Source organism: Macaca fascicularis, chromosome 1 (genome assembly GCF_037993035.2).
Source record: "Macaca fascicularis isolate 582-1 chromosome 1, T2T-MFA8v1.1".
NCBI lineage: Eukaryota > Metazoa > Chordata > Mammalia > Primates > Cercopithecidae > Macaca > Macaca fascicularis.
Window position 1 is genome coordinate 20,023,031 of NC_088375.1, and position 72,089 is coordinate 20,095,119.

The window sequence follows — 72,089 nt, forward strand, 5'->3', positions numbered from 1 at the left end:
GGACTTCTGCTGCTTGGTGCATCCATCCACAGAGGGAGAGAAAAGGGAGAGCCAGGGATTCTAATCAAGGAAAAAGGATCCAAGTTTTCTGGGATTAGAAAAGACATATAGCATGTCCTCCATAAAAGAACAGACAAGCCTAAAAGGGATCTTTAGCTTCAAACATCAGGAATGATGATGTAAGCTGAGGAAGGTTTAACACCATGACTTAGAGAGGGAGCATTTGATTTAGTATGTTTAAGGCAATGTCAGAACAGATTCACAACCCTTGGAAGAAGGTCACCCGTGGATAAAACACAGCCTCCTGAGTGTGGACTCGCCTGGCTGCCTTCAAGCTCCCTCTGCCCTCCTGTGGGCTGGGGTGCCCACTCCTCTTCCATACTCCTTCACATGTGCTCTCTCCTGCCTGCAGGCCTATGTTTTTCCTTTGAACTTTATGTATTTATAAACATTTTATGTGATTATTATTAATCATATTAAAACATAATGTGATTATTTTATTTTATTTTTTTGAGATGGAGTCTCGCTCTGTCGCCCAGGCTGGAGTGCAGAGGCACGATCTCGGCTCACTGCCACCTCTTTCTCCTGGGTTCAAGTGATTCTCCTGCCTCAGCCTCTCAAGTAGCTGTGATTACGGGCATGCACCACCACGCCCAGCTAATTTTTGTAATTTTAGTAGGGATGGGGTTTCACCATATTGGCCAGGCTAGTCTTGAACTCCTGGCCTCAAGTAATCCACCCACCTCGGCTTCCCAAAGGACTGGGATTACAGGCGTGAGCCACTGTGCCCAGTCCATAATGTGATGATGTTTTGCTGCTTTAACTGGTCTGTCCTTGAATAGGATTGAGTACATGCCATAGAAAAGCATGGTTCGGTTCACCAAGCCTATGGGAGTGAAGGTCTTCAGACCACAGAGCCCTGAGCCCACGGCACTGGCTTGCCTGGTCCCAGAGTCCCGTGTTTAGGAGGAAAAAACTACCTCTCTCTTATCAGCCCACAGAGAGTGATTGCCGATCCCAGCTTCCCTGCCCACCCCACTTCTACCCTGATAATGTGCGTTTATTTATTTACTTATTTTGATTTTTATATGTTTTATTTGTATAAATTTAAGGGGTGCAGTGCAGTTTTGTCACATGAATATGTTGTGCAGTGGTTAAGTCTGGGCTTTAGTGTAACTGTCACTCAAATGTACACTGTACCCATTGAGTAACCCCTTACCCCTCACCCTCCTCCCCACCTTCCCTCCCAAGCCTCCACTGGCTATTCTTCCACACTCTATGTCCGCATGTGCGATTCTGCCTCAGTCTCACATGAGGCACAAGTCAGTAAGTACCCAGCACCCCCATGTTCCAAAGATGGGAGCCAGCCCCCTCCAGAGGTCTCTGGACCCAGTGTGGTGCCATCCTAGAAAAGAGGCTAGAGATCCTCGGGCAGTTGGAGAATTTATTTATTTATTTATTTATTTTTTGAGATGGAGTCTCACTCTGTCACCCAGGCTGAAGTGCAATGGCGCAATCTCGGCTCACTGCAGCCTCTGCCTCCTGGGTTCAAGCGATTCTCCTGCCTCAGCCTCCCGAGTAGCTGGGACTACAGGCGTGCGTCACCACACCTGGTTAATTTTTGTAGTTTTAGTAGAGACAGGGTTTCACCGCATTGGCCAGGCTGGTCTCAGACTGCTGACCTCAGGTGATCCACCTGCCTTGATCTCCCAAAGTGATGAGATTACAGGTGTGAGCCACCGTGCCCAGACAAGAATTCTCTGGAGTGTGTGCAGCCAGTCCTTTCCCTTGTGGGGAGGGTAGAGAACATCTCTTCTCCTCCAGCTTAGGGAGAAGGGCCTTAGGCAGACACAGCGGGGCACTGATGGGGACACAGTGGACTGGTCTGCCCCGGCCTGTGGAATCTCGGGGGTGAGGGAGAGGGAGTGAGACCAAGAGTGCCGGTGGGAAGTTGTCCACCCTGGGAAGGGATGCACCTGTGTTTACAGAAGAGAGGACGCGACAGAGCAGGCCCAGGCTCTCCTCCATGTCCTTGCCCTCGACACTCCTCAAAGAATGTCCTCCTGCTGCCCTGTGTGGATGTGAGCCTCTGAGAATCCAGGGCTGAAAGGGAGTGGATGGTGGCTACATGAACGGTGCGTCACCCTCATCAAGAGAGCTGGGGGTGAGCGGTTCCCAGAAATCAGGAGAGGCTCCCCAAGGACCCAAGAAGATGTTCCTGAGAGGAAAACAGTTTTCCTGTAGGCCAGGGCCAGCATTCCAAAGCTGGATCTCAGGCCGACAAACGCAGTCCCTCCCTGCCTGGTACAGCGCTGCCCATCCCTGCTGTGGTCCTGGAGAGGTCAGAGTGAGAGAGAGATGGGGGTGGAAATGCCAGCAAGGAGAGAAGCTCATGAGGCATTAGGGGCTGAATTGGGTCCCCTCAAACTCACATGGTGAAGTCCTAACCCCCAGCACCTCAGACTGTGACTGTTTGGAGACAAGGGCTTTAAAGAACTAATTAAGATAAAATGAGGTCTTTAGGGTGGGCCTAATCCAACCCGATTGTTGTCCTTATAAGAAGAGATGAGGACACACACACACACACACACACACACACACACACACACACACGGAAGACTACGTGAGGAAGACAGCCCACGTCGGGAGATGGCCATCTCCAAGCCAGAGAGAGGCCTCAGAGGAAACCAGCCCTGCCAACGCCTGGCTCTCAGCCTTCCACCCAGCCTGGGCCACTGTGTTGGGCAGCCCCAGCAGGCAGACTCACTAGGTCTCTGCCATTCTCTGTGCGTGCTTCCTGCCTACAACAAGCTGAGCTTTCACTTTGAATGAAAGTCACACTAGATATATGAATAACTGAACTATGATCATGACCATAGTTCTCATGACGAGGAAACTTCTCTTTGTCTCGTAAGCCGCAGCCTGGCTTTCCAGACGCGGGAAGAGCTAGCCGCACAGCTGGGTTTACAGGAGGGTCCAGATAAACACTGGGATTGCTTCATGGCCACCATTAGGGGCTCTACTCTTTTAGGGTCCTACTGATATCCTTCATGAAGGCAGCAGGCCCATCACTGTCATCCTAAGCAGCTCTCCCACATTTGGCAGAGGAGCTTACACTTCCTGGGTTAGAGTTTGGCTGCACCGACTATTCTTTGGAGAAAATAGAAGTTCTAAGTCCAAAGGAATGAAGGGACTAAAGCATGCCTGCTTTCAGCAGGGACCAGGCTCCAGCTCTGTTCCCCGCATCCCATGTCTGTTGAGTCTATTCTACTTTAAAAGACTGTCTTAGGGCCTGGTGGGGGGAAATGAGTTTCTCCTTTCACCAGGCTGCAGTGGGGTCTTAGTGGCCTCACCTACAGATCTTTTTCCCAGATTTCAGTCTGTCTGGCAGATTCTCCTCTATGACGTACCTATTAAGGCTTGTCTTAAATTAAATCTGCTGAGCCAGGCTTGTTGCTGAAGTGACTCCCCTAGAGGTGTACGGTGTCCTCAGTAATACGAAAACTGACCCAAACAGAGAGGGAGGGATTGGTTTGGTCTTGTTCTTCAGAGTAGCCAGGGGGAAGCATCAGGACTCCACCGCCCTAGCAGAATGAGGCTGCAGCAATTTATTCGTGTTGAAATGAGTGCATTCTTTTTGATCTATCGTAGATGCATTAACCCCATTTCCTAGACACACTGAACAAACCAAGAACAGAAACTGAGATCAAATCCCACCAATTCCCATTAACCAGCGCTGAAGTGGGAGGATTGCTTGAAGCCAGGAGTTTGAGACCAGCCTGGGCAACAAAGCAAGACCCTGTCTCTACAAAAAAAAAGTGTTTAAAAAAATTATCTGGGCTTGGTGACACAAGTCTGTAGTTCCAGCTACTTGGGACACTGAAGTGGGAGGATCGCTTGATCGCCCAGGAGTTGGAGGCTGCAGTGAGCTGTGATCACATCACTGCACTTTGCCTGGGTGTCAGAGTGAGACCTCATCTCTAAAAAAATATTAAAATAGAATAAAATTATAAAATAATAATAAAAAAGAGAAAGGTCACTCACCACAGAGAGCAATTAATGTCCAGAGAGTATGAACAGATCCTGGGACTGCTTTGCAAGACAGTTCAGTTAAAGTTGCTTTAACTTTGTAGGCGGACCAGCCTCTGCTCAGCCCTTGAAAGGGAAGCTGGGCACTCACCACGCTCAGTAAGCTGAATAAGAGCAGGCCACGAGGCCGCCAAGTCCTCCAAGGATAAAGCATGAGCCCTGGGGCAGCTGGGCATGTGCTGGAGATAGGTGGCTCAAGGCCAGTGCCTCTTCAGTGCTGGAAGCTGTTGACTCAAGATTCGTGCGTCACCGGGCCCTTGGGGGTGGGCCAGGGATCATGACTCTGGCAAGCTCACAGAGTGCCTGAGATTGAAGCTGCTATGCATGATGGCTGCTTTATGTTCCTGCAATAACTGACAGGAACCAAAGCTGAAAGCATCCTGTGTATGGACTGAGGGTGGCTGGAATACACATTGGGAGGTTTGAACCTAACCTTTTCAAAAACAAAACCAATCAAATGAAACAACTCCTTGCCATCACCTGAGGACTCTTCACAAGCTTTCTGGTAGATTCCAGGAGTTTCTGATTCCCCAGGCTGAGGCATTACTAGGTGGTTATTAACATCTTGCAGAACAAAATGAAATGCAGATCCTGAGGTCCTTTGGGACTTAGAACCTCAGCCAAAGTTCCAGAGATCCTGCGGTTGCTTTTCTGAAGTTCCAGTTTCTTCAGCAAAGTCACTCCCAATTTCTCAGATAGTGGGTACACCGCTGGAGAGTGGCTCTCAGTCTTAGAAAGTGTGAGATGTACCTGGAGAGCTTGTTAAAAGTTCACATTCTACACACATAACAATGGCAAAAATTCAGAACACTGACAACACCCAGTGCTGGTGAGGTTGTGGAGAAACAGGAATTCATTCATTGCTGGTGGGAATGCAAAATGGTACAGCCACTTTGGAAGATAGTTTGGTGGTTTCTTACAAAACGAAACATATTCTTCCCATATGATGCAGCAATCGTGCTCCTTGGTATTTACCCAAATGAGTTGAAAACTTATGACCACACAAAAGCCTTCACACAGATGTTATAGCATCTATCTATTATCTATCTATCTATCTATCTATCTATCTATCTATCTATCTATCAATTATCTATCAATCAATCTATATATCTATCATCCTATCATCTATGTATCTATGCATCTATCATCTATCCATATATCATCTATCTGTCATCTCTGTATATATCATCTATCATCTATCTATTTATCTGTCTATATATATAATCTATCATTCTATCATCTATGTATCTATTTATCTATCATCTATCTATATATCATCTATCATCCTATCATCTAGCTATCTATTATCTGTCTATCTATTATCTGTCTATTATCTATCTATCTATCATCTATTATCTATCTATCTATCTATCTATCTATCTATCTATCTATCTATCATCTGTCTGTATATCTAGGTATCTATCTATCAATCGTCTATCTATCTCTCTATATCTCCTAATGACTGTTTCTTTGGTGAACCTTGATTAAAAACATTGCTCTAAAAAAATCATGGTTTTTTTTTTTTTTTTAAGAAAGATTATATAACTGGGATCTTCTCACCATCCACAAGAAATTTTGATTCATTAGTGCTGGAGCTGGGCCTGGGAATGTATGTTTTGATGACTTTCCTCTATTTTCTGATGCCAGTGTCATGTGGGTCACCTTCAGAGAAGCAAAACCTCAGAGCTTCTCCCTGTAACTGGCAGAGACAGAAAGAGCTACAATGTGAGGTCCCCCTCCCATGGGACTCTCTTTTTTCCCCCACCCCACCCCAGCAACTGAGGTGGGCTGTGTACCCTGGCCTGGGGTGCAATGCAAGACATTTTGGCTTCTCATTCTCCTAGCTATGGCCTTCCTATCTTGTGCATCAGATAGATCATGTGGTAAACTAGGGAGAAGACTTGTGAGTGCTTCACCTACCCGGCAAGAGGCTTCCTCCTGGCAGAGGCCGGATGATTGCAATGACCTCCTCCTCCCCGGCTGCTCTTGGACTGTAGGCTTTCCCCCTCTGCAGCACTTATTTATACAACTGACCACACAGTCTTCCTCTCCCAACATTTCCTTACAGCATCGCCTTCCTCAAGAACCCTCCCTGCCCCCTACTGTCTTTAAGGTCAAACCCGAATGCTGATCTGTGTACAAGTCCCTTGTCTGTCTGCACGTGTCCCTCCTTCCAGTGTGCACGTGCCTCCCACCCCCACCATTGTTTTCCGAGACTCCTTGACCCTCGGGGCCCTCAGCACTCAGCTTCAACTTGCCTCTTTCCAGTGCTTCTCTGCCTGGTTCCCAGGACTCTTCCAGCTTTGTCAGTGCCAGAGCATATTGCAGGGTCATTACTGAGGGGTCTTTCTACTTGAATTTATCCTAGAGTGTGCTCCTACCTGCCCTGCCCTGCCTCAGTGAAGGGGCCGGTGTTTATGCAAAGCAGGGAAGCAGAAAGACCAAGAGCACTGGACTCAGCAGACCTGGGTGCAAGGACACACGCAGCCCTTCAGGAGCTGTGAGACCAGGGACAAGTTCCTCAGCTTCTCTGAGCTTTTGTTTCTTTGCCATATACATGGGAATAATGGGACCTGTTTCCCAGGACTGTTGGGAGGAGGAAAGTACGATGGTCATGGAGGTGAATGTGTGGGAATCATAAGGCACTTCCCAGGAGTCAGCAGCTGTCCCGCTCAGCAGCATGAAGCGGGCTTCGGCACTACTGGACAGATTTGGCTGGTGCATTGGTGGCCAGACAAGGCACAGAGCGGACACAAGGGTCAGAGAAGGGGACCACTGTTGTCCTGATGCACAGCCTGGAGGAGGACCTAGAAAACAGTGCTCAAATATATGAAGTCAGGAACGAGGGGCAGAGTGTTGGATTGGAGATGTGCAGAAGCAGGTCTGCAGAGTTGAACAGGGACAGAGGCCGGGGACAAGAAAGCAAACAGGGGGAAGAAGGAGGGATGAGGACAGAGAAGGCCACTCCATGTGGCTTAGAGAAGAGCTTCTGGGACACTCTTCATCCAAGGTCAATTCTGTGGCTTAAAACATCACCGGTACAGCCCAAGAATGCGTCCCGGAAGTCGGGAGCCCTGGAGACTCTGGAGGCTGGCAGCTCCCCTGTTCTGTCTGGGGGTGGTGTGTTTGTGCAGGATTTGAGGAGACTGAATCGTGTAATCATGTGGAGCTTTGGCTTTGAAATGCTTTCTGTGCCCTGGACAATGACATCTCAAATGTTATTAAAGTTCTTGAAGCCCCGGTTCCTCCTCTGTATGACAAGAATCCTAGTGACCACTTCACAGGGTGGTGATAAGATTTCAGTAGATATAGCACAGAAAGTGCTGAGGACAGGGCTGAGCACAAAGGAGGTGATCTTGGTTGTAATAATCATTCTTATGCTTATAAAGGCTGCTTAGGTAATGCATGGAAGCTGGAAAGATGTGAGTCTTCTCCATACAGAATAAGGAGTAAGGAAAAAGCTTACTCTCAACATCAAGAGATGCTTCCTCCGGGCTGGAGTGGAAAAGGAGCCCCTGGCCTGCTTGCTTTAGTCTGGGAATGTCTCTGTGGCCTCCAAAAAGCAGATGAGGCTGGAGAGGGTTTCTTTTCCGGGGCAGCTTCTGGAGTTCAGACATTCAGGTTTCCCATCCTTCACAGGGCGCTTATCTTAAAAACGTGTACCTCAGTCAAGAGGTTCACTTCTAATAAGGAAAAGTTCCCAGAGCTGGCCACAGAGGGCGGTGAATATAAGTGTAGCCCCGTGGTGTTATGATAGATACTGGTTTTCGTCCATGCTTCCTGGCTAACAACTCCCATAGCCCTCGTTAGTCTTTTATTATAATGTTGGGTGTGTTAGGCCTCACGGTCATGCTTCTGACCTTCTCCTGCCTTCCTCCCACTCAAATGTTCCCCAGCCTCTCTGACTGTGCATCTTAAGACCTCCTATGAGGGTCCCACCCTATACACTGGGGAAAGGAGTGCTGATGTCACGAAGTTTCCATAAAAACCCAAGAGGACGGGGTGTGGGGAACTTCCGCATAGCTGGACACATGGAGGTTCTTGGAGGGTGGTGCTTAAGGAAGGCATGGAAGCTCCGCACCCCTTCCCCCATACCTCACCTTACTTGTCTCTTCATCTGTGTCCTTTGCAATATCCTTTATTATAAACTGGTAAATGTAAGTGTTTCCCTGAGATCTGTGAGCCTATCCAGCAAATTAATCAAACCCAAAGAAGGGGTCGCATGATCCCCTCTTGAAGCTGATTGGTCAGAAGTTCCGGAGGTCTGGACTTTCGACTGGTGTGTTTCCGGGGTCAGTCTTGGCGACTAAGCCCTCAACCTGTGGGATCTGACACTATCTCCATGTAGGTAGTGTCGGAACTCAAACAGAGGACACCCAGCTGGTGTCCTCTGCTTGGAGTGTGTGGTTAAAAAAACCCCACGTATGGTGACAGAAGTCTTCTGTGTTTGATGATTGCTGTGGTATGAGAGTAGAGGGGAAAAATAGTTAGAAAGAGTTCTCTCCATACAAACCCCCAGTGGGAAGGTTTGGTGATTATCGGAAAGGTATGAATAGGCTGGAGGCTGGGCTGCAGGGAGAGGTACTTGCATGCGTTGTGGTCATGCTCTCAGCCTGGACACAGGGGCCAGAGGGCTGGCCCCGAAGGGTGGCAGGGCCGCCTGAGGTGGCATCTTATGCTCTGCAAACACAGGCCCCTCAGTTGCATACATGAGAGCAAAGTCCAGGGAGACTTTTTCTGACCCTTGAGATGGCTCCTTTGTAACTGAAGGAGAAAATGCATTTTAGAGGATTAAAATTTGGAAGCTGGCAGTAAAGTTGGCCGTGTCCTAATGGTCAGCACTTGGAAAAAGGAAGTAAGAGAGGGAGGGAGTGAGGAAGGGAGGCTGGATCGGCTCTTCAACTACAAAACTTTTGACAGGTTCCATCTTGATTTTCACTCCTCTCTTTCCCATGCATTAAAGTCGACATCTAGGATAAATCACAGTGCAATTCATATAGATTCTGAAGACGAGTGTGCTGGACATTTCTTGCACTGCTGTTTGGCTGCTATGCACTCTTACAGGGATTTCTCTGGAGAGGTAGATTTCTCTGGAGAGATCGTATTCAAGTCCTGCTGGCAGAAGATGCTACCATGAGGTGTTTTTTCCTAGTCTAGAATGACATTTAACCCTAGGAAGCGTGCGGCTTCTGGGGTGAGCCCTGGCAGCAGCCTCCTGCCGCTCTGGAGCCTCAGGTGGTAGACGTGCCGAGGTGGCACCTCATCCCACCTAGCACCCGTTTTTGGAACAACATCACGCAGAACGTGTGGGCTTTTCTTTCAAAAGCTGTCACTTGGGGAGCAATCTGTGTGTCCTCCTATTATATAGTTTGATGTCTTGTTAGAATAGAAAGATTTCAAAATTAGCATCAACATTTGGGGAGAAATCAAATCTCTTCCATATGCTACTTTGCTTGGGTAGCACCAAAAAAAAAAAAAAGGTAGAGCTGAGCCCCAGAATGTGTCTCTCATAGCCCCCGCCCCGCGGCCCAAGCAGGTGTGTTCTCAGACGTGCCACCTCCACAGTGGCCTAATTTCAGCTTCTATGGCTCCTCCCTGCTCTTCATCCCCACGCTCTCTCTTCCCCCAGCATCTGGCTCAGTTCCCCCTCTGCTCTTGCTTCCCTTGCTGATGCGGTGGCATTGTAACTTGAAGGCCAGCAATCCGAGACCCCCCTCCTCACTACTGGGCTCTCTCTCCCTCATGCTGATTCTTATGGGAGGAGAGGCTGGGAATTGGGCAACGTGCCTCTGATCTGGCCACACCCTATTCTCCAGGGAGCCTTGCCAGGTCTTGTCTCACCCTAAACATAAAAATAAATGACACTGACCTCAAAGTCAAGGCTTCTGTAGAACTCTCAGATTAGACAGCAAATATTCCCAGATCAAAGTAGGTACAACTCTTTTATGGACCACTCTCGTCAGTGAAGGATTCTGTTCTCTGACTCATTCATTGGAATCTTTGCAACCTGTTCATCTGCATGTCCTACAGACAGGTCTCTGGGTATTTCATGGTGCCCTGTTGGCCAGACAAAAATCCTTAGACCTTGACCTTTTTTGTTTTAACTGGATAATCTCCTTGGTCTCATCTAAGTAAATATTTTTCTTGTTCACAAGAGTTCCTGTGGTGAGCAGTGAATTCTCATACAAAAAATACTATCAAGCAAGAATTTCTTGCCTTCTAGGAAATCATCATTTTATCCAGGTTGATCTATCTTGGAAAATTACCAACTAGTCCTAACCATAAAAAAATCAGTAAAATGCTTCCCTTTTGGCCTTTTGTGCTGCCAGAGCAGATAAACTTCAGCTCACGGGGTCCAAGCACTGAGTACTGGCCTTGGGCTTTTTTTTTTTTTTTTTTTTTTTTTTTGGTACCTTGAGACCAAGGAAAACAAAGCAAATTCAGAATTAATAAAAATGATTTCATATATTATAATTTATCATATTAATAGAATGAAGTAGAAAAATATGTTCTTTTCTTAATATACACAGAAAGAAAGAGACAATATTCAACATCAATGAGTTCTAAATCATTGGTAGCAAACTCGACATAGGACAGAGCTCCCTTTTGGGGGCCCTTTGTCTTTGGTTCAGATTAATTCATTGAATCAAATAGTTGACACCTTGGAGATTTTGGAAGTCTGAGGTCAAGTGAGCACCAGTGGAGAGGGAAGGTGCACAAAAATAGGAGGGGGCAGAGGCCGTCCAGGGTGGTTGTAAATTCCATGCTTACCTCCGGGCTCTCAGGGGTCTCACTGGCATATTGAAGAAAATCAAAATATTTCATTCCAAAATATATTTCTTCGACACATTTTGAGATGGCTGTTCACAGAGCCCGCAAACAGAAGCAGCCCTGCAAGGCTGTCTTTTGTGGGGAAATTTGCACCTGCAGCGAATCTGATTGACGCAGCCGTCTCAGAGGCCCTCCCTTGTCTGGATCTAGGAAAGATTAACTGAGGTTTCTTTTCTTTTCTTTTCTTTTTTTTTTTTTTTTTTTGAGACAGAGTCTCCCTCTGTTGACCAGGCTGGAGTGCAGTGGCCGGATCTCATCTCACTGCAAGCTCCGCCTCCCGGGTTTACGCCATTCTCCTGTCTCAGCCTCCCGAGTAGCTGGGACCACAGGCGCCTGCCTCCATGCCCGGCTAGTTTTTTGTATTTTTAGTAGAGACGGGGTTTCACCGGGTTAGCCAGGATGGTCTCGATCTCCTGACCTCGTGATCCACCCGTCTCGGCCTCCCAAAGTTCTGGGATTACAGGCTTGAGCCACCGTGCCCAGTCTGAGATTTCTTTTTTAAAGAACTGACACCTTTAAAGATCTGAAAGAAACATTCACCTGCTATGCTTTCTGAGGGCTGCCACCTGTGGGGCTTCAGGTATGTAACAAGGTGATCTTTGCTAGCCAGGCCTCCTCTTCTCCCCCTTCCATAACCTGTGTTGCCACCATAACCTGATGAACCACCATTACTTGTTTTTGGTCATATTCTGAGTCCTCTTCTCTCTGTAACCTCAAGATGTGCCCTACTGGGCGGCTGGGTAATCGCTTTGTGATTTTCTGCTCTGTGCACGTTAGTAACTTTGTATACCTTTTCTCTTACTGATTTGCCTTTTGTCAGTTGATTTTTCACCAAACCTTCAGAGAGCGAAGGGGAAGTTTTCCCTTGAGCCCTACAATGCTAAGGTGGCACCGAGACGCTAGCCAGTAGGGGCAGCTCTCCTAGCCCCCCTCTTCTCCCCAGCATCCTGCATTGTCACACTCCTCGCTTCTGTTCCCAGACTAGTGGGACTGGAAGAAAGTGTGGGAGCAGCCTCCAGTCTCTGTTCTTCTCTCCTGTCGTGCATGTGAGTGAGGGCACCAGGGCAGCCAGGCAGGGTAGACTTTCATTTGTCTCTCACAGAACAGTCCAGAGGCAGGGGGGTCCTGGCAGTTTGGCTGGATGCATAAGGCCATCCCGAGACCCCGGTTTCTCCCCTCTTGATGCTCTGTCGTCCCCTGGGTGGGTCACATCTGCACCTGTAGCCCATGGGAAGCCCAGGGGGAGTAGAAGATGCCCCCTTCTTTTGTAAGAGATGTGACCCAGAAGCTGTCCTGGTCTACTTCTGCTCAGATCCCATCAGCTGGAACTCAGATGATGCCACATGCAGTCCCCAGGGAGACAGGGAGTGCTGGTCTCCAGCTGGGAAGCTGTGTGCCCTGCTGACCCCCTATTGAAGGAAAGAATGAGAGAATGGAGACAAGTGCTGCCAGCCACGCTCTCCCTCCCAGCTCGACTCAGATCCCGCTTTCCACAGGAGTTCTGGGCTTGGGCCCCTTCCCAGTGCTCCTGCGTGCCAGTGTCTGCGCCTGAGGGCCGCACATCCCCGCGGGTCCCGATTTGAGGGGCTGGCCGCTCCCTTGGCTTCTGTTCCAGATTACTAGATAGAGCTATAACACTCCTCCTGGCTGCCAGCTGCTGGCCTGAGCTTCGGGATCATCAGCTGAGCTGCTGGCGTCCGGCCCTGCCTATGTGTTGGCAGGGGCTTCCTGTGCTTGCAGGCCAGATTAGGGGAGGCTGCCCACCTCTCACTGCCCATCCTGTTGTGGCAACTCTCCGACCCTGGGAGTCAGGCTCAGTTCTTCTCCCTTGGGCTCTACTCAGGTGGGCACAGATGAGAGGGCACTTCAAAGGGCACAGCAAAGGGTAATCGAAGGAAAAGTGGGCCTGGGGTGAGTCCAAAGTCTCAAAGCCCTCTGTCCCCTTCGATTCTTTGTCTGCACAGGAAACCAGAGAGTGAGAAGGACAGCTGGGGATACAAAGGCTAACCGCGATTGTGAAGTCTATGCTTGCCCACCCCCCAGGCTGCTGCTGAAGGGCCAGACCTTTTGGATGAAGACTCAGAATGTAGGGGCTGAAACAGACCTCAGCTCTTCCCCCGTGCAGCAATGCTCAAGTACCCCACCCAGCCTGTGTTCACCAGCCACCTGCAGGAGCAAGGGAAGGAAAGGGGCACCCTGGACAAGGCTGGTCAAGGTTGTCCACCCCATCTCCCCTTTGCTGCCAGAGCGTTTCTGTCGTATCTGTTATGTGTTTGGGGGTTGTGTGCAATATTTCACTTACTAAAAACTATCCCACTGGTAGGAGGGAAAGAGGACTTGAGAGCCACTAATCCAGGACGAAGCCTTCCTTTTACACTTTTCCTTCCTTCCTTCCTTCCTTCCTTCCTTCCTTCCTTCCTTCCTTCCTTCCTCCTTCCCTCCCTCCCTCCCTCCCTCCCTCCCTTCCTTCCTTCCTTCCTTCCTTCCTTCCTTCCTTCCTTCCTTCCTTCCTTCCTTTTTTCCTTCCTTTCTTCCTTCTCTGTCTTTTCTTTCTTTCTTTCTTTCTTTCTTTCTTTCTTTCTTTCTTTCTTTCTTTCTTTCTTTCTTTCTTTCTTTCTTTCTTTCTTTCTCTTTCTTTTTCTTTGTTTCTTTTTTCATATAACCTACAAACATCCTTCCATATACTTAAATTTTTTTTTTCCAGACAAGGTTCTGCTATGTTGCCTAGGCTGATCTTGGATTCCTGGCCTTAAGTGATCCTCCTGCCTCAGCTTCCTGTGTAGCTGGGATTACAGGTGCCTGCCACTGCACTCAGCTTATGTGTTTTGAACAGGCTCCATTGGTGATGCAGATGCTGCCTATGGGAACTGTGATGGTTAATTTTATAAGTCAACTTGTCTGGGCCATGGTACCTGGATAGTTTGTCAACTATTATTATTATTATTATTTTAATACAGCATTAATTTTTTAATTTTTAATTTTAATTTTTTTTTTTTTGAGACAGGGCTTTGCTATGTTGCCCAGGCTGGAGTGCAGTGGTGCGATCATGGCTCACTGCAGTCTGGACCTCCCAGACTCCAGGGATTCTCCCACCTCAGCCTCCCAAGTAGGTGGGACCACAGGCACGTGTATCACCACACCCAGCTAATTTTTGTATTTTTGGTAAAGATGAGGTTTCACTATGTTGCCCAGGCTGGTCTCTACCTCCTGGGCTCAAGCGATTCTCCCACCTCAGCCTCCCAATGTGCTGGGATTGCAGACGTGAGCTGCCATGCCTGGACAGGTCACATATTATAAATTTTTCTGTGAAGGTGTTTTAGATGAGATTAACATTTAAATCTGTAGATTTTAAGGACAGCAGATTATCCTCTGTCATGGGTGGGCCTCATCCAAACAGTTGAACATCTTAAGAGAAAAAGACTGAAATTTCCCAAGGAATATGGAATTCCTCCGGCAAATGGTCTTCGGTTTTGAACTGAAACTCTTCCCTGGGTTTCCTGCTTGTCTGCCTGCCCTACAGATTTTAGATTACCCTAGCCTCTACAGTCATGTAAACCCATTCCTTAAAATAAAGTTTCTCTCTGTCTCTCTCTTTATGCACACACACACACACACACACACAGAAACACACACAAACACACACACACACAGAAACACACACACAAAGTTTGTCTCCCTCTCTATGCACACACACACACACATGCACACACATATACACATACACACAAATACACACATATACACATACACAGAAACACACAGACACACACAAACACAAACAGACACATACATAGAAACACACAGACACATACACATATACACATACACAAACACACACACATACACAGAAACACACAGACACACATACGCATACATATACACATACACACACAGATACACATACACATACACATACGCACACACATATACAAACATACACATAAACACACACATGCACATACACAAACACACACACATCCACACATGCACACACATATACACATACACACAAACGCATACACATACACAGAAACACACACATACACATAAACACATATACACACACACACACACACAGGCACACACACACATCTTTGCTTCCGTCTCTATAAAATGGAGATTATACATTTAGTCCAGTGCCTGGCACTTAGGAAGCTATTAATAAATTAGAATACTAACCTTCATCAGGCCATGATGATTATCATAGTAGCACTGGGAAAAACTGTAAGAAGTCTTGCCCTTCCTGTTCTTCAAGAAATCTTGTCTCTATCCCTCATTCTAAGCAATGAAAATCTCACCTTTTCTTGAAAATCTCAAGGAAACGAGATTGCAGAGGCATCCTCTGCTGAGCACAGCGGCCCCCCCAGCACGTGAGGGCCCCGATGGCCCCAGTCCCACCTCTGCCCTCACTGCCAGGCAGCGGGGAGGAAGCAGCAGAAAGTGTTTCCCAGTCAGGACATGCTTGTTGTCAGCTCTTTCCCGGACAGAGCCAGCTTTTCCTTTTTGTTTTACTTGGCATTGATCTGTGTATTATCTGTGCAGTTCTCTGGAAAAGAACAGAAAACCAACTTCCTATGTGAATAGCCAAGAGCACTGATCTCTCTGCTCTCTGGGTGTCTTCAGGACTAACTCAGAATTCCTGGCTCCTCCTGCCCCTGGCCCGGAAGGCCTCCTGAGTTAGTGCACGGAAGCCTCAGCTGGTATCGGGAATGTTCTGCAGGACCAGGGGTGCTTCCAGGGTTTTTACATAGAAGGGGCTTGAAGGCAGGAGTTTGGTTGGAAGAGAAATTATCCTATAATTGTATTTGCAGCACAAACACACTGGTTTTATTTAGATGACATATCATAGAGCATGAGAATGACAAAGAGGCCAGTGGGACAAATCTAGCCCCCTACTTGTTTTTGTAAATGAAGTATTGTTGGAATGCTTCTATGCCGTTTCTATTGCCTATGACTTCTTTTGCATTGTAGTGGCAGAGTTGAGTAGTTGAAACAGGCTGTATGTGTGATCTGCAAAGGTCTAAAATACTTACCATCTGGCCCTTTACAGGAAAAGTTTGCAAATCCCTGTAACACAGCAATAAAACAGTACATTTTAAAAAAAGATGCTTCATTTATAACAATGTGCGTAAAAATGAGAAAGCATCCTTTGCTCGTTTCAAATCATATTTTGGGGATGTTTTGGTGGGTGGGATAATGAGGTCCCTGGGTGGGGAAGGGAGTGTACATTTTCCCAAGTGACCTGTTTGTGCTGTGACCATGGAGACACTCCTTCCTCGACCCAGGTCCTCTGAATCTCACAGAATGCCAACCTGGGGTCTGAGTTTCTGCTTCATTTTCAGGTTCTGGCCTCTGCCCAGCAGCACAGACTGTCCTCTCACCTTGGGTTGTTTTTCAGTTTTCTCACATCATGGCAGCTATGGAAAATGGCATTCATTATTTGTAAAAGGATGCGGCTGCTCACGGCTGAAGAGACAGCCACAGAAGCTGTCCCAGACCCCATCCCCAGGACTGATGCATTGGCCTCTGCACACATGAAACCCATTAGCAGCCTGGAAGACATTGCAGCGGAGGGCTGGGAGGCTCCTGCTAGTGCGCTTCCCCTTGTTCCTGGTGACAGTGCTCTGGATCTGCCACTCAGGGTGTCAAGGAGAGTCAGTCACATTTTCCTGTTCCTGCTCCAGGATGGGCCCTCCTGTCCCCCAGGGCCCCAACCTTAACAAAGGCCTGAAGGAACATGCTAGGTCCTGGGTGAGTTGTTTTCTCCTATGCTTCATTTAAGCCTAATTAAAGTTCTGGCATTAGACCAGAGAGATATGATAGTATTAGCTTTGTTTTGTAATGGAGGAAATGGAACCTCAGAGCACTGCAGCAAGTTGCTCAGGTAAATGGGCTCTGAGCCAGAGGATCAATTGCTGGTGGTGTGCTGGCAATGCCAACAACGGGCTCTCCTTGCACAGCAGGGAGTGGGGAAGCCTCATCCATAGCATCTGCCCCAGCCCTCGAATAAATCCCCCACCCAGGGGGCTCCCCACCCCTGGACTCAGATCCCTGACCCTTGCTGGGTCTCTATTCCCTGACCTGTGGGTTGAGAAGGCGTAGCGCCTGGAGCTACGGAGCAGACCTGCACAGGAAGTGCTGCAGGAACCTTTAAAAGTCACAGTCTTAGAAGGCGTGGGTCGGTGCCAGCAGAGTAGGAGCCCCAAGCATGAAAAGACCTGGCACATCTCACCTCAGTCACCCATGTGCGACTAAAAGCAGATCCGACGCTAAGCCATCTGTTTAAGAAGGCCAGTTTTTCTCATGATGCCTATGTAAATCATCACATAAAAAAAAGTGTTGGGCTCCCTATCTTGCTATTGCCCTAAGCATGTTCTTGGCCTTTCCATTGGGTGATCCAGCCTGGAGACACTATGTTTGAGAAAGATGGGTATCTTGTATCTTTCAGAACCCAGCTGGAAACACATAAGGAGAATTAGAGGTATCCAGTATCCAGCTTGGAGTAACTTCGATGGCCTGGGACTGAGTTTAGACAAATGGCCTGCAGAATTGTACCTAACTAGCTGTGTAATCACTCATGAATTGTTTTCTGAGCACCTCTGGCAAGGCGCTGAGTGGGGAGAGGTGAGATGTTTGTCTTCTCTGGGGCTGGGGATGGGGTGAAAGACGCATGTGACAGAGGTCACTTGTAACCCAGGGAGTGCTGCTGCCATGATACCTGGGCAGCATCCGAGGGCCCACAATGGCCAGGTGCGCTGTAAGGGGGTCAAGAGATCACTGTCGAAGTTGGCAGCTGCAGGAGGCTTCCAGAATGGCAGATGGATCTGGGCCTCGAAAGGCAGGTGGGATTCCAGCAGGGGAGGACGGAGGCTGAACCAGCACTCTTGGGGATCCACCGAGTGGTTTTTCCTTTCTCTGTTTCACATGGATGCCCTTGATTCTCACTTCCATTTTCTCTCCTGGTTTGACTCCTGAATTACATCCTCAGGTGAGAGGGTAGCCTTGACTCCCCTCTTCTGGGACTGGTTATTAGGCTAGGTGGGGGTGGACAGGAGGTGACTTCCTCCCAGAGGCAGGAGTAATTTACCCAACCAACACTCCAGCTCTCTTTAAAGGCATTTCACATCCCTTTAATAAGTTCATTTTTCCATTATGTAGCCTAGAGGTGTGTGATTGGCTAAAATTCAAAGAACTAGTATTTGGCCACCTTTTAGCAATTATTTCAAGTATGTTCCTTTAGAAGGTGCAGGTGCTTGTTAAGAGTTCTTTTCAGCAAAGATCCTAACACAACTGGAAAAGTCCAATGTAATATCCTGTTATGTTCTCTAGGTTGATTTTACATTCTGCCTATATGATCGAACACATTTCCAATGCAATTAAAAAATAGTTTGCAACAACTCAGCGGGTGCTGATGTGCAGCTTCCTCAGTTGTCTGGCCCGTCATTTTCATCATTTTCATCAGTTTACTCTCAGGGCATTCTGTGACCCATGACACTAAGGCTATGTGACCCATAACGTAAGACCAAGGCCTGCTGGCCTATAAGGCAAGGTGCTGTTACCAGCTTACTTGACGCCCCTGGCTCATCTTAGACTTGAGGTCTCCTAACTCATTGCTTAGAACCCTTTCACAAGGTTCTTTTGTTCCCTAAACAAAACAAAATAAAACAAACAAAAACCCAAAACCAAACCTCACTTTTTGATTGGAATTTTTATTTAACCTAATGTCCTTTCATCTCTTAATAGTTGGCTCTGGGACCCACTATGCAGCTGAATCCTCTTTCATTGGCCCTTGTGTTTGTTGGTATAATTTGGTGTAAAGGAAAATAAAAAACTCTCAGGACCCCCAAAGTCCTTATGCAAAAAGGAAGGCTAAGCCTGGAGACTGAGTCATATGATGCTCTCTTCCAAATGAATAGCTGTTACTAGCATTATGCGGTTCCCCACTGGAAGGTAAAAGTTCTCAGGCATCTACAAAGGACCACCCCACGGATCATTCATAAGTAAATTCTTTGCCAACCTCCCATAAACAAGCACATGTCAATTATAACGTTAGATCTACAGTCTACAGCTAGAGCCAAAAACTAGTCAGTTCATTCTATATTGACAATGTCAGTTACAAACTTACCTTCCCAGGTGCAAAACATAGACAAGATGAGACCAATCATTCCTCCACCTATCCGGAGAAGTCTGCATGATCAGTTCTTCATTTACTCCCTTTTTTCTCTTCAGACATTCACCTTATCTTATGTAAAATGTAGATTTAGTGGGTACTAACTAAAGTCTCACAATAATGTGACCATTTACCTTACCACCTACCTGCCCATCTTCCTACCTGCCTTCCCCCCTTTAAGGAAATGTATAAATACTAAACCTTCTGAAAACCTTTTTAGAAAAAAACAGCCACAGATGTGTCTGTGTTTTTCCTGGATGCTCCCTCAAGCTGGCTTAATAAACCTTGATTGACTGAGACTTTTGCTTCAGTCACTCATTTCAGTTAACATCAGATTACATGAGAATATCCCTGTGATATCTAGAAAAACAGCCTCTGCTGCTATCGGGACAATGCTAGGAAAGTCTTCCCTCGTTTTCAGTGTCTGCCTGCCCTTCTGCAGTAAAAGCCACCCACTCTACCTGCCCACACTCCCCTAGCACCAGCCAAAGGATGCCTCGCTGTGAAGACAAAGCTGGTGATGCCCATGAGGGAGTCCCCAGGAGGCATCTCCACATAGGTAGAGTGTCTGGAAGAGGTAGGGTCCTCGGGTCCCACCAGCCAGAGAAACATTCAGTTAAGGCAGAACCTGGTGTGTGGTCAAGGAATGCTTTGCTGAAAAAGAAATCTCGAAATAGATGTGTAGGTGTAACTGAGTAACCCCCTTTTTCTACCCTTTTTCTAAGAGATAGAGAATGAGTTGTTATTATTATTACTTCTCTTCTTTTCTCTTTTCTCTATTTCTCCATGCTCCCCACTTCCTACTTAGTCTTTCAGAAATGCAATTATAACCTTCTACCTCCCCTTCACCAGACACTTCCTACAGAGCAAGTTCATCTATGTGCTTAGAAGCTCTAGAGTGGGACTGTCTCCCACCAGGAAACTGCCTTGAGGACAACAATCAATTTACAATTCAAAGTATGCCTGCTATGAAACTGTCTCCCACCTGGAGAGTTTCGGCCATCTTTATAACCTAGTTCTACCCTCCAAGGCACCAACTTGACTACCTGGTAGATAAGGCACTGAAGGTAGTATGTGGACCCCTACCTGTTCACTTCCTGCCCTGCATGTCATTCATGCCAGGTCCCCTTTTAAAAGTGCCCGCTTTCTTTTTATTGTATTTATTTATTTTTTTGAGATGGAGTCTCTGTTGCCCAAGCTGGAGAACAGATCTCGGCTCACTGCAGCCTCCACCTCTTGGGTTCAAGTGATTCTCCTGCCTCAGCCTCCTGAGTAGCTGGGGTTAGAGGCGTACACCACCACGCCCAGCTAATTTTTTGTATTTTTATTAGAGATGGGGTTTTGCCATGTTGGCCAAGCTGGTCTCAAACTCCTGACCTCAGGTGATCCACCCATCTTGGCCTCCCAAAGAACTGGGATTAGAGGTGTGAGCCACTATTCCTGGCCAAAAGTGCCCACTTTCTGCTCCAAATGTGAAGCGGTACCCTTAAGGCAGGGAAGCCTGTATTTCTTCCCCTAAGCTAGCTTTGGAATACAAAATCACCTTCTTTATACCAGACCTCATTCCTGTTCACTGGACTCTGCAAGGGGCAAGTGACTGAACCTGTGTTTTGGTTACACAGGGAAACCTCAGCACCTTCAGCACATTAAAAATACTGAATATACTGTCTCTTCTACTTCTAGGTCCACATCAAATTTACTTTCAGGTTTTGTTTAATTTGGGGAGGAAAGAGAAAAGGAAAGTAATCTTGGTGAGATCTTTTCTTATTGATCCATTTATTTATTCATTCATTTACTCAATGAATCTACTATGTGCCACGTGATTTGCTTGTAGTGAGCAGTGAGATGATAAATGATAAAAATACCATCTATCCATGCCTTTGTCAAGTTTGATGTCCAGCCAGAAGCCATCAGCATTTGGAAAAGTTTTTCTGTTATCACAGATGCTAGCCTCCCCCAGACCACATTGTGAGAAAGGTGAAATTTGACCTGGAGGCAATTTCACTCTTTTCCTTCCTCTCTGTATCAACCTTCCTCTGCTACCTCACTGGGCCTGGAACCCTGTAGGATCTACTGGTGCTCTGTTTCTATAAGGACGTGACTGACCTCCCAGCTCCCTTCTCTGAATCCCACCTCCTCACGGTCTTGGATCAGAGGGTAACTGTCCTTTGCCATTAGGGTAGCCCTGGTGGGGAAGGAAGAAGACATGGACTTACAGTCTTCCCAACCCTACTTTCCAAAAGCCTAAGCCCCAGAAAGGGAAAGCATTTGTAGGTATAAACAAAACATCTTCGCTAGAAACAGGGAGAGAGGGGGGCTTCTCTCACACACCAGAAAGACGTTCTCCACGAGGAAGATAAAAGAGGAAGACAAGCAGCAATAGAAAGAGAAAATCTCAATGAGGGGCCCTGTGGGCCGGATGAAGGAGGGCTTCACCATGACACATGCAGACCATAGGGGTCCTGCCTGGTCTGATGACCCTCAGCTGTGAACAGTCCTGCGAACAGGGATGTCCAAGTGGGAAGAGGTGACTCAAGCAGTATTAAGTTAAAAATTTTAGACCGCAAAGGGAGGAGCGGCAACATGGCAGCTTCGGGGGCTGGTGACCCTCTGGATGCTAAGCGTGGAGAGGCCCCGTTCGCTCAGCGTATCGACCCGACTGGGGAGAAACTGACACCTGAGCAACTGTATTCCATGCGGCCGGCGCAGCTTGCCCAGTGGCAGAAGGTCCTACCGCGGCGGCGGACCCGGAACATCGTGACCGGCCTAGGCATCGGGGCCCTGGTGTTAGCTCTTTATGGTTACACCTTCTACTCCATTTCCCAGGAGCGTTTCCTAGATGAGCTAGAAGACGAGGCCAAAGCTGCCCGAGCCCGAGCGCTGGCAAGGGCATCAGGATCCTAATCTGGATGGCTGTTGATCATGTCCAACCTGCTGGAGCCCCTTCACATGGTGAAGGATGCCCCATGACCCTGTAGAAATTGAATCCTGCTCACAACATTGTTGGCCTTCTTACTAACCTTGGGCCATGACTGATCCCAAGAAACCAGGGACTTAAGCATTTGGCCACTGTCAAAAGAACTTAAGCATTTGCCCACTGCACACTTGCTGTGTACAATGACTGAGCCCTTTCTGTAGTTTGTTTCCTTGAGAGGTGTGCATGCGACCGTGGCTTTTCCCAGTGTTTCTGACTTTGTGGTTTACCCCCTTCACCTTCCAGGGATGTGATTGTTAAGAGGTTAGGCGAGGCAGCTCTGTGCAGTGTTTGAGCCTAAAGTGGGATAGATAGGGTCAAATTGAGAATAATAAACTGAGTCATTCTCCTGGAAAAAAAAAAATTTACAATCTGGTGAAGTAAGCCTGGGGCATCTTTCTGTACCCATTGAACACTAATTCCCCATTCTGCCTCCTCTTAACCCCCGTTCAACCTTCTATCTCTATGCATTTGACTCCTCCAGGTACCTCATACAAATGGAATCATATAGTCTTTGTCCTTTGTGACTGACTCATTTCAATTAGCATAATGTCCTCAAAGTTCGTCTATGTTGTGGCATGTGTCAGAATTTCTTTCCTTTTGAAGGCTGAATAATATTCCATCATATGCATCTACCACAATTTTTGTTTATCTATTGATCTGTTGATGGACTCAGGTTGCTTTCACCTTTTGACTATTATAAATTAGGCTGCTATGAACATGAATGTACAAATATCTCTTCCAGTCCCTGCTTTCAATTCTTTTGGGCATATACCTAGAAGAAGAATTGTAAACTGTATGATAATTCTATGTTCAACTTTTTGAGGAGCCACCAAACTGTTTTTAACAGGGGTTGAACCATTTTACATTCCCACTAAGATTCCAATTTCTCCACATCCTCACCAACACTTGTCACTTGTTATTTTGTGTGTGTGTGTGTGTTTGAATGTCATCCTAAAAAGTGTGAAGTGGGACCTCATTGTGGTTTTGATACGCATTTCCCTAATGATTAGTGACGTTCAGCATCTTTTTATGTGCTTGCTGGACATCTGTATATATTCTTTAGAGAAATGTCTACTCAAGTCTTTTGCCCATTTAAAAAATGAGTTAATTTTTTTTTTTAAGAAGTGGGGTCTTTTTATGTTGTCCCAGCTGGACTTGAACTCCTGGGCTCAAGTGATCCTCCCACCTCATCCTCCCAAGTAGCTGGGACCACAATGTAGGAGTTAATATATTCCAGATATTCTTTTTTTTTTTTTTTTTTGAGATGGAGTCTTGCTCTATCGCCCAGGCTGGAGTGCAGTGGCATGATCTTGGCTCACTGTAACCTCCACCTCCTGGTTGACTGTAACCTCCGCCTCAGGCTCCCGAGTAGCTGGGATTACAGGCATGTGCCACCATGCCTGGGTAATTTTTGCATTTTTAGTAGAGATGGGGTTTCACCATGTTGGCTGGGCTGGCCCCGAACTCCTGACCTCAGGTGATCTGCCTGCCTCGGCTTCCCAAAGTGTTGGGATTACAAGCGTGAGCTACCTCATCCAGCCTCCGGATATTGATTCTTTATCGATACAAGATTTACAAATATTTTATCCCATTCTGTGGGTTGCCTTTTCACTCTCTTGACAGTACCCTTTGAGGCACAAAAGGTTTTTTTTGTTGTTGTTTGTTTGTTTTTGTAGAGATGAGGTCTCACAATGTCGCCCAGGCTGGTCTCGAACTCCTGGGCTCAAGCAGTCTACCTGCCTTGGACTCCCAAATTGCTGGGATTACAGGTGTGCACAAAAGTTTATAATTTTGATGAAATCCTATTTATCTATTTTCTCTTTTTGTTGCCTGTGCTTTTGGTGTAATATCTGAGAAATCATTGCCCAATCCAAGTCATAAAGTTTTCCCTGGTGTTTTCTAAGAGTTTTATAGTCTTACCTTTAGGTTTTTGATCAAATTTGAGTTAATTTTTGTAAATGGTGTAAGGCAAGGGTTCAACTTGATTCTTTTACATGTGGATATCCAATTTTTCCAGCACCATTTGTTGAAGATGCTGTCGTTTTCCCAGTGAATGCTCTGCAAACCCCTGTTGAAAGTCAGTCAACCAAATATGCAAGGATTTATTTCTGGGCTCTGTATTCTGTTCCATTGACATATTTGTATATCCTTATGCCAGTGCTGCATTGTTTTGCTTTTGTTGTAGCTTTGTAGTATATTTTGAAATCAGGAAATGTGAGAGTTCAAATTTTCTTTCTTTTTCTCGATTGTTTTGGCTTTGTGGGGCCCTTTGAGATTTTATATGAACTTTAGGATGAGTTTTTCCATTTTTACAAAAATCACTATTAAGATTTTAATAAGAATTACACTGAATGGAGATTGCTTTGGTTAGTATTGTTATCTTAATAATGTCAAGACTTATCATCTCTGAACAAAGGATGTCTTTCCATTTATTTAGTCTTCTTTAATTTCTTGTAGCAATGTTCTGTAATTTTCAGTGTACAAGTTTTTTGCTTCCTTGGTTAAATTTATTCCTAAGTATTTTATATTTTTTTATGTTAGTGTAAATGCAATTTTTTTCTTCGTTTTCTTTTTTAAATTGCTCATTGTTAGTGTATAGAAATGTTACTGATTTTTTGTATGTTGATTTTGTATCCTAAACTTTGCTGTATTTGCTTGTTATTAATAGCCGTAACAGGTTTTGTGTGTGTCTGATCTTCTGCATATAAAATCATGTCATCTGTGAACAGAAGTGGTTTTATTCTTCCCTGCCTTTCTTCCTTCTTTTTCTTGCCTAATTGCTTCAGTTAGAACTTCCAGTACTATGTTGAACATACGGCCAAAAATGGAAACCCTCGTTTTGTTCCTTATCTTAGGCTAAAAGCTTTCAGTCTTTCACCATGGAGTATGATGCTGGTGGTGTATTTTCATATATGGACTCTACTATGTTCGGAAAATTTCTTCTTACTCCTTATTTTTGGGGCATTTAAAAAACGGGTGTTGAATTTTGTCAAATGCTTTTTCTTCATCAATTCAGATGATCATGTGGGGTTTTGTTGTTTTTTTCTCTTCATGCTATTAATGTAGTGTATTACATTGATTTAGTATCATATGCTGAACCATTTTTACATTCTAAGAATAAACCCCACTTGATCATAGTGTATATTCTTTTTAATATGTTGCCAAATTTGGTTTGCTTGTACTTTGGTAGGCACTTTTGTATCAATATTCATAAGGAATATTGGTCTGTAGTTTCTTTTCTTGTAGTTTTGTTTTCTGGCTTTGGTATCAAAAGTAATGCTGGCTTTATTGAATGTTAGGAAGTGCTTTCTCTTCAACTTTTGGGAAGAATTTGAGAATCATTGGTGTTAATTCTTCTTTAAAAATGAGTAGAATTCACCAGTAAAGCCATCTACTCCTAGACTTTGCTTTTTTTTGTTTATTTCATTTTCAAAATGCATCACTTTATTTTCCTTATAAGGCAGCCACACATTAAGCACATGACAGTCACCTGATTTCTTCAGTGAGTCCCCTGGCTTCCACGAGCTTTCCTGGAGCCTATGGCTAGAAGAGTCCTGAGATTTCAAATATTAAAGCTTTCTCCACAGCCACAAGTTCCTTTGATGTTTGGGTGATTGAACACAAACTCACTGGATAATCTGTCTTCAACATAGTCCATTTCTGTTCCTAGAAGTATTAGCTGTGCTTTCTTTTCAATGAATACTCTGACTTCATCTTGAATAACTTTTTCATCAGAATCTCATTTTGTCTTTGTATATTCTAGAGTATAAAAAAGACCATTACAGTCCCTGGTTCGGACACCAACATTTACACCTACATGCTCAGGCTTATCTTTAAAGTTGTTTTATCTTGTTTACTGCTGAAGGTGTCAGGATGAAGGCAGCCCTGGTGGGCTGCAGTTTGCTCTTTCTAGTTTTTTTAGTTTTCCTAGTTTTTCTAGTTTTTTAGTTTTTTAGTTATGCGGACTAAGGAAGCCGACATCTTTGCTGTCCTGGAGCCCTGGTGCCTCGGAGCCCGGCTGCCTCAGCTTGTCTCCATGGACACGGCGGGCGCACTCCTGGGCTTTTCTTTCTTGGAGATTTTTGATAAGTGATTGAATATCCTTCCTAGTTATAGATCTAATCAGATTTTCTATGTCTCTGTGAGTCAATTGTGATAGATTTTATGTTTTATAGGAATTTTTAAATTTCACTACTTTATCCAGTCTGTTGGTGTATAATTGTCCATCGTATTCTCTTTTATTCCTTTTCATTTCTGTAAAATTGATGGTAATGTCCCCACTTTTATTTCTGACTTTAGTTATTCGAATCTTCTCTCTTTTTTCCTTAGACAATGTAGCTAAAGTTTCTCAATGTTGTTGTTTTTTTGAATAATCAACAATTCATTTTGTCTATTTTTCTGCTCTGTTTTTAAAATTTCTGCTCTAATCTTTATTATTTATTAATTATGTTCCTTTTGACAGCTTTGGTTTTAGTTTATTCTTTTTATAGTCTCTTAAGGCATAAAGTTAGTTTGTGAATTTGATATTTTTCTTCTTTTTTAAGGTAAGCCTTTAAATCTATGCGTTTTTTTCTAGCACCACTTTTACTGAATCCCATAAGGGATTTTTAATTATAATTTTTAAATTTTAGATACAGGGGATACATGTGCAGGTTTGTTACAAGGGTATTTGTGTGATGCTGAGGTTTGGGCTTCTACTGACCCCGTTATCCAGACAATAAACACAGCACCCAATAGGAAGCTTTTCAGCCCTTGCCCCATCTCTCCTTCTCTCCTTTTGGAGTCCCTAGTGTCTGCTTTTTCCATCTTTATGTCCATGTGTACTGAAGGTTTAGTTTCCACCTGTAAGTGAGAACATGAGACATTTGGTTTTCTGTTTCTGCATTAATTCACTTAGGATAATGGCCTCCAGCTGCATCCATATTGCTGCAAAGGATATGATTTTATTCTTTTTAATGGCTGCATAGTGTTCCATAGTGTATATATGCTGCATTTTCTTTATCAAATCCATGATTGATGGGCAACTAGGTTGATTCTGTCTTTGCTATTGTGAATAGTGCTGTGATGAATGTGTGAGTGCAGGTGTCTTTTTGGTAGAATGATTTATTTTCCTTTGGGTATATACCCAGTCATAGGATTGCTGTGTCAAATGGTAGTTATATTTTTAGTTATTTGAGAAATCTCCAAACTGCTTCCCCCAGTGGCTGAACTAATTTGCATTCCTGCCAACAGTGCATTTGCAGTCCCTTTTCTCTGCAGCTTCACCAACATCTGTCATTTTTTGAAGTTTTAATAATAGTCATTCTGACTGATGTGAGATGGTGTCTCATTGTGGTTTTGATTTGCATTTCTCTGATGACTAGTAATATTGAGCATTTTTTAATATGTTTGTTGGTCACTCATATGTCCTCTTTTGAGAAGTGTCTGTTCATGTCATTTGCCTACTGTTTAATAGGGTTATTTGTATTTTGCTTGTTGATATGTTTAAGTTCCTTATAGATTCTGGATATGAGTCCATTGCCAGATGCATAGTTTGCAAATATTTTCTTCCATTCTATAGGTTGTCTGTTTACTTTGTTGATGGTTTCTTTTGCTGTGCAGACTCTTTAGTTTACTGAGTTCTCACTTGTCAATTTTTGTTTTTGTTGCAATTGCTTTTGAAGACTTAGTCATACACTCTTTGCTAGGACAATGTCCAGAAGGGTATTTCCTAGGTTTTCTTCCAGGATTCTTATAGTTCAAGGTCTTACATTTAAGTCTTTAATCCATATTGAGTTATTTTTTGTATATGTGATAAATAGGTGTTCAATTTAACTCTTCTGCATATGGTTAGCCAGTTCTCCCAACACCATTTATTTAATAGCAACTTTTCCCCATTGCTTACTTTGGTTGATTTTATTTAAGATCAGTTGTTTGTAGTTGTGTAGTTTTATTTCTGTGTTCTCTATTCTATTTGTTGGTCTATGTGTCTATTTTTGTGCCAGTACCATGCTGCTTTGGTTACTGTAACCATATATAGTTTGAAGTTATGCATCCAATAGGTTTTGATATGCTGTGTTTCATTATCATTTATCTCATTTCTTTACTACTTTCTTTTGTATTTAGTTGATTTTTTGTAGTGATACATTTTGATTCCCTTCCCATTTACTTTTGTGTATATTCTATAGATATTTTCTTTGTGGTTACCATATGTGGTTACCATATATAACCTCCTAAAGTTATAACAATCCAATTTAATTACCACCAACTTAACTTCAATCACACACAAAAAGTACTCCTACGTAGCTCCATCCTGCCCTTCATGTCATTAAGGTCACAAATCATAAATGACATCTTTAAACATTGTGTGCCCAATAACATGGATTTATAATTATTTTATCCCTTCTTTTTTTAATCCCAGTAGAAAATAAGTTCAAAATTATAGAAATACTGGCTTTATACTTGTCCATGTATTTACATTTACAGAGATCTGTAGTTCTTCATATGGCTTTGAGTTACTGTATAGTTTTCTTTAATTACAACTTCAAGGGCTCCCTTTAGCATTTCCCATAGGGTAGGTAATGAACTCCCTCAGTTTTTGTTTATCTGGGAATGTCTTAATTTCTCATTTTTGAAAGACAACTTTTATGCATATAAAATTCTCAGTTGACAGGTCACTTTTCTTTCAGCACTTTAAGCTATCTGCCCATTGCTTCCTGAGATCCAAAATTCCTAATGATAATTCTGCTGATAATCTTAGGGAGCATTCTTTGTCTGTTATGAGTTGCTTCTCTCTTGCTACTTTCAATATTCTTTCTTTGTCTTTTGGCAGTTGACTATAATGTGTCTTGGTACAGTTCTCTTTGAGTTTATCCTACTTAGAGTTCGTCGTTCGTCAGATTTCGTGAATTTGTGCATTCATGTCTGGCATCAAATTTGGGGAGTTTTTATCCATTATTTTTTTCAGTTTTCTTTCTTTCCCTTCCTTTCTGTCTTCTCCTCATGGGACTTCCACAACGTGTGTTTGTCTGCTTAATGGTGTCCTACAAGTCTCTTAGGCTCTGTTCACTTTTCTTCATTCCTTTTTCTTTCCATTCCTCAGACAAGATAATTTCAATTGTCTTATCTTCGAGTTCATATATTTTTCTTGTGCCTGTTGAAATTGAATCTGCTGTTAGATATGTCTAGTGAAATTTTCATTTCAGTTGTTGTGCTTACAGCTCCAGAATTTCTGTTTGGTATTTTTTAAAATTTTGATCTCTGGTTATATTGTCATTTTGCTCATCTATCATTTTTCTGATTTCCTTTAGTGGTTTGCCCATGTTTTCCTTTAGTTATTTGAACATCTTTAAAATAGTTGTTTTAAGATTTTTGTGTAGTAAGTCTGATGTCTGGGTTTCCACAGGGATGGTTTCTGTCAATATATATTTTTTTCATTTTTTACTTGAGTGAACCATGTTTTCCTGTTTCTTTGTATACCTTGTGTTTTGTGTAAACATTGAGCATCTCTCTGTTACAATGTGGTAAGTCTGAAAATCAGAATCTTTTCCTTCCCCAGAGGTTACTGTTTTTTTGTTTTTGTTTTTTTTTTTTTGTAAAAATTGTTGAAGCCTGTGACATCCATTTCTGAGAGTTTTTCAGACTGTTTCCCCAAGACTATTCGTTGTCATATGTAATCACTGAAGTCTCTATTCCTTTAGTTTGTGTTCAGCTAATGCTTTGACAGAGATTTCCTTGAATGCTAAGGGCTCTTGTGGTCTTTTCAGATTGTCTCTGTGCTAGAGCACTCTTTCAAGACTAGCGAGGCTGATTCAGAGCCTAAGGATCAGCTTCAGGTGAAAGCCTAAGGCTTTCTTCGGACTTTTTGAGCCTGTGTCTTGCCTGGGCATGCACATGGCTTTCTAAATTCTCTCATAACGGCTGCTTTTGACTGTCCTAATTTCCCAAAGAGTCTTACTCCAGCTTCTCATCTGGGCCTTAGATGGTCTACTCTATGGCTCCACTCAAAATCTCTTGCCCAGACCATGAACCTATAGTGATCTTGCAGCTTTTATTAACAGTGTCTACTTATTTTTCCAGCTGTGTTCTGAGTAATGTAACAGAGACTAGTGAGTCAGTCCTTCACTTATCTCCCAGGCAGTTTAAAAGAGATGTGTATAATAATTTGCAAGTAGTATCTGCTCTGATTCTTCCAGTTTGCAAGGAGGAAATTGGAACAAGGCTGGCTGCTGTGTTTCAAGACAAAGACTGCTGCCACACTGGGGAGAGGATGGGGCCAGGGTGAGTTAAAACACAAAACTTCCCTGCCATTTTGAAGATGACTTTTTCTTGAATGGGCCTTCACTTGATTGTTGTAAACATTTGACCGTTTTCCAGTGCTGTGACAAAATTGGTTCAGAAAGTTTCTAGGTTTTAAAAAATGTTTCTGTGGGGAAATGCAAATTAGGAGCTTCCTAGTCTCTCATTTTGCTGATATTCCAGCGTCAACAAAATCTTTACTCGTGTATTAACACATAGATATTGTCATATCTATTTTGCCTGGACGCCTCCTCAGATCTTTGTGGAATGAAGTAGAGAATAAACATGTAAACACTTGGACAGATTGCTATGTATCCTGGGACCATCTGCAAGGACACTCCACTGCAGGTGCCTGATCAGACTTCAAACTGATATTTTTGCTGAGAAGTTGAAAGAGGGAGATTGGAAAGGGGCCCAAAGTCCTTCTGGAGAAAAACTATTGTGAGGGCATGTCTCTCCTTTCCTTAGAAACTTTACTCAAAACCATTTTAAATTCTCCACAGCTAGTTTACCAATCTGGTGGAAACTTCGATTTTAGTGTTATTATTTTTTACCCATTTGCGGTGTAACACACATGTATGTTATGAAGTGGGCAGAGGGAGGATGACTAATTATTTTTCCTTGTCCAAAAGGGCAGAGAAATTCCCCCCTCACTCTGTCACTCTCCCACATTGATCAATCCCCTCTTTACCTCCCACTCTAAGAAACTCAGTACCTGGCCTCATTATTCCCTCTAAGGAGCTCGCAGTTTGGTGAACTCCTTCCAACACCCTCACAATCTCTTGTGAGGCAGGTCTTTCCACCCACCCTTCCTCACCTGCTGGTTTTAGATTTCAAGGGCTTTACATTTAGGATCAGCCTTCTAGTTAGTTGCTGAGCTGGAGAGAGAACAGAGCTTGGTGGCTTCCAGTTGGCTCTAGTGCCACCTGAGTCTAAGTCAATTAAACTCCCACCATGACCAAGGATGGTGCCCAGCACTTCCCTTTTGAAACGTGTAATGCAGAGAACCCTGAGAAAGTTGCACTGAAGGAGGAAAAGTCAATCAGCTGGGCTCCACCTTTCCTGTCATTCGTCTTTTCAGTGCCCTATCTGCTGCCAAGTAGCAATGTGGGAGCTTTTGAAAATGAGTTTTAAATGGAAGAACTAATGGAAGAAAAAGTAGACAAGGAGAAAGCGTAAAGGAAGGAGGGTACCCTTTCTAACAGGTAGCTCCTCTTTCCTCTTGACCTGACCTTGTGAGACAGTGAGCCCAAGGAATTTCTGGGGTCACACTTGGGCATTGTGGCCTGAAAATTAGACAGACATGGAGTGGGTGTGTGAACCATTAAAACAAGTGAGAAAAAAACCTAAGCTTGTAGAGGACAGCTCCCAGTGCTGCAGGGACACACTTCCCAGATGAGGACTGGTCGCAGTGACTCCTCGCAGGACCTCAGTTTGCATCTTTCAGTCCCAGCCCTCCCGGGGAATCAGAGGAGGGAAGGAAACTCCCTAAGATGTTTGTCTGGTCAAGGCGGCAAGGCCTTCTGGTTTTCAGTTATGAAACAAAGGCATTTAAAATTTTCTCTCCTCACTTTCTCCGAGAGCCAGGTTCTCTTTCCTGGGACTATGGGAAAGAGGAGCTGCTCCAAGCCCAGAGGATGTGCATGATGACTCAGACGGCAGTGGCAACTGGGAGATTTTTATTTGATTTGGTCCCACTTTCCCATTTCACAGGTGGGAGAGCAGGCTCAGAGAGTGAAGTGGTTTTTCCAATTTTACAGAGTAAACTTCTGTTGAGATGACAGGCCAGACTGCTGATAGCAGGCCAGGCATGTATGCTGTCTGATGAGTGCCTCTATCTTCTCCTTTACTCCTGTATCTTCCCACACACTAGCCCCAGTCAAATGAATTAGCGATGAGGGCAACAAACCCATGCTTTGCCTTCCTGCAGACTGAACAAGGTAGGGGCACATCCCCACCAGAAAACTGGGCAAAACCTCCTGGTTTAATCAGGCTGATTTTGGTGCACAATCTCAGCTAAAGGGTGAAGCTGTTTCCTTTTCTTTGGTAGCTGATGTTGTCTTTGCAAAGAAATAAACCAAAAAAAAACCACAGGCAGAGCTCCTGCTAGTATGTCAGTGCATGACCGAGCAACCGATTTGTACACTGGTCTGGTTTGGCTATTTACATGTGTAAGGTCTTTCCCCACAGGATTGGTATACAGACAAGTGAGTTTGCAAATCCTAGCTCCTCTGTGTGTGATGGAAGGATTTGGAAATTCCATTTGGGGTGTTCTGCTGTGAAAATTTTATCAAGGTAGGACTACGTCTAAACATTTAACTCTGAAAAACGGGCCAGCAAACAGAAATACCATATGTGAATTTCCTATTTGCTCTTTAGCCCAGGATTACTGGCGGTTTCATCCTTACTCCACAGTACACCCCTCCCATCACTTTTTCATACTCATTTGAGCACAGAATGAGTCAAAACTAATTTAAAAAGTATGACTCAGAGCACCGGGCCAGCTACCTGGGCACGGAACAGAGGGTCCTGCACTTAGTTTGATGCTTGGATGTTGCTGTCTTGAAATTCTTGGTAGTTTTTGGACAGGTGCCTATATTTTCATCTACCACTGGGCTTTGCCAGTGATGAAGCTGGTCCTGTTGGGATATATGACTTCCAATTTCAGCTCAAACTTGTGTTGTGACTTTGGCCAAACTTTACTCTTTTTGAGACTCTGTTTCCTCATCTATACTCGCCACAAGGGCAGTGGCTGCAGTAGTTATTTACTACTAAATTCTCAGCCTTTACCATGGTGCCTGACACATGTAAGTACTCAACAAATACTTGTAGAATAAATGAATGAATGAATGTCAAAGAAAACTTGCTGCTTAAAATTTGAGAAATGATGCTGAATTACAGAAGTGCATTTCTTAAGAGCTATAAAGACAAACATATTGAATGGCCATTATGAAATAAAGATGACGGCAATATTGCTGATCATCTATTTCCTGATGGTTACTCTGGTAATTTACTAAACAGTGGATACAGAGAAAAGAAAACAGTCTTCAGTAGATAGAGCCGGGACTGATGCCAGACATCTCATTGAATCTTATAAATTCTTCATCTTTACATAAGCGTGCATGGAAAAAGGCTTCTCAAGCCATAAAGAAAGCTGCAAATAAAGCTCTGGATATTGCGTTTCAGGCCAAGGTCTAGTTCAAATGCAGTCTGGGAAAAGTCCCATTTGGAAAAGCTGTCTGCTTGCAGAATTTTATTCCCCATTAGTACTTCGGTATCACTCAAAACACAGGCAGAACTAAAAGCTGGGCCTGGAAAGCAAGAGGACTTCTCGTAAGGTTGCTTCCAGGCAAAAATGTGGGTTTGGACTCTATAAAAACTAAACATCAGCTCCAGCAAATCTGGGAGGCATTCGGTAAATGGCTGAATGGGACCCTGCCTCAAGACTTCTTGATTATTTTTTCTGCCCCCTTTCCTGCCCCAGGGTGTGTCTCAGAGACGGAATTCAGGGTGAGCTTTACTCCTGAGCTGCTGGGGGATGTGGGCACAACCCCATCTGAGATGTGAGCATGGAGCTCTGGTTAAAGCATCCAAGCTTTTGAGCTTCAGGGCTATAGTTAGAAGGGGAGGTCAGAGATCACAGTAGCTACTGATTATTTCTCACTTACCAGGTGTCATAAGTTTTTCATGTGTATCACGTTTAATCCTCAAGACCCCTAAAGGAGCTGTTATTACACTCGTTTTAAAGGTGTGGAAAATGAGGCTCAGGTAGGTTAAGTAATTTGACTTAGTTGATGCATTTATCAGTGGTAGATCCAGGATTTGAACCCAGGTTGCTCAGGGTCTGAAGTAAGTGCTCATTCTCATCTACTATTTGTCTCTTTGATTTTGGGATTGGCCATGGCTTGCCAATGGAATGTGGGTGGGCATGATGTGGGCACTGGTTCTAAAAGTGCTTGCCATGAGAGCATGAGTAACCACTACCCCTCAGGCTCAGCCCCAGCTGGGAGATGTGAACAGACTGGAGCCAGCTATGAAGCCTGGAGAATCTCTGAGCTGTGGGGTCATTTGTTACACAGCACCATTGCAGAAATAGCTGATTAACACAGCTTGTTTTTTCACTGGGAAAAGACAATCAAGATGATATATGTATCAATTCAATAAATGTTTATTGATTACTCTGTGCCAAGTACTGGGCTTGGTTCTGGGGAACACAATAATCAGTGGGTCAGACACATGCTTCCTTAGTCTCATTTGCTGATTTATCCTTCTCTTCCTGACTTATAAATGATATTGTGAAGGTTCCATTCTAGACCCTCTTATGTCTCTATATTCTTCCCAAATAATCCCATCCATGTATGTCCATGGCTTCAATTCCAACCATGTCTGTAGCTCTCTCTTCCTTTCTGAGCTCCAGATTGGCATAGCGAATCCAATTTTAACTGCCTGCTTTCCTTCGCTACTGGGCATCTATAGCCCCTTTCAAGCTCAACAATTCCCAAACTAAACTCATGTTCTTCCTCCCCCAGAGGTGGGGCGTCTCCTGTGGGTAACCACAGAGGAAGTCCTGTCCCCGTTATCTGCTGTCAGAGTAACTCATACTTGTCCTTGGTAGGGCTTACCAAGGTTAATTAATTAAGTGCAACGGCTTAGATCGTTAATTACTTGTCTTCCTCGTGAGAATGTAAACTCCTCCAGAGCATCCACAGATCTGTATGTGATTGTGGACACTCACCTATGGAATAAGGTTCAAACTCTCACAGCTTTCAAAGCTCACTGAAATCTGGTCTCAACTTACCATCAAGCCTTCATTTCTCTGCTCAGGCAACTAACACCCTTTACCTACTGTTGCTTTTTCCCTGGATAGGGAAACACGCGCACTTGTAGGAGGAACGTGGCCTATCACTGAAAATGCACCAAGAAGCTGGTGTCCTTGGCCTCACCTGCTGGCTCTGAGGAGCTGCCCATTCTGAGTCCCTTCTTCAGGGACAGAGTGCTGTGGTGTTCCTCTTTACCACACTGTCTTCCATTATCCCCAGTCCTTTCTCCCCTAGCCTGTCCCTCCCACTTTCCAAACTATCACTGTGCAACAAAGAAAGAGAAAAAGGAAATGAAGCAATTGAAGTGGAATTGAATCCTGGAAATCTGCAATTGCAGAAGGAAAGGTGGGGCTGTGTGCTCCAACCCCCTCGTGTCAGAGTTCATGGCAATCCCCTGGGGCTGGTTTTTTACCTTTTATCCTTTTAAAATTTTAATGTACTGCAGATTCTAACCTTCTTATCCATTCCTGGAAATCCCCCCATTTTACTTCTTTTCCCAATGGGCCCATTTAAATCTTGGCTTTGCCATTAGCAATGTTTGAATCTGAACAGTTTTAAGGTAAAGTGATCCCTGAAATGGTTCAAGTTAACATTTTCTTTTGTTTCAAAATTTCTTGCTTATTTTTTCCGGTTAGGAGCCAGCCCAAACCCCACATTTCAGATAGCACATCTGAGCTGCAGTCTCAGAACAGTGAGCTCATGTGCTTGTGTTTGTCTTGGCTCAGCCCGCCTGACCTAGGCAGGGACTTGGTGTGTATGTAGGGGAGTGGGGAAGTTGGGGGTGGGTAAGGACAATAGATTAGAGCCATAACAACAGCCCAGTCCTAGCCCTTGTTAAGCACAAGGCCGGCCAGCCTGTGGGGGCTCCAGGACCTCCTTCAGGGAAGCCCAGTAATGCCTTGTTGGTCCCTTTTTGGCCCTGATTTGCACCTCTGTGGTCTTTAATATTGGCTTATGTTCTTTTTTCTTTTTTAGAGACAAGGTCTCATTGTCATCCAGGGTGGGGTGCAGTGGCACAGTCATAGGTCACTGTGGCCTTGAACTCCTGAGCCCAACCAACCCTCCCACTTCAGCCTCCCAAGTAGCTAGGACTACAGGCCCGCACCGCCATGCCTGGATAATTTTTATTTTTTGTAGAGACAGGATCTCACTGTATTGCCCAGGTTGGTCTCAAAGTCATGGCCTCGAGTGATCCTTCTGCCTCAGCCCCGCAAAGCACTGGGATCACAGGCTCGAACCACTGCATGTTCCTCTTCTGCAAAACCAGGACAATGGTGGTAGGTGGTTAGAGACAGTCTGAGCAGATGGGGAGGCAGACGAAGAATCTGATGCATCCCCGAAGGTCTCTGTGCCTATTCTGGTGGGCAGATGTCATGGCCGTCCCCAGGGTCCAGCCCAGGCCTTTGCTCATAGCCCATTTAGCGCCTGCCAAGTACAAGTCTCCCAGATGTATAGTAGAACCTGACTATCACTACCTGGCTGTCCTTTCCCGTGGAATCTGCCTTCCCACCCCAGTCTGAGTCTTCCCTGACATCCATACACCTATCTAGAACCCTCTGCTGCTATTGCCAAGGAACCTCCAGAGCCCCATGAAGGCCCTTCTTGCCCCTTCCCCCTAAAACCTATGCCAGCTCCACAGTAGCAGGGGCCTCATTAGCCAGTCTGAGAGTGAAGCGGCTTCGTTGTCTGGGGAAATACCTGAGGTTCGTTGTCTTAAGCCGACAAGATTAATGACACGGACACACACCCACGGAGTAGGTTTAAAGAGGGGAAAGAGAGAGAGAGAGAGAGAGAGAGAGAGAGCTCCCTCATGCAGAGGAAGGGGGCGCCCAAGAGGGTTTCTAAGTTTGGGGTGGGATGCAGTTGATTATACAGAGGGGCTTGAGGAAGCTGTGTTTGGTTTACATAGGACTCAGGGGATTGGTCTGACCAGCTGTGCCATTTACATAGCCCTCGAAGAAACTGGCCCTCCCACCCTAATCTTTTATTATGCAAATGTGGCCCCAACCTGGTGGCACCATGACACCTGCACAGGTGACAACAAGGAGAGGGTGGGGAAGTCACCATGTTGGAATGTACTTCCAGGTACAGCTGCTGGCACTCATACATGTGAGCTTCCAGCTCACTCATCTATGCTTGCAGCTTGGCTTTTCAGGCTGCTTTCTGTTAGAAACGAAATGGTCTGGGGGCTGCTTTTTATTAAAAGGAAATTCCACTGAGAACTCTTTTACCCACGCTAACTGCGGAAAATAATTTCTTAATAACTCCTATATCATTCATGATGGTTCTATAGACTCAGGGTCTCAGGGCCCAGAGAATTTGGGAGCGCATGGCCCCCAAGCCTCTAAATCTCAGGTCCTGAGGGCAGTTAGGGATAATTGCATTTAGGCTGGGGATATAATGCCATTCCTACTGCAGTTTGAAGTTTGTGGGCTGGCATGGAAAGCCATTGCGTGGGGCCTCTCACATAGCACTTCATAAACCCTAACAAACCTCATGATAACCTGTTTCTACTTGTGGGACCATTTGTATCTTTCAAAGATCTTCCATGGAACTCTCTGGAAATACTCAAATACTAAAATAGAGATCTTTGTAAGGGCCACTGTACTTTAGTCTGGGCAACGTAGCAAGATCCCATCTCGAATAATAATAATAATAATAATAATAACAATAGAGGTCTTAGAATCTGAGAGTGGGGTTCTGGCCCTGGCTCTGTCATGCCACAGTGTGACTATATCATGCACAGCTGCTCTGGGTCCTGCTTTTAAGACGTGTGCAATGAGTGGCTTGCCTCGCGTTGCTGGTTTTCTAATAAACCCTGACCACACAGAGATGCCTGGGGAGGAGGAAGGGAGGGAGAGCTCTGTGTCCTCCTTCCAGCTCCTACAGAAGAATCTGTCTTAATCAGGCCTCCCCATAAGCTTGCATTTGAAAACAAGTTTTGCGCTTAGAAAGTAAAGCTCAAAAGCTGCAGGACTAGGAAAGAACCAAGACCTTCCCAGCTCTAACATTCTGGAACTGAGCACCACAGCCTGGCATATGACAAGCTGGCATGGCTATTCCCCTCAGAGATGTCACTTAGGAAAAAGCTGACTCACTCATAGGAGTTAAATGGATTCTTCTAAGGGAAGACAACACCAGTAGCTAACTCATTACTGAGCAGGCTGAGTAACACTGATTGTCAAAGGAGCACGTCTACTGGTTGCAAAGTGCCATATGGCTGATTGCGTCTAATAAAATGAGCTCATGTTGAATTGACAATCTGTATATGTCTCTGTTGTCCCCAAAAAGACAGGTGAAAATGATTGAGGGCTGCAAGTCTTTGGTGACTGCACCATGGATACAGTAATTTAACTCAGCTGTCACTAAGCTTGTGCCAGATGTGGCCTAGCAGAGAGTTTTGTGTTGATGGGGCATGTTTCTTGGTGTGGCTCACTACAGGTGATGGGGTCAGGCCCAGCCAAGGGGTCCACATGGACTCCCCAGCAGGGGCAGTGCATAGCTGTGAGAGCTGCTCACACATCTCTAAGTCCTCATCCATTCCTTCTGTTCCCATGCCCTGCCCATCTCCTCCCACCAGATACAGTGCCAGGTGGGGAAGGCAAGTGGGGACAGTGGGGAGGGGGGTGCAGTGGCAAAGCCCCCCCAACACAGTCTGCTTTGTGACTTGTGGCTGGAGGATTCCACCTAGCACCTTCCTTCTGAGCTGAGCTCCACCCTGGGCCCCAGTCGCCCCAAGTCCTGGTTAGAGTTCAGAGCTGCAACTCAGGGTGGTAGCTGCAAGCCCCATGTGGCTACTGAGCACTCTAAGTGTGGCAATTCCAAACTGACACTGGATTTCAAACCGTTGGTCTCAGAGAAAGAGAATATAAAAATCTTACAAATTTTATACTGATTACATGTTGGAATGATAATGTTTTTGATATATGAAATATATGAAGTATATTGCTGAAGTTAATTTCACCTGTTTCTTTTTACTTTTTTTTTTTTTTTTTTAGTTAGCCACTAGAAAATGTAAGATGACATGTGTGGCTCACATTATAATTCTGTTGGGCGCCACTGATCTAGAAGGAATTTGATTTGTAAAGGGGCCCAGATGGACCATTTCAGGGGATTCGGCAAGTGTTTGCCGAGCACCTTCTGTGTGTAGCTCATCTGTCACACAGATGGCTGGCTGAGCTGCTGGGGGAGATGGGAGGTGGGGTCGGAGCAGGGAGCTGCCCTGTTGGAGGAGTGTGGGGAGCAGTGCCTATCCCTGAGCTGAACCATGGACGTCTTCCTTAGGAAGCACTTCGAGTGTCTGGACCCAGCGCAGCCGGGAACCCTCCCGATACCTCTAAGGTTACAAGTAATTGTCTAAGGCCTGCATTATTCCTGCACACCCAAGCACAGCCCTCCACATCTCATGAGAAAAGAGAGCCTTATCTGCAAGATGCACTTTGAAGTTTATAAATAAAAGGTGGGGGTGACCAGTGCAGTGCTGGTTGGCCTCAGCCCATGATGGGGGCTTAGGAGAGTTTTCTTTTCTTTCTTCTCTTCCTCTCTTCCCTTCCTCCCTTCCATCCTCCTCTCCTTCCTTCCTTTCATCCTTTCCTTCATTCGTTCCCTCCTCCCTCCCTTTCCTTCCTTCCATCCTCTTCTCCTTTCCCTTCCCTCCCTCCCTCCCTCCCTCCCTCCCTCCCTCCCTCCCTCCCTCCCTCCCTTCCTTCCTTCCTTCCTTCCTTCCTTCCTTCCTTCCTTCCTTCCTTCCTTCCTTCCTTCCTTCCTTCCCTTCTTCCTCCCTCCCTGCCTCCCTCACTTTGATGCTTGAGACTAAGCACAGGAAGAGAGAGCTCCTAGCAACATGAAAGCTGAAGATAAACCCCAAAGCCTCCTTTGTCTTCCCCTAATCTGCTTTAAGCTCCCACCAGCTCAAGCCTAATTGAGTTAGTTCTTGAGTGAAAGGGAGCTTTGGTGATGTTAAACTGTTATTTAATCACAAGTGGCAGGTGGGATGTGGGGCAAAGGGCAGGAGAAGTGGGTCTGTGGGAACGTAGAGCTGAGCAAATCCTTCCTTCCTCCCCTCGCATCAGGGAAGGCCCGCGATGCCCTTTCATTAGTATTTCAGCCAGTGTTTTCCAAACTGCTGACCATAAACCGTTAGGGGATTGGGAAATCAGTTTAGTGGATTTCAACGACCATTGTTTAAATGTGGGGGGTGGTGTGGCCTGGGAAGAGTATAACAGAAAGTAACAGAAAGCTTTGCATGTAGTGAAAGGAAGTATTGCTTCCTGAAATTTTTGACTTAGATGTGAGTGTGTGCATGCATGTGCACGCATGGGTGTGTACACTTAATTGCAACAGAAACTGCACTTTTTACTGTGGGTCATGAGCAAAAAAGTTTGAAAGCTTCTCTCTGATGCTCCCAGAAACAGAGTCCCTGTTGAGGATGGATCAGGAGAAATGATAAGTGACAGAGGACGGGGAACAAGGAATCCTTGGCTGTGTGACAGAAAAGGCGGTGGGGAGGTGGGAGGTGGGAGAAACAGTAGGACCTGAGTGCCTAGGCCTGGGCAGCCTGTTAGACTTGATGGCCCCATGGTCTGTTTAGTGCTGCACCTGTAGCAGGGAGCAGAGGCCAGGCCCTAGGGGGCACGTGGCTCCACATTCTGAAAATCGAATTAGAGGACAAGGGAATGGAAGCTGTCTTTGAAGAGCTCTGTGCCACATGTATTCACCTGGGATAGGGGAGGAAGGACAACAATGGAGATAGTGTTCTGGGAGGAAATTCAGTCCTCACCTGAGTAGACTGTCTGTGGGGGCTTTGCAGAGGCTCAGTGTGGCAGAAGGTGACCTTTCTATTTCCATTGTAAAAGAACCCGTCTTGGCCGGGCGCAGTGGCTCATGCCTGTAATCCCAGCACTTTGGGAGGCTGAGGTGGGTGGATCATGAGATCAGGAGTTCAAGACCAGCCTGGCCAACGTAGTGAAACCCTGTCTGTACTAAAAGTACAAAAAATTAGCCAGGCGTGGTGGCACGCACCTGTAATCCCAGCTACTTGGGAGGCTGAGGCAGGAGAATCACTTGAACCCAGGAGGCGGAGGTAGCAGTGAGCTGAGATTGTGCTGTTGCACTCCAGCCTGGGCAACAAAGCAAGTCTCTGTCTCGAGAAGAAGAAGGAAAAAAGAGGAACCCGTCTTATTCTTTTGCCATTCATCTTTCATGTGTATAATAGTCAAAGAATATGATGAGCACTGGGATTCATACTAACTCATTTATTCTGTTGCTAAAACAATTTTTACACTGAACTTTTTCTTTTGGTTCCTCTTAAATAATATCACTATTAAACCCAAAAAATCAGAAAGTGAGCTATTTGGGAAAAAACAAGCACAAAGATGAACTCAACCCTGGTTGAAATATAGCCCTGGGGAAGGAACTACTCGGTCTCCCAAAGCACAAAGATAGGCGACCTTGTAGCACTTTGAGTGTCTGGGCCTGGCAGGTGGCTCCGAATGTTCCTTTTGCCTCTAAGGTGACAAATGATTGTCTAAGGCCTACATTACACCGTCACACCCATGTACGATACTCAGTATCTCATGAGAAAAGAGAGCTTTATCTCTAAGATGAACTTTGAGCTTTGAAAATAAAAGCAGGCCTGCTGTTTCCCAGGGCTGCTGTTGAGACTGTGCAGAATGGGCTATTTCTTTACAAATAAACAAGCATCTCACAGGCTGACCAGCTAACTGGCATTTCAGGTGGCTGCAGTCTCTTCCTTTGAGGCCTGCCCAGGTGAAGGGACATTTACTTGGGTTTAGCATGTTTGCATCTGAGGAGAAATTTTTAAAAGCATTTTTCTTATGAAGAAAGGGAAACATTTTACTATTTATTTATTTCTATTTTAGAGATGGAGTCTCACACCATCACGCAGCCTGGAGAGCGGTGGCGCGATCATAGCTCACTGCGGCCTTGACCTGGGCTTGAGGGATTGTCCCGGGAAACTGTTCTTTTCAGATGGCGGGGAGACAGAAAATGCTGATGATCCACAGGGCTGCCCAAGTTTAGAATGCAGCAAAGAAACAGCCAGTTGTTGTGAAATTATTCACCAATCATTACACACAATGACAGGAAATTATTTATAGAAAAAAACCCAACACGAGTTCTTTCCCCAGCGTCCCAGGGGATGAACCGGGGAAGGTAGCACAGGAACGAACCCAGCAGTGAGCTGTCACCTGCGGTGCTGCTCAGCCACCTGCTGTGTCTTCAGTGACTTCCCTTCAGGCGTGCGGCTTTCTTCCTGCCTGTACCTTAGTGTATCCCAGCAGGATGAAAGCAGGTCTGAGACAGATGTTGCTGGGTTCTGGTGTTTCTCTGTGCCCTGCCCTGGGTTTAGTATACACACACCCACACTGGCGTTGCTCCTAGACCCACGGCCTATGTCCTGCGACCTTTCTTGGCCTTTACCTCTCATGGTATGAAGGAGGGAAAGGCCCAAAGAAGTGAACACCCTGCATAAGCCAGGTGGCTGGGGAGGGGTTGAGCAGGCTCATAATTAGGAATATGACAGACAAGAATGCTGGCATCCTTCACACTGACGTGCTGTGTAAGGTCCGGCTCACAGTGTGACCCTGTCACCCCCAGAGGACCAGGACCACTGAGCGGCACTTTCCGACTGGCACAGCTCCTTTGAGGCTCTCAGAGGTGCAGGTTTTCCTCAAGACCTAGTGGCTCTTCCTGGAGGGGATGGTGCCACCACCCTCTCTAGCAGTCCGGGGTCTGCACAGTGGGCTTGGTGGGGACGGTGTCTTCAGGTCACAGCTCCCAGCAGAATTCTGCTTCTCTGCTGCCTATGGTAGCTCCTCCACCAGGACCCAGCCAGTGCCAGGAGGGTGGAGGGGGTCCTAGAGGCAGGAACGGGGTAGCAGATCTCTGGAGAGCTGAGCCTGAAGGGACCGTGGGCCAGCTTGGGAAGTAAAAAGAGCGGTAGAGAGGCTGGAACCCAGGTGTGGGTCTCAAGTGTGGGTCTCAGGGCAAGTGAGGGGGTGTGTCCCCAGAGGGATGGGAAAGTGGGCCCAAAGCTGAGTGAAAGCACGTTTCCAGGAAGAGCCGGGGGACGGAGACAGAGCCAGAGAAGCAGAGGACTCATCTGCTGTCCTGGGGACCTGCTGGTCACTGCTGCTGAATCACTAGAGCTGCCTAGAAGCTGCTCGGTTGAACCCAGGAGCAGAATGCCAAGGACCAGAAAGGAAGTTCTTCTCCTTCTCGGGGAGCCTGGAAAAGGATCGTGGGCGTGACTGGGCCAGGCGGCACCTCAAGGGCGTCAGCCTCAGGTGGAGCAGGTCCTGGTCAAAGAGCTCCGTGGTCCAGGCCAAGCTGCTAGAGCAGAGCCCGAGGCCCCTGGCAGTGCGATGCGGGTACCGTCAGCATGCACTGACCTATGTTCTAGACCCTTCCTGCCACATCACCTTTACCACCTCATTCACTTCTCACAGGAACGGGTGAGGCGGTGACTAGTTGTGCTTTCACTTTAGAGGTGAGGCAATGGAGACCTGGAGACTTGCCTGGGGCCACAGAGAGTCAGAGGCGTTGGTCCTCCAGAGCCCATGCTCCCTAATCACTTCTCAGAGTCTGCAGTGATCAGATCCTGGAGACGCAGTGACGAGACCTTATCATGCTTGTATTGTTAAGGGCCCAAACTGAGCTAAATGGCCAATTGAAGGATGGATAGAGAAATTCCAAGGCTGCTGTCCTTTGATGGCAATGCCATTTGATGGGCTGATGTATTTATGTATTTGGGGGATCTTTAAACCTCTGAATAAGTATATAAATTTTTACCATGCTCATCTGAGGAGTCCCCAGGCCTGGGAAATAGGGAAGGACTGTGCAATTTGCTGTTTCTTTAAGAAGTGGAGCGTCTGCCACCATTGTGTCTGGCTGCTCTCCCAGAACCTGGTGCACTGATAAGGCCGGGCTGTGGCTCAGGTCCACATCCCAGGAACTGCCCTGCCCTCAGTGCGTTGATGGCGATGTTGGACGTGAAGGGGGCTGTGGGCCTAGTGTGCATACTCTGCCCTTTAGAGAAGTAGATGCTGGGAGTTTTATGTTGTCCCATGCTCCATCTGGCAGGACCCAGTCACCTGGATGCTAGTGTGGCCCGGGCCGACGAGTATCTGTATCAGCTGCCGTCTTAGTGCTCTAAGATTTGCCAGTTCCCTTCCTGGGCTGATGGCCTACAGGCTGTGCCGGCTGTCTCCATGGGAGCAACGCTGTGGACTGCTGGGTGTCCTAGAGAGGAAGTGGACTACTGAGTTATGTGCTTATGACAGCCTGTGGTTTCTCTGTAGGCTGCAGCAGACCCAGCAGACAAGCCAGGGAGACCCTCCTTGCCTCTGTTCCACGCCCTTCACCATCCTCTGATTCTGTCCACCTCACAAATGAGAAAACCAAGGCTCCCTGAGGGTCAATGCATTGATCAAGGTCCACCTGCTTGGAAGTGGCATATCCCAAACTCAAAGCTAAGCTTTTTAATGCAAAAGCTGGTGCTACACTGTTGTACCAAGTGCCTGTTACATCTTGTCAGTAATTTTGCTTCGGCAGGACAGCAATCTAGAAATCGTTTCTCAGTGATGCTGAAGGGCACCACGGTGGAGTCTTTTCTTTCATGACCAGAGTGATGTGCCTGCCCCAGGGAGCTCCTGACCTCTCCCTGGACTAACCAATGATGTTTGCAATGAATTATCCCACCCGGGATTTCCTTCCCCAAAGGAGGGGTTTTGCAGGGGCTCTGTTGTTTGGATAAGGCGGTGAGTCAAGGTAAGATTAGAAGCCTCTTGATCTGCAGAGAATAGTGCATTGTGGGCTCTGGCTGCACCCTACAGGGTGGGGACCCAGGCACTTCCTTTTCTGTATTGCTTGTTTGGAAGGAAAGGGCTCCTATGTCATCCATAGAGACCAAGCGAGTGATGACAAGTGTTCTTGCTCCCATCATGGGTGTCTCTGGCCTGGACAATCAGGAAGAAAATAATGATTAACTTTGCGCCAGCTTTCCTTTCTCTGGTTGATTTGGCAAAGATGCTCTGACTTTCTCTTTTGTTCTGTTTGAGAAAATTTTAGCAGGAGGAAAGATTTTGTCAGGATCCAGTTGTGTTTCCAGGGCATCCAAGCCTCTCCCTGCAGCCCTGGCCCACCTCCTCCCCATGCACCAGGCTCTGGCTCCCGGGTACTCCTCCTGCCGTGGAGTCCAGGCAACAACTATAATGCATGCTTTGTTCAGGGAGCCCTGGGGAGCCAGCTGGCTACAAAAAAGTTCCTCCACTAACTGGGCCTGTCCTTGACATCTGGCTTCTCTCCTAAGACCTCACTTTCCCCAACTTAAGTGGGATTTTGAATTAATGAAATTATAGCCCTTTGAACTGACTTGAGAATTCTCTCCCAGGCTCAAATTACATCTCCACTCAGTGTGTCTAGATGACTCCAACACTCACAGATCATCCCCTCCCAACCCCTAGGAGATCATCTACATTGCTGTTTTCTAGTTGTAGAAGAATGTGATTCAATAGACCCTACTGTCTAAGACAGTGATAGCATGTGTGCATTTATTGAGAACCCTATACTAGGCATTTTATACTCATTTTCTCTAAAATTCACAACCCATAAGGTAAGTAATGATACAGTATCCTAATTTTTCTGACAAGAAGACCAAGGCTTTTGTCTACAGTTACTCAGCTAGAGGGTGGCAAAAACTGGATTTGAACCCATATCCCTCTAATGCTAAAGACTGTGAGGCTCCACGGTATCCCTCTAAGGCACAAGTGGTCTGTGAATGTATATTTACAAACACACGTGGACAAAAATTTCTGATAGTAGCATCTACAAACATCACATTGAGATGTGAAACAGGCCTCTAATAAATCAAGTCGGGATGTTTTCCTTGCTTCTCACCTGGCATGACGTTGGGTTTGTGGCAAGATACAAATATGTATAAAGCTGGCCTCCTGTTGCCTCAATACAAGATGCCTTTACATCCTAAAATTGCTATTACTTCAGTTAAAATGCGTTACACAGTCTACTCCAGCTTGCTTCAGGTCAACATTGTGGTTGTTACAGGGGCCAGCCTCAGAGGTAGACAGAGTTTAGACCTTTCAGTCTTGCCCCCAGTGTCCTTCTTTTCTCACTGGGACTTTCCCTTTGAAACTCCCACCCAGTACCCTTGCCCTGGATGGAGTCATATTCTCTGAAGTATCTTCCATTCAAGGGTCCTAAGAGTCAAGGTCATTCCTGATGGAAATACATGCCCAGGAAAAGAAAATCAACCCTCGATGTGATCTAGGTCCTTTAGATCTAATTTCCACTTTTTAAAAAAATCCAAGGGTCAGAGGGACATATTAAATGACACCATAAGAATACAGCAGCAAGTCTAGACTGGGGGAAACTGCAGGACAAATGACCTGGTTTCTTCTCCAATAAGAATCTGTAAAGGGAAAAAAAAGGCCAAGTGTAGGTGCCCGTGCCTGTAATCCTAGCACTTTGGGAAGCTGAGGTGGCAGGATCACTTGAGCTCAGGAGTTCAGCCTGGGCCACATAATGAGACCTCATCTCTACTAAAAATTTTAAAAAATTCAGTGGGTACGTTGGCACCATAGTCCCAGCTGTGTGGGAGCCTGAGGGGACAGAATGAAACTGTCTCAAAAAAAAAAAAAAAAAAAAAAAAGAAGACGAAGAAAAATAGAGGAAGGATTTATAGAACAAGTAGATAAAAAGAAACTTCAGACATATCAACCAATCTCAGTATATGAATTTCTTATTAAATCCAGAGTCAAACAAATGAAGTACAAATTACAAGACAATTGCGAAAATGCAAACACTGGCTGGGTATATTATAAGACTAAGGACTAACATTAGTTTCTTAAAAAGTAAGAATAATGTTATCATAATCATATATTTTTAAAAACAGCCCTTATCTTGTAGAGCTATCAATGGAAATACTTAGATATGCAATGATACGATATTTGTTCATACTAGTATTTATTATTACCGTAGTCAGGGTAGGCAGCAGTTAATTGCTGGGGGTACAGAAAAAATACTATCTGCCATGTGTTGATAATTGTTAAAACCGGGTAATGGATACTTTGGATTATTAAATATTGTCTGTAATTTTATATATATTTAAAATTTTCCATAATAATGAGTTAAAAAGAAAAAGAAAATAAGGGCACACCCCTTTATGCTCCGTCCCCAGTGGGGGCCCAAGTGGAGGGTGGAGAACTTCGACTCCGGATTCAACCAGGCGAGTTGGGCTCGCTGTGCCCACTGCTACCCAACTAGGAGCTCCACTGGATGGAGCCCTGGCCTGATGCAACCATGGCTCACTGAGGACCAATCAGAAGGAGAAAGAACTAGCACATTTAGAGGACAATCAGGAGAGTAATGGAAAGGAATTAGCAACACAATGGCGATCTATGAAAAGCACGTTGTAAATTGGGAATTAATACATTCTTTTTAGTTACAATTCATATATTCTTAGAACTAAGGATAGAGCAATGTTCACAAATCCTCTTCCAAAGGAATTTAGAAAAAATAATTAGAGAATGGTACAGAAACACAAGGATATAAATGATGTGGAAATGCCAGAGGGAGATCATGGTTGATGGGTAGGAAACTGAGGAATGACCTCAAGCATGCCTGGACTACCCCTGGTCACAGGCTGGTGGGTTCAGGATGCACAGGGTAGGGCTGTCCTCCTTCCTGCCTGGCTAGTCTGCCTGGCAAGGCTAGCTCTTCATAGAACCGGCTCAAGAATAGAGATTGCACAAGTGTTTCAGCAAAGTGCTGCCACCTGGCAAGACTAGAATGCCAAGAAAACTAGAAGAGCCAGCAGGAGCAGAGAAGTCCTGTCAAAGTGAAAGTGGGGGAGTGCCTTAGTCTGAGGGTTCAGCTCTCAGACAGTCAGTGTGTGCTGGGCGGACAGTGTTGGGATGGGCCATGTCGCCCTCTTTCTGCCTCCAGCCCTTGCCTTGGGAGCTACCTCTCTGGTCCTCAGATATCCCAAGAAGGCAGGATGGGGAAGGGGTCAGGTTCCTAGTGTTGAGCTGGGAGGGGATCACTTCTGATTTGTCCATTCAGACAGGCTGGTGAAGGACTTAGGACTGCCCTGGTCATGCTGGGCTGATGTCATGCACTCAGGGACCAGGTTTGCATCCTAGCCTGCTTCCTATTGGCTTCTGTCCTTGGACAGATTATTCATTTACCTCATCTGTAAAATAGGGACTCCCCTCTGCACTGCTATCATAATTGAGATTATTGCCACATGTTTCCAGGTAGGGATTTGAGAGGCAGGAGGCAGTGAGGTGTAGGGACAAAACTTGGGCTCCAGGGACAGACAGAGAGGAGAGATAAATCCCTGTTCCTCTACTTGCCAGCACTTGGATAAGATTTTTAGAAATTTACATTTTCCCCTTGCTCAAAAATAGTCGTTGTTTTCTTTTGCATTTTCTGGACAAACAAGTAAAAGTTTCTTCCGTAATCCAGCTTCTGTGCCCCATCAATGTTGTAAAGAAAACCAGTAATACTTGGGAGAGTGGATGTCAGGCGTGGTGTGATTATGTGTGAGAGCTCTTGGGAAGCACTCAGTGTATTGAAACTTTCTTTCAAAGATAGCAAGTGAGAGAAACAAACAAATTAAGGGGACTGCTATGGTCTGAATGTTTGTTCCCCCTCACCCCAACATTCATGTTTTGAAATTTTAACCTCCAGTGTGATGGTATTTGGAGTTGGGGCCTTTGGGAGGTGATTAGCCCATGACGGTGGGGCCTTCATGAGTTGGATGAGGGGCCTTATAAAGACATCCCAGAGAGCTCCCTCATCCCTTCCGCCATGTGAGGACACAGAAAGAAGGTGCCGTTTGTGGACCAGAAAATGAGCCCTCACCAGATACAGAATCTTTGGCACCTTCTTCACGGAGTTCCAGCCTCCACAGCAGTGAGGGAGGAGTTTCTGTGTCTTGGAAGATGCCCAGCCCAAGGCATTTTGTTATAATAGCTGGAATGGACTAAGACAGTGACCATTCTCCCTTTGCTGAAGTGTCAGTATCAACCAAAGCAACACAGGGTTTTGAAAGCAGTCGATAAATGAGTCACATTAAATCACAGAAAATAATTCTCATATGGAAAAGTTATCTCTTTGTCTCCTTTTGCCTGCTAGGAAAGGCTGTCTTCTCTGAGCCTCCTTCCAGTGATCACACACAGGTGTCGTTTAGAGATTCACCCTCAGACTGTGGCTTTATTCACATCTGCTGCATCAGAGCTCAGCATTCGGGAGCCAGAGCCCACTGGGACAACGGACAGTCACCACCTGGGAGGCAGGGCTGGGAGCCAGAGGGCACCCTTTTCTCCAGGACAGGACCACCACAGGCCTGGCTGTCTCTGCGCTGGGTCTCTGTCTTTGTCCTCTGAAGCTTTACCAGAAAGGTTATCGGCTGCAGGGAGATGGAGATGTGAAGCCACTTTGAGGTCCTCAAAAGAAAGTTGCTCTAATACGACCAAACTCAGTATCTTTGAGAAGGTGGCCACTTACTGTTGTGAATGGGAGCCCTAAATGGTGACCTGGAATTGCAGCCTCACCGAGAGGCTTCCCCAGGGATCTCAGGCATGCAGCACTCACTCAGCCACAGAGATGGCATCAGAATTGCCTTCTGTCCATGGAGGCGCAACAGCAATGACCCCACGAAGTAGTAGGTGGGAACTGGCTGTGGGCAGACCAAGACAGGGCCTGAAATATGCCAGGGAGTGGCTAAGTGGCAAACGGGAGCTGGAAATGGAGGGACCTGGGGAAGGGCAGCTCAACTGAGCACAAGTGGCATTCTCTGAGCAGCAGAGCTGTGAGGCCATGCTTGTCGCATCCAGCTACCTGTACAGTGGGTGTTCCCTCCTCTCCCTAGTCCCCTGCATCAGCCCGGTCTCCATCCTGCTGGCTCTCCACTTGCTGTGGTGCTGGAAAATTCCAGCTGAGGGCATTTCTACCAAGTTATTACTGACCAATAGCATTTAGCTTGTTCCTCTTCTCAGAGACAAACAAGTTTAAAAAGTAGTTTGCTTCTGCTCCTCCTCCTCTTCCTCCTCTTCCTCCTCCTGCTTCTTATAGAGACAGGGTCTCGCTCTGTCACTCAGGCTGGAGCTGGAGTGCTGTGGGGTGATCACAGATCACTGAAGCCTTGAACTCCTGGGCTCAAGTGATTCTCCCACCTCAGTCTTGCAGTAGTTAGGACTATAGGTGTGCACCACCACACTCAGCAAAATTTTTTGTAGCAATAGGTCTGTTATGTTGCACAGGGTGGTCTCACACTCCTGGGCTGAAGGGATCCTTCTGCCTTGACCTCCCAAAGCACTGGGGTTACAGGTATGAGCCACTGTGCCCAGCCAAAAAATAGTTTTCATTTATTGTACATCTATGTGGCATAACCTGAAATTTTTTCAAATCGAATCACTCTCTCCAACTTTTATTTTATCATGTGTTCTTCCAATTCTCATCCATTTGCACAAGAAAAGTTCATTTAATAATTTCTCGTTTGACAAATGCTAGTGCCTGCTATGTCATCCTAGAGTTTCACAACGTATTTTATGCTACTGAGAGCTCTGAGAAGTTCTGCTGTAAAAAATCAAACGATCTCTTCCACTTTAGCTCGTCATCTTTTTTCCATGATACAAATTCTGGTAGATTTATGCAACAGAATACTTTACAACTTCAGAGTCCGATATGGAGCCCCAAGACCCCTGTCACAGTCCAGCACTTGAACTGGGTCTGAACTGAAATGTGCTATAAAGATAATATCCATGTCAAGTTAGGAAGACAGGGCAAAAAGAAGAACATAAAACCTCACATTAACAATTTTTATTTATTTACTTTTTTTAGACAGGATCTCACTCTTGCCCAGGCTGGGATGCAGTGGTGCAATCATGACTCACCATAGCCTTGACCTCCCCGGGCTCAGGTGATCCTCCCACCTCAGCCTCCTGAGTGTCTGGGACTAGAGGCACATGCCACCACACCCAGCTAATTTTTGTATTTTTTGTAGAAACAGGGTTTTACCAGTTCACCCAGGCTGGTCTCAAACTCCTGGGCTCAAGTGATCCTCCCACTTCAGCCTCTCAAAGTGCTAGGATCACAGGCGTGAGCCACCGCACCCAGCACATTAGCAATTTTGAAGGTGGTGGTGGAGAGGGCAGGGAGGATGGGAAGATGCCCGTCAAAGGGTACAGAGTTGCAGTTATGTAAGATGAATAAGTCTAAGAGATTTAATGTACAACATAAGGACCACAGTTAATAATATTGTATTGTGTTGTATACTGGAAATTTGCTAAGAGAGTAGATTTTAGATACGCTTAACCACACACACACACTCACACACACATACGCAGTAGCTAACTATATGGATAATGGGTATGTTAATTTGCTTGACTGTAGTAATCACTTCACTACATATATGTATATCAAAATATCAGGTTGTGCACCTTAAATACGTACTGAAAATAAAACAATTTTTATATTGATGATGGGTTGAAATGATAGTATGTTGGCTATATTGAGTTAAATAAAATGTTGCTAAAGTTAACATTATTTGTTTCTTTCTTTTATTTTTTAGGGGAGTAGGTCTCATTCTGTTGCCCAGACCAGCCCAGACTCCCCTCCGACCCTGCCTCACTTCCACTGCCAGGATGTGATCTGTCCTTAGATGGCCCACACAGTCCTCCCAGGTATCTGCAGCTACTGCTGGAACCTCCGTCACGAAGGCAGAAATGGGGTTTTTGGCCCAGACATGGTGTCTTCTTACATTCCCCCTGAGCTGGCTGCTAGAACTAGGTCAGGTCTCTAAATGCCCTTCAGTCTTTCACAAAGCAGGGCGCAGGGGGTGTGTGAAAGTTCAGGCTGTGCTGATGGGAACAACCCATCCCGTCCTTTCCCTTTCTCCTCCCCAGCGTCGGCTGAAGCTCTCCTTTATTCACTGGCCAGGTTATCTCATAAAGAAGGCGCTAGCTTACGAACTCAGTCAGCACACCAGTGAAACAGCCTGAGATCATTTGAAGCTGGTTTCGGGGCTTTGTTTATTCTTTCAGTTTTTCTAAAGTTACTGAAGGAGGAGCGTAATTCAGAGCAACTGAGAATTTTCTAGTAACTCTTTTTTCTCTGCCCCCTCCTCCCGCAGGAGGATTTAGATAGGAGTCATGACTTATTACTCTTAAGTGAGTTTGCCCTTTTGCTCGAGGATAAATTATAGTCAAATCTTATCAATTTTTACCCAAATAATTTGAAATTATATAATTCACTGTATTGTCAGGGTTCTCTAGAGAGAGAGAACTAATGGAATATATATATATGAATTTATTAAGTATTAACTCACATGATCACAAGGTTCCACAATAGGCTGTCTGCAGGCTGAGGAGCAAGGAAAGCCAGTCCGAGTCCCAAAACTGAAGAACTTGGAGTCTGATGTTCGAGGGCAGGAAGCATCCAGTAAGGGAGAAAGATGTAGGCTGGGAGGCTAGGTCAGTCTCTCTTGTCACATTTTTCTGCCAGCTGATAAGATTGTGCCCACCCAGATTAAGGGTGGGTCTGCCTTTCCCAGCCCACTGACTCAAATGTTACCCTCCTTTGGCCACACCCTCACAGACACACCCAGGATCAATACTTTGTATCCTTCAATCCAATCAAGTTGACACTCAGTATTAACCATCGCATTCACATAGGGCCTGGATTGAAGTTACTGGTTCTTGTAAAACCATACATTGGGAAATACCTGTGGCACAACAAAGGGTCCCAATTTGGAATTCCAATCCCATATTTGGAATATGTAGGTTCAACCCCTGGCTATACCAAGTTTTCCCAGTGAGGCCACTCATCTCTTAACCTTAGTTTACTCTCTATAAAGTGAAGATACTAGTAGAAATACACCCTATGCCAAGTTGTAAGGATTCACCAAAATAGCGGAAGTAAAAACCTTTGTAAACTGCAAAGCTATGCAAATAGAAACGGTCATTGTTTATCAACAGTGTGCATGAAGAGTACAAATAAGATTGGGAGAAATGAAGTGTTAAGACCGTGTTTTAAAACTCTATAAGCATTCTATCTTCTTATGATTGATGTGCTAATTCCAACACCTTGTATTATGACCAGCTCTCTAATGACCTCTGTTGAAAATCAGACCCTTCTCACTCTGTTACCTCCTAGAGACCCTGCCAGATACGCCCAGAATAGAAAGGGGACCAGCCAGGACAAAGGGGGGCAGCTTCTGCAGAGGCAAGGCTTGTTTCTCTTGGTTTTATTCACTGCTTATAAGGAGAAGTTAGTTCTTGAAATCCCAATAATTGACTCACCATCACTTTAGAAGACTGATTTTTATATGGAAAAAATATGTTTTCCTGACAGAGTATAAAAAGATAAAAGAGCATCTAGCCCACTGCAAAGAGAGGTCTTATGAAATTCAAGGGCTGAACCCCAACTTTCCATGAAAAGAAAGGTCATCTTGGTCAAATTAAATATGGGCACTTGCAGTCCGTATTGTCAGCCGAAGGGCGGCCTGCTGGTCCAGCAAGCATACTTCTTCCTTATGCTGCTTGCTCTCTGTCACCTCCGGAAGATTCACTCCCTACCTTCTTCCTCCCTCTTCCTCCCCTCCCCCTTTCTTTTCTGGTAGTATTTGTGTCTACTTAGCCACACATTATCTAAATCCTACTTAAGATAAACAGGAAAACGGAAATGGGATTTAGGAGTCAGTGTGGAAAAGTCCTTGAAATTTTCAACTCAGTGTATGAAAACAAAAGACTGTTAGGTAGGACGCAAAAAAAAAAAAAAAAAAAAAAAAAGTGCAGAGATTTCTAAGAACTGAATTTGAGAAATATTTGCAAGCAAATCATACAAATGCATTAACAGCGGGACCACACCAGAAGCACCTTTGTGGATAAGTAGGAAGCTATTCCTATTAGACGGTGTAAAAGAAGACAATTTTAAAAGGCTTAAAGTTTTACAATTTTTACAGATTACAATTTGAGAAGGCAAATTTTGGGGGTTATAGGCATTAAGAATGAGGAGTATGGATATCAAATGGACCTTAATGAAATGGCAGCTGGGTGTGGTGGCTGATACCTGTAATCCCAGCACTTTGGGAGGCTGAGGCGGGCGGATCACGAGGTCAGGAGATCAAGACCATCCTGGCTAACACAGCGAAATGCTGTCTCTTCTAAATATACAAAAAATTAGCCGGGCGTGGTGGCGGGCACCTGTAGTTCCAGCTTCTCAGGAGGCTGAGGCAGGAGAATCGCTTAACCTGGCAGGCAGATGTTGCAGTGAGCTGAGATCGTGCCACTGTACTCCAGCCTGGGCAACAGAGCGAGACTCCATCTCAAAAAAAAAAAAAAAAAAAAAAAGAAATGGCATAGTTGTTGAGAAGGAACTTCCAGTGTGTTTAATCAATCCTGGATACTCACATAGGATTAGAGATCTGTGATGCTCGTTTATGAGCCTCTACTCCTCAGTCTTCCTAACTTGTAGGATGGGTCCCCTCCCACTGCCCGCCTCAAATCCTGCAGGGTTCTGCTACAGCCTGTGCCTCCTCTGAGCATCTCCATCTCTTGGGAAAGATGTGGGGCAGGAGGAGAGAGGGGAAAAAGCAAGAGATGATGAGGTCACCCTGAATTGTCTTTTTATAAATAGAGAAAAAGATTAAATGACTGTCTTAGTCTGTTCTGGCTGCTATAACAAAATACCATAGACGGGGTGGCTTATAAACAGGAGAAACTTATTTCTTACAGTTCTGAAGGCTGGAAGTCCAAGATCTAGGTGCCAGCAGGTTCTGAGCTGGGTGAGGGCCACTTCCTTGTTCCTGGGTGGTGCCTTCTGGCAGCATCTTCCCATGGTGGAAGGGAGGGGGAAGCTCTCTAGGGTCTCCGCTGAAGGACAATAATCTCATTCAGGAGGGCTCTGCCCTCATGACCTAATCACTTCCCAAAGTCCCCACCTCTTAATACCATCACCCTGTATTAAGATAGGCTATTAAGGATATTAATAGGATATTAAGATGGGATAAGGATCTCAACATAGGAATCTGGGGGACACAAACGTTCAGATCCTAGCAAGGATGCTCCAAAGGTCACACGGCAAGAAGAAAGGAGAGCCCAGTTCTGCCACTCCATTTCTCAGCTGAAGGAGGTTCACTTTTACTGCGGTTTCATAGAGAATTTGTCAAGGGCGTGCGGAGTCAAAGAACAACAGAGTTTTCAAGGCAGGACTGATCTCAACTGTTCTGAGATTGTTCCCATTCTTGAGGTTCTTTGTTCCTATCCCTTCAGAGGTTGCAGGAAAAGATCTCCTGCTGACTGCTGCGTGGAACTGGCGTATTTTCTCCCTTTAGCTTCTTATGCCATCTTAAGGGTCCCCCAACCTGGAAGCAGAAAAGAGCCACCATCAATCTCTGGCTGAACTGGCCCCGTTGTGTTGTTAAACGTGGCTGATTTATGGTCAGTTCCTTGCTGGTGCAGGTGTCGTGAGCCCAGAATGAAAGATGGGCACAGGCCTTCCAGATTCTTCTCATGTTGTCCAGACACAGCCAAAAGGAAGCAGACGTGAGTTTAGACCCCTTCCCAGCTTGCTTATTTTGTGAGGGTTTGGTGTTCACCCACAGAACCGAAGCCAATCAGTAGGATCCTTTCCCTAAAAGTGGACATGATTGCCACCCCAGCACCTCCCTTGACAACAGGCAACCCTGAGAGAAGCAAGATGATTACAGTGAGTCTGCAGGAAGCCAAGAAGAGCAATAGTTACTCATTTTCGTCAGTGCATTGAGCAGGTGTGTTTAGACAAGCACAGGCTGTCCCTGGAGGGTGGTGTTGTCAGGGTCAGTGCACCCCTCGGGGGATGCAGGGAGCCTACAAGGGAGGACACACACTTCAGTCCCAGCCTCTGCCTGCCCTCAGTGGCCACAGACTGTAACTCACCCATGCTTCCCATCATGATAGCTTCAGTCCAAATGGGGGCCCCGCTGGCATCATCAGCTGTCCAACATCCAGGGCCAACTCTGAGCCTCTGATCTGAGGATGTCTCCACACCTGGGGTCCCAGTTTGTCACTGTGTTGAATCAATCCTGTGCACAACCAGGGTCCCAGAGTGAATACCCTCTTTGAAGGAGACAGGGTTGGGCTTAAGAAATCAATCTCATAAAATTTTGTTTTGTGACCAAGAGGAAAAGGAATGGTTCTATAGTGGTCTTAGAGTTAAAATAGCCACCTTCCAGTCTGATGTGTCTGCTTACTGCCTCTGTAAATTTGATCGAGTGCTTAGCTTCTCTAAACTGGAGTATGGTCACTGATAAAATGGGAACAGTGACTTCCCTGCAGGATGATTGCAAGGATTAAATAAAGTAACATGGAAAAGCTTTGTGCTTTGCAAACTTTAGGTGTATAGTCTAGACTATCTAGAACAGCTCTTAGCCTGGCATAGGGCACTGTGTCCACTCCGTGCATGGCCTCACCTCTGCTCATCCTCAGCCCATCCCTCGTCCCTGCTCCCACCACCATTCTCACAGTGCCATGAATAGCTCTGGGCTATAACTCTGTTCCTATAGCTTCCTCCTTCTTGGATGCATGCATTCTTCCCCCACCACCCTATTTGTCCCTAAAGTGACAAGCTTCCATTCAAATACCTTTTCTAGGCACCTTGCTGGCCTTGTCACTGCTCGGGGTTGAGGTCATGAATCCTTGATTGGTTTAGCCCAGATGTCTTGCTCTCCTTCAGCCGACCACACACCTTCTTGGCACTGAGATGGCCAAGGCAGCTCCTCAGTCACATATGAGGGGCTGAACTGCAGCCCCATCACCTCCTCATGCTGTGCCTGGGGGAGCCTCCGCAGGCAGCTCCTCAGGTCTGGCCAGCTAGCAGAAAGTAGAAAGCAAGTTTGACTGTGCAACCTCGTGGTTAGTGTAGTCAAGGGAAATCAGAGATGCTTTGCCCAAAACCAAAAGGAGCTCTCTGAGAAGTGGCACCACAGTGATGGCACGTGCTGATTTATTCACTGAGCCATGTTTCACGGGTGCCTGCTGTCAGGCCTGGCTTAGACTCGCAGAGGCCTGTTGCAGAAGAAGTGTACAGTGGGTAAGTAAATACATACAGCACTGTGCTGTTCAGGAAGGAAGTAGGAATGCACTAGAGACAGTGAGTGGGGCCATTCAGGAGGTGGAGCCCTGAGGGTGAGGTGTTCACAGACTGTGAAGTAGGGAAGGAGGCCCAGGCAGAGAGATCCAGGCAGAGGGGCTGTGCAGGCCAGAACCAGAGGGACCACAGGCCAGTGTCTGCCTCTGTTGGCTCTGCATCCCTTTGGGGTCCAACTATTGGGTGATTCTGTTTGTCAAAGCTCAGGCTCCTAGGGAGGGACCTCAGCCCTTGTGGTGGTGTTTCACAGTTCTGCAAACATTCAATTGGTGTTTCCTTATTTTTTTTAGTTGTAAAATATTTCAACCAGACAGAAAAAATACAGAGAATAACACAGCAAACACTACATATCCATCAAACAGATTTTATAAATGTTAATTTCAGAAAACATTAAAGATTTGAATGTATAGATTCAGATAAATCTCTCAGCATGAAATTTATATCTACTTCTTCCTTTTCATTTTCATTTCTCTCTCTCACACACATACACGTGCATATCTATATTCAATCTATATTTTAATTATGAAAAGTGATACGGCCTTAGACTATTTTTTGCTGCTATAACAGAATGCCATAGACTGGGTAATTCATAAAGAACAGATATTTATTTCTTACGGTTCTAGAGCCTGAGAAGTTCAAGATCAAGGGGCTGGCATCTGCCAAGGACCAAGGACCTTCTTGCTGCATCATCCCATGTTGAAAGGTAGAAGGGCAAGAGAGCATGTGTGAGCAAGAGGTGCTGAACTCATTTTTTTCTTTTATTTTAATTGACAAGTAATAATTGTACATATCTATGGGATATAGAATAATACTTCAATACATGTATGCAATGTGTGATAGTCAAATCAGGGTAGGCCAGAACCAGAGGGACCACACAGCAAACTCACAAACAAACCCACTCTCACAATAACAAACCCACTTCCAAGACAACATTAATCCATTCACACCACAGCACACACTTGGGTGGACTGTAAGCAAAATTTAGACAAACTCATCAGGCTGCTTTTGTGTTAACCTTAGAGTAAAGGCGCTCTTGCCCTTTTGTGCACTTCATTAGACTTTCTTAATATGAGCCAATGGTTACAAAGTCCCATAGCTCTATAGGTGGTCACTTACGTCAGTTTGTCCAAGTGACAACAGCGAGATGACAAAAGCAGCAGTATAAAACAGCAGGCAGGTGCCTAGACTCCAGGATGGGTCCCTGTGCTGTCATTCTCTGTCCATGCAACCTCAGTTATCTCCTGCTGTCTCAGCTTCTTCATCTGTAAAATAGATACTAATCATGTTACCTCACAGTGTAGTTGCGAGGGTTAAATAGCCAATTCGTGCAAATAACCTAGAACAGTGCCTGGCCCTTGGTAAGGCCCCAAAACCATTGGCTATGATCATTGTTAATTGATGTTATTGTTATTGTTAGCATTGCACCTGCTTGGCAGATGGTCTTGTCAAGGCATGACAGTGGTTTTCACGGTTATTATACATTTTGCATGCTTTTTGTTTTACTTTTATACTTATAAATGCTTTGTGTTCAGGGAAAGTGGAACCATGATTAAAAACTGGAACTTGCCAGGCACAGTGACTCATGCCTGTAATCCCAGCACTTTGGGAGGCCGAGGCGGGTGGATCATGAGGTCAGGAGATGGAGACCATCCTGGTTAACATGGTGAAACCCCGTCTCTACTAAAAATACAAAAAAATTAGCCGGGTGTGGTGGCGGGCGCCTGTAGTCCCAGCTACTTGGGAGGCTGAGGCAGAAGAATGGTGTGAACCCGGGAGGCGGAGCTTGCAGTGAGCCGAGATCATGCCACTGCACTCCAGCCTGGGAGACAGAGTGAGACTCCATCCCAAAAACAAAACAAAACAAAACAAACAAAAAAAACTGGAACTTGATTACTTGTTTAAAATGAGAAATTAAATAAAGGACTTTCTGATACGTGCAAAGACATTGGCTAGGCTCATGGCAAAATGATGTCATACCAATGTGCCAATCAGTTCTCACTCAGTTGCCACCCATAATGACAAACTGTAAGACAGAAAAGCAAAGGAGTGAAAATGGCCCCTTGAAGTCCAGAGAGTGAGGTCATACTTGCCTCTCTGGGCGCATCACTTATCATGACAAACATCTTTTCATTCCCTTGGTATGCTTATGCTGTTCCTGCCAAACTAAGATATCTTTTGAAGATAAAACAAAACATAAAAATAGGGCTTTCATCTTATTTCAGTGCGAATGGAATGTTACTGAAAAATATATAAAAACAAATTATACCAGCACATAAAATACATGCATGGGTCTGTGCAACAGAAGTTACCTCTATTACACACATCAGCTGAAGTTATACAATGAGAAAAAACCTAACTTATTAGGTAAACTTGGCATGAAGTGGATAAAATGAGCAGCAAAGTATGCCACCATCTGATAACAGAGCCCAGAGAAGGAGCTGAGAAGCTTGGCGCTGACTTGATGGCTGAGACCAAAAGCTGAGATTGGGACATTCTGCGGTTCATCTGCGTAAGAGTACCCATGTGCTGGGTTTCTTCATTGTAATGATTTTTGCGAAATATGTTCACCAAGATGAGCAAGATTTGTTGGATGTAAAACCTGACACATTCAAGAGGGCCAAAAAGTAAACACTCCATTCAGCTAGTTTTTAAACACACCATGGAGTAAATCAGCAAAAATGCAGCAGCGTCTGTAGCCCCAGGGCAGCAGCGCTAGGAGGAGGAACCACATGGGTTTCTCACACTCGATTGGCCCTGGGCCGCGTGGGTTTCCACTCGGTCCGGTCTCTGAGTGGGTTTACACCTGAGGATGGCCAGGTTGTGGACAGGTGGCAGTTGCCGCTGCTCGCCCTCTCACATTGAATCTGGGTGTCGAAGGCAGGGGGCAGAGTCCTGAGAACAAGAGAAGGCCATTCTAGCAGCTGCTTCTTCCTTACGGGCAGCGGCTCTGTGGGAAACACAATGGTGGTTCTAAATTGCCAAGTGGTTCAGAAGACCGGGACTTTGTGAAGATGTGTCATGAACATCTCAACCAATTTTATTCTCCATATATTCCTCACTTTATGAAACAGTGCTCTGTGATTTAACATTGTTTTTAATAAGTTTAAAGCATACTTCCAACAATTATAAAATTAACATTCTAAGATGTAAGAAAGTGGTCTGGTCTTAGTGGTGCTTAGGATAATGGTGCTTTCTTACAACGGTAATTTGCACAGATAAACACTGTGCTAGGATCTTTCAACTTGGCACTGGATATTGCTGTGGAAGTTGTCAATTTTATTAACAATGATTAGTAAAGGTATGTAAAAATTTGCCTTTTCATAGTAAAGTTTGATGTCTATCTCTAGAGAAGATGTAATACCGGTAGGAATATTTAAATGACACTATGTATATACAGTGACACGAAATCACTATATACATACCTACACACACACACGTATATATAGTCATGCATTGCTTAACAACCGGTGTATGTTCTGAGAAATGTATTGTTAGGTGATTTCATCATTGTGTGAACATCACAGAGTGCAGTTACACAAAGATAGATGGTATAGCCTATTACACACCTAGGCTATATGGTACAGACTATTGCTGTCAAGCTACAAACCTGTACAGCATGTTACTGTACTGAATCTTACTGTACTGAATTGTAACACAATGGTAAGTATTTGTGTATCTAAACATAGAAAAAAGACAGGAGAAACGTCACATGAAAGATAAAAGGTGGTACACTTGTAGAGGGCACTTACCATGAATGGAGTTTGCAGGACTGGAAGTTGCTCTGGGTGTCAGTGAGTGGTGAGTGAATGTGAGGGCCTAGAACATGATACCACTGCTGATGTTATAAACACTACACTTAGACTACACTAAAATTATTCTAAAGTGATTGCTCTACAACTTTATGACAGCTACAATATTAGTAGGCAATAGGCATTTTTCATCTTACAGGACAATAGACGTTATAATCTTACATGACAACTGTCTCATCACACTTTATCATCGACCAAAACCATTGTTATGTGGCACATGACTGGACACACATATATATGTATTTTTTCCTTTTACAAATGTAGGAACTCTACCCAGCTAAATACCTCCAGATATAACATGCTTGCTCCACTTTGCATGTTTTGCTGATATTTTTAATGAACGGAACAAATTCAATTCAGGCTGTGAAGGTTGCAACGTTATGGTGATTACAACTTCAGAAAAATTGTTGGCAGTTAAAAATAAAAGAAAAACTTAAACTCAACCTGAAAGAGTAAAGAAATCTGACTTTTAAAACTTTGCTTAAATATTTTGCAAAGATGAGCATTACAGTATCTAAGATTTTTTATTTTAATGACATTGTTTAAAATTCAAAATGTTTCAAAAGATATATTAAAAGAATATTTTCACCAGAAATGGAGAAAGATTCTTTGATTTTTTCCAGATTTAATACTTACTAATTAATGATTTCAAACAGTCACTTAGAGCTTTTTTTGATTCATGATTTAACATTGGAACAAAAATATTTTGTGAAATGTGAAATTTATGTGAAATTAAAATTTGTGTCTGTAAATAAAGTTTTATTGGAACATGGCCCCGCTTATTTGTTTACACGTGGTCTGTGGCTGCTTTTGAGATACAAAGGCAGAGTTAAGTAGTTGTAACAGAGACCATAAGACCCACAAAACCTAAAATATGTACTACTTGACCCTTTACAGAAAATTTTGCCAATGCTTAACCTAGATCAATTTGCTGAAAAAGCATCTCGAGGTTGCAAAATGAATTATTTAAAAAACATTAGCCTGTACACTTGCTTAACTGAGTGCCCCAGACCTTTCTCACAGTGCTGCAACTAAAACAATGCATAGAAATAAACTGGGTGGTAGAGCTGTTATTAGTATTCCAAATTCTTATTAAATAAATAGCACTCTCAATTTGCTAAATAAAATTTTGATTTAAAAACTTGTGACATTTCTTTTTTTTTTTTTTTTGAGATGGAATCTTGCTCTATCACCCAGACTGGAGTGCATTGGCACTATCTCAGCTCACAGCAACCTCTGCTTCCTGGGTTCAAGCAATTCTCCTGCCTCAGCCTCCCAAGTATCTGGGATTACAGTAACGCACCATCATGCCCAGGTAATTTTCATATTTTTAGTAAAGACAGGGTTTCATCGTATTGGCCAGGCTGGTCTTGAACTCCTGACCTCAGGTGATCCACCCACCTTGGCCTTCCAAAGTGCTGGGATTACAGATGTAAGCCACCACACCGAGCCTCATTTCTTCTTCTTCTCCTTCTCCTTCTCCTTCTCCTTCTCCTTCTCCTTCTCCTTCTCCTTCTCCTTCTCCTTCTCCTTCTCCTTCTCCTTCTCCTTCTCCTTCTCCTTCTCCTTCTCCTTCTCCTTCTCCTTCTCCTTCTCCTTCTCCTTCTCCTTCTCCTTCTCCTTCTCCTTCTCCTTCTTCTTCTTCTTCTTCTTCTTCTTCTTCTTCTTCTTCTTCTTCTTCTTCTTCTTCTATTTTCTGAGACGGAGTCTTGCTGTGTCACCCAGGCTGGAGTGCAGTGGCAAGATCTCAGCTCACTGCAAGCTCTGCCTCCCGGGTTCACACCATTCTCCTGCCTCAGCCTCCCAAGTAGCTGGGACTACAGGCACCCGCCAACAAGCCCAGCTAATTTTTTGTATTTTTAGTGGAAAATAGGATCTTTCAACTTGGCACTGGATATTGCTATGAAAGTTGTCAATTTTATTAACAATGATTTGTAAAGGTATGTAAAAATTTGCCTTTTCATAGTAAACTTTTGATGTCTATCTCTAGAGAAGATGTAATACTGGTAGGAATATTTAAATGACACTGTGTATATACAGCGACACGAAATCACTATATACATACCTACGCACACACACATGTATATACAGTCATGCATTGCTTAACAACCGGGGTTTCACCATGTTAGCCAGGATGGTCTTCAACTCCTGACCTCATGATCCACCCGCCTCGGCCTCCCAAAGTGCTGGGATAACAGCCATGAGCCACCGCGCCTGGCCCAGCCTTATTTCTTGATTGAATCTTTAACTACTGTTGTAGATTTGAAGTAGCATAAATTTGTGCCAGTGAAATATCAATGTGTGGTTTTATATTAGGGGCTTTGGCTCAAGATTTCATTAAAAAATGGAGACTACTCCTGTAAAACTGAAATTCATCAGAACATACGAAATAAAAGTTAAAGAAATAGGATCCCTGGGCACTTAAGTCCTATTCTTTTTTTTTTTTTGAGTCACTCAGGCTGGAGTGTAGTAGTGCGATAACATCTCACTGCAGCCTCAACCTCCCAGGCTCAAGCGATCCTCCCACCTCAGCCTCCTGAGTAACTGGGACCACAGGTGCATGCCACTATGCCCTGCTAATTTATTTATTTATTTTTAAATAGAGATAGAATCTAGCTATGTTGCCCAGGCTGGTCTCAAACTACTGTGCTCAAGCAATCCTCCCACCTTGGCCTCCCAAATTGCTGGGATTAAAGGTGTGCGCCACTGAGCCCAGACTTAAGTCTATTCTTCAAGGTCCATTTCAAATGCCCCCTTTTGTTTTAGGTGGGCACTGACCATGTCAGTTCCACATGTTCTCTTCTCTGAGTGTGCTGGCCTTGCTATTCTGTCCTAGGCACTTCTTAGAAACCTGTTTCTCTGTTTGAGTCTTATCTCCCTGTTGAGGTTTTCAGTTCCTGAGGACAGCTGAAATGTCTACTCACAATGTTAAGCTCTTATTTCTCTCTCTCTCTTTTTTTTTTTTTTTTCTGAGACGAAGTCTCACTCTGTCGTCCAAGCTGGAGTGCAGTAGCGCAATCTCGGCTCACTGCAACCTCTGCTTCTGAGTTCAAGTCATTCTTCTGCCTCAGCCTCCTGAGTAGCTGGGACTACAGGTGTGCACCACCACACCCGGTTAATATTTTGTGTTTTTAGTAGAGATGGGGTTTCACCATTGACCAGGCTGGTCTCAAACTCGTGACCTCGTGATCCACCCACCTCGGCCTCCCAAAGTGCTGGGATTACAGGTGTGAGCCACCACGCCCGGCCTACTAAGCTCTTATTTCTTTTTTTTTTTTTTTTTTGAGACGGAGTCTTGCTCTGTCGCCCAGACTGGAGTGCAGTGGCGTGATCTCGGCTCACTGCAAGCTCCGCCTCCCGGGTTCACGCCATTCTCCTGCCTCAGCCTCCGGAGTAGCTGGGACTACAGGCGCCCGCCACCACGCCCGGCTAATTTCTTTTTGTATTTTTAGTAGAGACGGGGTTTCACCGTGTTAGCCAGGATGGTCTCGATCTCCTGACCTCGTGATCCACCCACCTCGGCCTCCCAAAGTGCTGGGATTACAGGTGTGAGCCACCACGCCCGGCCTACTAAGCTCTTATTTCTTTTTTTTTTTTTTTTTGAGACGGAGTCTTGCTCTGTCGCCCAGACTGGAGTGCAGTGGCGTGATCTCGGCTCACTGCAAGCTCCGCCTCCCGGGTTCACGCCATTCTCCTGCCTCAGCCTCCGGAGTAGCTGGGACTACAGGCGCCCGCCACCACGCCCGGCTAATTTCTTTTTGTATTTTTAGTAGAGACGGGGTTTCACCGTGTTAGCCAGGATGGTCTCGATCTCCTGACCTCGTGATCCACCCGCCTCGGCCTCCCAAAGTGCTGGGATTACAGGCTTGAGCCACCGCGCCCGGCCCTAAGCTCTTATTTCTTAACTGAGCTATGTTCTTTGAGAGATCTACAATTGATTTTTATTTTTACACCTTCCCCAACTTACAGGTCAAGCCAGGGAGAGACCCTAAGCAAATGTTAGTCTTAAGATATTACAAATGACTAGAAATGTACAGTTAAGAAGCACCTTTGCACGCGTGATCTCAGCAGATTTTGGAAGAGCTGGTCATAACTCTGTAAGTGAGGTCAGTGGCTTGGCCAAGGCTCGGGTACCTGGTGAATGCTCACTGCAGTCAGGGCCTGAATGTCCGGCTCCAGGTTTAGTGTTCACCACTGGCCTTTCAGCTCCAGCACTGATGCCTCAGGCAAGGTAAGACTGTTGGGGCTGAGGGTAGGAAAATTGGCCATGAGAGATGTCCCAGCCTCACTGATGCATGTCTGTGGTCTGTGGAGACACACAGCCTGGGCAGCTGTGAAAGGGTCCAGGTGTTAAAGGGACTGAGCCTTTACTGAGTGCTTCTCATGCATGTTCTCATTCATTCCTGAGACAACTCCAGGAAAGAGGTTCTGAATCCCCATCTCACAGATGTGGAAACAGAAGCTTTGTGAGTTCAGTAATCTACCCAAGGGGACACCACCGGGGCACTGTGGAGTCCCGATTTGAGCCTATTGTCTGTTTGTGGGGGTCTATGTCCCTCCAGCTGCCTCTCACCAGTCTCTCCCTCATCCTGCCACATGTGCCTCTTATACACAGGGCCGACGGCTGACAGTCGCTTATCTGAAACCAAGGAAAGAGCCAGTGCCCTCCCAGGGGACCTGACATGGGTGACATTCCCCAGGACAAGTAAGTCCAGGCAGGTAAAGAGGAGATGGGGCAGCTTCCAGTCAAGACAGCAACATGAGGTGGGGAGAGGGGCTGTGCCCCCTGGGCCCCCGTGCCGAGGAGACCCTAGGAAACCCAAGGAGCTACGTCCACATGGGGCTGCTTGTCTCCTGCTTTGGGGATGCTTAGTGCCACTGTCTTCTGCTCTGGGACTGTGGAAGATGGTTCAAAACCTGCCATGTTTACTCGGAAGGCTGAGGCTAGAGGATCACTTGAGACCAGGAGTTCGAGTCCAGCCTGGGCAACATGGTGAGACTCCATCTCTTAAAAAATAAACAAACAAATGAATAAATAGCCTGCCATGATTTTCCCATTCCTGGTTGCAAACTCTTGATAGGCAACTGCTACTCCTCTTTCTTTTCAAGCTCATCCTAACTTTTCCTCTGCTCATTCTAAAACAAGAGAGGAGAACGCTTTTCTGCTTCAATGGAAGTGAGTAAGTGTTGAAGAAATAGGCTGGATCACATGTATCCAACCCCATGGACCCTTCCCTTTCACTAAAGGCAGAGGGAGTGGTTCCCTGGGAGAGCCGGGTGGATCTATGTGAGACGGACAGGCCTCTCCACTCAGGGAACTGCTCGATGGGCTTGACCATGGCACCGTGCATGCCAGCCAGTACACACTGCCTGGCTCCCTTTGCTCGCCAAACATTTATTATGCACCACCTATATACCAAGGCCTATAACAGGCCTTGTGGATACAAAGACAAATCACAAAACGCCTCTGCCTGAGTCATGGCTCCAGCAGGTTGCCAGCGGAGGCATCCGTTCCAATTGTGTCGCACAGAGCAGAATGCGTTTGCATCATCTGTGTTTCCTCAAGCCTCACCACAAGGAGGTTAAACATAGGGCCACCTTGATCATCATGCTAAGAATGTTTTTCTGGTCCTCCTCCCCGGAAGGATCTCATGTGGATTGTGAAGGGATGTCATCCTTTTCTTGTGATCCAGAGCCAGCCTCTTATTCCACCCTCTCCAGCACAGACTAGTTCTGACTCATGCCCATACAGGAGGGGAAGCGGAGACCAGGAGGAGAACTCGCTTACCTGGCCAATGCCTCCACTGCTCGCCAACCACAAGGCCAGAACCTGCCAGAGGGGCTCATGAGCATCATCCACTTCCTTCTGCTTAGATGAGCTGTTTGACCCTAGAAGGCACTGAGCTCTTTCAGAGCCACCTGGCCATCCACGTGGGTTGCTGACATGAGGCAATACAGGCAGCAGAGGGGGCTTAAGACAGAAGCAGTGTAGGGTGACTTTTCCAACGCCTGATCTGAGAGTCTTGCCTGGGATATCTGTTGTGTTTGGGAAGCACTGCATTCTATAAGCTCCTCTGAAAATCACAGTGCATGCCAGTGTAACAAAGACTTGAAGAGTCCTGCGATAAAATCAAAACAAAATAAAACACGCTTGGACACAAAATCCTGTTTGTCTAAATTAGCATTTTCCTCAAATTTTTTTTATTGGATCGAGGGTTTCTTTTTTCTCACTGGAAACTTCTTCATCCTACAGAACTAAGGCCTGTGGGCAGGCAACCCTGCCCTAGGGCATCAAGGCAGGAGGGTTGGGGGTGAGGGGACACCCTTTGCTCTTCCTCCAGCTTCCACCTCCCAATGGCAGGACCCGGGACCCAGGATGTCCCACTCCCCACTCCACTCCTGGCTGTGTTGGTGTGTGTCCCACATCGGAGGCGGCTGTAGTTGTTGATTGAAATGGGGCACACATTTCTACACATTGTTAGCTGAGCTCACTGGTAGGAGGACACACACACTGGGGAAAGAATCTTGGCTTGGGAATTGGACAGACAAGGCCGTGCACTATAGCCTATTTCACATCTGCGTGATCTTGGGCAAGTTAGAAGTCCCTGTAATTCTCGGTTTCCTTCTCTATGACATGAGAATAATGCAAGCTTGACAGGCTTGTGTAAGGACGAAATGAAGTCATGTGTGTGAAAACCCTAGGGATGTGTCACACAGGGGAAGTGTGCAGTCATTGTTGGCCTCATGTACACAGTCACACACACTCTCACACTCACACCATCACACCCTTCACACCATACATCCTCTCACACACCACACTCACACACGCACACCAAACACACTGGCATACAGACCGTACACACTCACACATGCACATCCTGCAGGTCCCTGAGGTGCAGGCGCCGTGCTTGGGCAGCATTCTGAAAGTACAGTAGGACTGACGGCCAGTACAGGGGAGGCTGGGGGGACGCTTTCCACTCTCTGGCAGAAGGTCTGAAGGGACTCTGAAGCCAAAACGATGGAAGGAATTTGAGAAAGCACTGGCAAGAAGGGCATGGTGGCTCACACCTGCAATCCCAACCCTTTGGGAGGCCAGCCTGGGCAACATGGCAAAACCCCATCTCTAGAAAAGCATAAAAAATTAGCCAGCGTTGGTGGTGTGCTTTCACTCTGCTACTCGGGAGGCTGAGGTGGGAGGATTGTTTGAGCCCAGGAAGTTGAGGCTACAGTGAGCCGTGATCACACCAGTGCACTCCAGCCTGAGCAGCAGAGCAAGACCTTGTCTCAAAAAGAAAGAAAGAAAGAAAGAAAGAAAGAAAGAAAGAAAGAAAGAAAGAAAGAAAGAAAGAAAGAAAGAAAGAAAGAAAGAAAGAAAGAAAGAAAGAAAGAAAGGAAAGAAAGAGAGAAAGAAAGAAAGAAAGAAAGAAAGAAAGAAAGAAAGAAAGAAAGAAAGAAAGAAAGAAAAGACACTGGTGTTAGCTTTCAAGTATTTAGAACTTGCTTCTACAGGGTCTTGATGCGATGGACAAAAGCAGCTGAATCGAACAGTAACTTCTGTGTGAACAAATCCTCCTACGCGTACCCCTCACGCCTGTGTTCTGCCCACCTCTGCGGAGAATCTCTGCCCCAAGCCAGGCCAAGGGAGTTCTTCATGTGAGCAGCCAGGGGCAGAGAACTCTGGCTTCCCCAGGCGGGCTGGGGAAGCACAGAACAGCCAACATTGTCCTGATGTCTATTCACAGGGTATCTTCTTCCATCTTGAAAGTGCATCACTTGTGGAACAAAACACCATTACCCTCTATCTCACAGAGAAGCAGAGGTAAAAAGCAGAGAAGCGCCGTTTTACCCCAGTCTTCCTTATCTCTCTCAGCCATACTGGAAGCCCCCAAGGACGCATGATTATCTCAGGGTGACTGATGCTCTTTTTCCTTAATGCCACACACATGAGTCCATGCTTCCAGCAGAAAAATTACATAAGTTAGTGTAACAGCACAAGAGCCATCTGTGTGTGCTCACATAATATTGTTTTGGGGCCTGCAAAACCCTGACTAGAAAAAACATTCCTTGTGCTAATGTCCGGGAGTCCACTCACAGCTCTGGTCTAGTCCCTTCAGTGTGGCATTTTGATGCTGTTAAAAAAGCAAAATGCCCCTGAGGAAGGGTACAGCTGTGAAATATCTGCAGGCATGAAGGCTGCAAGGGCTTCGTTAGAGGCGGGAAGAGCATCTATCGTTGGCCAATGAAGGTGGGTTCATTTCTGCGTTAACTGTGTGAGCCCAACCTGTGCCAGACACCAAGACGCTCGGTAAAGTAACACCTTAGTAATAGTTTCTAGCTGGACCCTCTCTGAAGCCCTAGGAAAGCCCATGAAAGGAACTGCCATCTGACGTGGTGTTGGCCTGCAGCCCTTGCTCGAGGCTGAGGAGGACATCTGGGCCTTCTGCTGCGCGGGTATTTGCCTGGCGAATAATGGCTGCAGCCAGAGAGTCTCCTCAGAGTCAGGCCCCGGGCCCTGTGACCTCAGGAGGTCAATAAATACTTGTTGACGGACAGACTCCACTGCTTGTCTTATTACAGACACACAAGGGGGTCTGCCCCCTGCTGGCCAACCCCCAGTGTGGCCCCATCAGAAAACACAGGACAATAAACAGAGACGGATGGTCTGCCAGGAGAGATGGTGTCTCCCATTTGGTCATCCTCTTCCCAGCTGTGCCCTTCATTGAAGTTACAGGACAGAGTGAGTGGCCTCACCAGGCCTCGGGGGCACCAGGACCTGAGGCACCTCCTTCCTCCCTCCCCTCCTCCTGTCCCGAGGTGCGATGGACAAAGGGAAACCCCGCCTGGGTGCGGGCTGATTAACCTCCCGTTCACACTGGCCTGGTGGGGGGCCTGGGCCGAAGTTTCACAGAGTTAGCAGATGTGCTTCTAATTGTTTATTAGGACTTCTGTCAGTCTGGCTCTTCCAGTGAGACACTGTAAACTCCCAGAGGCTCGCCCACAGGGGAATCACACAACCACAGTTTGGAGGCAGGAAAGGCAGGTCTCCTTCACCACCCAGCCTTTGCCTGAATTCAGGTATGCTGTTATGTGTAAAGTGTAGGAAGTCACAGGTTTAAACACTAAACCAGGAGACCTGGCTGCTGGAGTCCCCCCAAATTCATCTTGAATTTTTAACCCTCAGGACCTCAGAAAGTGACTGTATTTGGAAATAGGATCTTAAAGAGGTAACTGAGTTAAAATAAGGGTGGGCTAATCCAACCTGACTGGTGTCCTTGTGGAAAGAGGAGACTGGACACAAACACAAACAGGGAAACTGTGTGAGGACACAGGGAGAAGACGACCATCTGCAAGCCAAGGAGAAACTACCCTGATAACACCGTGATCCTAGACTTCCAGCTTTGCAAAATCACGAGAAAATACATGTCTGTCGTGTAAGCCACCCGGTCTAAGCTGCTCTGTTATGGCAGCCCTAGCAGACTAGTACCGTGGCCCCAGGAAATGTCGTCCTTCGTACCCGGGGCTTCACAGCTTACCATGTGTGCCATGGCTAGTGGCTCATGCAATCCGCACCATAGGCCTGAAGGGCAGGTCAAGAACTATTACAGGACTCCAGCCCCTTATCTAAAACTACTGGGAACAAATGTGTTGGACTTCAGGATTCGGCAGATTTCAGAAAGATCAAGCATGCATATACCACAAATTATCAAACACTGAGTGAGTCTGACATAGCACCCGTAATTAAACACGCGAACACTTTGGAAATGAAACAGGATGCATGTGTGTATAGATGGATGTCTAGATATAGATATGTGTTTGCACTGAGGGATTTGTATAGTTTGGATATTTGTCCCCTCCAAGTCTGATGTGAAATTTGATCCCCATTGTTGGAGGTGGGGCCTAGTGGGAGGTGTTTGTGTCATGAGGGCTGATGCCTCATAAATGGCTTGATGCCCTTCCCAAAGATAATCAGTGAGTTTCATTCTATGAGTTTGTGTGAGAGCAGAGAGCTGGTTGTTTGAAGGAGTCTGACACCTTCTCCCCGCTCTCTTGCTCCCTCTTTCTTGCCATGTGACATGCCAGCTCTCCCTTCACCTTCTGCCATGATTAGGAGCATCCTGAGGTCCTCACCAAAGGTAGACATCAGTGCCACACTTCTTGTACAGCCTGTGGAACTGTGAGCCAAAGAAACCTCTTTTCTTTATAAATTACCCAGCCTCAGGTATTTCTTTACAGCAGCACAAAACACACTTAGACAGGCATACATACAGAATATATACAACCTCCTGTTTGTTCATGTGAAATTTTGCCACCAAAACAGTTAGTACTAAGTGGATAAATATTTGTTTGGTTTGGGGGACTTTAGAAATATGCCTAGGGTATTACAGACTTGCCTAATACTCCCACCCCCACCTCCTGACTTTCATAGATGAAGAAATCAAGACTCAGAGGTTAAGCAGTTCATTGGAGATTTCCTGACTCATGGAAGAGCAGCTTGGCTCTTAACTTCTGTCTTCTAATTCCAAGATCCATTTCCTTCCACATGAGCCTAGAGGGCCTCCCTGTAGGGTTTATTCACCACCAGCTGCTTGCAGATGCCACCTTCCTACGTACACATCACCCACATCCTTCGTCCACACCTTGCTACCTCCCGGCTCCACCTTGAACACCTGGCAGCTGTCAACAGACATTATCTTCTAGGCTCACTTCTCTAACCTCTCTGACTCTCATAATTTTGGAACTGAAAGTGATTTTAAGGATTATTCTAGCACGGTAGCCTGCTGATGTTTTTAAAGAATCAAGCCCTTTATTTTTCCCAGTAATCATACATCTTGGATCATCAAACAAATAAAGCAGACCTTCAAAGTGAGCTGTACCAGGTAAGCCTGCGGTCATTCCGTAGCCTACCAGCCAGAGAGAGCTGACGTACTGTTACCGCAGCAAATCCGTAT

At 45.6% G+C, this 72,089-nt stretch overlaps 1 protein-coding gene and 1 pseudogene across 1 annotated transcript; one reads left to right on the forward strand and one right to left on the reverse strand.

The window, feature by feature from the left end:
* Positions 1 to 21,659: 21,659 nt before the first annotated feature.
* LOC102123566 (cytochrome c oxidase assembly factor 3 homolog, mitochondrial) lies at positions 21,660 to 22,166 on the forward strand. Its single transcript, XM_045389059.3, has one exon. The coding sequence runs from the start codon at positions 21,674 to 21,676 to the stop codon at positions 21,992 to 21,994; it is 321 nt and encodes a 106-aa protein (XP_045244994.2). The 5' UTR covers positions 21,660 to 21,673; the 3' UTR covers positions 21,995 to 22,166.
* Positions 22,167 to 25,586: 3,420 nt separating this feature from the next.
* On the reverse strand, positions 25,587 to 26,048 carry LOC102123964 (iron-sulfur cluster assembly 1 homolog, mitochondrial-like; annotated as a pseudogene).
* Positions 26,049 to 72,089: the final 46,041 nt, after the last annotated feature.

Coding starts and splice junctions, on each gene's coding strand:
- LOC102123566 (XM_045389059.3), top strand. CDS start 21,674: ATGGCAGCTTCGGGGGCTGGTGACCCTCTGGATGCTAAGCGTGGAGAG.